Below are 59,643 nucleotides of genomic sequence, written 5' to 3'. Positions count from 1 at the left end.
AAGCAAAAAAACATTGCTAGATCATACTTTGAAGTATTTGTAGCAAATTGAACGACATATAACTCAATTAGGGGATAAGTCGGCCATATATGTACATAATTGAGTATTGGTGCCCAAAATAATGCATAATTAGAGAAGAAAATTATTGTGTTTTACTGAAAAATTATCACGTGATATTATCATTTAAAATAAAACTTTATACTTTAGAATACAATATCAACTACATTTACGTATACAAAGTGATTATATTACGAAAGAGTGATCCCGTTTCATGCAATAATTTCTTTTAACACTATAGGAGGTATTTGTTTGCAATTGGGGTGTTTAAAGTGATGTGTGGTTATCTTTGGTTTTAAAAGGGACCTTTCATGGGAAGGAATAGACAAAGGTACTGTGAGTGAGGGACACCCCACTGTTACTATTGTTTGTACTGACTCTGCGTTCTTTCTACTCTTTCTATATTCTATCATATCACATTCACATCCCAAAGCTTAGATTTCATTTCATATCATGCACCATCGGTTTAATCACCCATGACCCGATATTCATTCATGTCTCATCATCCAATAAGAAATTAATTAGTTACCACTTTAACAGTGTTATGGCCAAAGGTGGCAGTAGCTTTCCACAACAACTTACACAAAGCAAGATCAGCATTTCGTGACATTTTAATTTAATAATGTAATATCGTAGAAAAATGTACGCTTATATAAAACAAGTTCAACGTACCCTAACCTCTTTTTATTCTTCCATCAATTAAAGTAACTTTAATTACTATTCTTTATTAAGTTTACATTGTCGTTTACCATTTAGAGATTTTCTTAGGGATTCGGAACAGGTATGTTATACAGTTTTACGCATCAACATTGATTTTTATTAAAATGCTTTAAAAGTAATACGTATCAACATTGTCGTTTATTCATTTTATAATGTGAAATAGTACATTATGTAATAAGTATTTCTGATACACATAAAAGTTTTTTTACTTACAATATGATATAAAAGTAAAATTTTCCCTTCATATCGTGTAAAAACACGACATGTGTACAGACCACTTCAAATATGAGACGATTATTTTGATTTTCACTGCTGTGTCACATTTTCCATCTCTCCAAGCATCAAGAACTGATTCTATCCAAATTGTTTTGTTGTTGTTGTTGTTTTGGTTGTGGATCTCTTTTATTCTGCCAGCTGCTGATCGTTTTTTCTCAGATCATTAGTTTACTTGTCTCTTCTCCCTCTTTTCCGCTGTCCTTTTCCTCGCTACCTCCATCTCTCTCTCTCTCTATATATATAGAAATAGAAACCGACTTCTTTTTCTACTGTAACTCTCTCTCTCTCTCTCTCTCTCTCTCTCTCATATATTTCAGCTTTATTTGTTCCATCAGATCTAACTTCTAACCCACCTTAATACATATATCAAAGTTTTCTTCTCTCTCTCTCTCTCTCTCTTTGATGAAGATCACAAGCACTGTTAAACATTCAACACCCATCTCCTTCCTTCCCCTTTCACTCTCTCCATCCCATGCATGAAACCAATGAATTGACTACACTTTGCCTCTCCCAAAGGAAACTAAACCACCACCCCAAAAAAACCACACCACCCACCCCCACAAACTAATCAAACACTTCTCTCCAACACACAAAATGATGTCCTCAGATGCTGCACAGCCGGCAAAGCCAAAAGACGACGAGAACCCAACAGGTGGATCAGGCAGTAGCCGGCCGAAAACCACATCATCATCGTCATCGGGGCCAAAGCTGCCACCACCAGAGCAAGCCCTCAAGTGCCCGAGATGTGACTCACCCAACACCAAATTCTGCTACTACAACAACTACAGCCTCACGCAGCCACGCCACTTCTGCAAGACTTGCCGGAGATATTGGACCAAGGGCGGTGCTTTACGCAACGTCCCCATCGGCGGCGGCTGCCGGAAGAACAAGAAAATCAGGTCGTCTTCATCCTCCAATTCCAGGCTCTCCTGCAGCTTCGACTCATCAAAAGACTCGGCCGGTTCTTCCTCCTCGGAGAATATGATGCTCGGCGGCTTGAAGTTCTTCCATGGCATTTCGCCTGCCATGGATTTTCAGCTCGGCAGCATATCTAGGCTCCATAACAACAACCAGTTCTCTTCAAACCCAGCAGCTGGGATTAATTTCAACAACTCATTTTCAGCTTTCGGAGAAGTTTCGGGTACTTCAGGTTTGAATATTAGTACTCATGAGCCATCAGCCGGTGGTGGGACAAACGCTTGTAATAATTCTTTTCTGGGTTTTAATTATCCGCTCACTTTGGGCGGCGGTGGAGGCGGTGCAAGTGGTAGTGGTGGGTTAATTAGTACACAGAATATGATGAGTGCTATGAACGTGCACAGTAGCCTTGCGTCTTCCATCGAGTCTTTGAGTTCTATTAACCAAGACCTTCACTGGAAAATGCAGCAGCAGAGGCTGGCCATGTTGATTGGTACGGAAGAGCATGACCAGTCAACTCATTCAACGCAGTCTCAGCTTGAAAACCAGCAGAAAACGCAGCAGATGATTACACCCATAAGCTTGTTTCAGAATCTGGAGGTATCATCATCCTCAAAACCTGATCATCATCAAGGTGTAAATCATGGAAGAAAAGAAGGTGGGGATACCGCCACTGAGTGGTTCTTCGGGAACTCTTATGTAGCACCAGTGACTCCAACTCCAACGAACAGTGGTGGTGGTGGTGGCGCCGGAGGCAATGAGAACGCAAGCAACTGGCCTCATGGAATTCCAGCGTGGAGTAGTCATGATTTGCAGCAATACAATGCTTTACCCTAGATCATGAGAGAGAGGTATATGACAATTTGAAAGCATGATGATCTAGAAATTAATCGGGGAAATTATATTAATTTGTTTATTTTAAGAAATTATCTAAGAACTAAAAACACATTTTGGCATATGTTTCTGTTGATGTTGTTTTTGTTGGGGAGGGGGGGGGGGGTTTGTATGATCATATGCAAAAATGTAAAAGTTAACTGGTAACAGAAGGAAATTGTACGTTTTGCCCTGAGTTCATGATTATATTATCCAGTATTTTTTATGAATGACCCAAAAAAGGTGTTGATCAAATGTGTTGATATATATGTTCATGGTAGTTTTCCCATTTTCAAATGCATGTAGATTGAAAGAAAGATTGTTGTTTATAGTAGCAATAAATGCAAGAAAATCTACTATCTATACATATGTAGATTGAAACAAATAAATTTGTTGTTGCCTAATTAAGTTTCTTCGGCCACTTAATCAAGGAATGATTATGAACAGAATTGGATTGTATGTACATGGGGTTTTTCAGTAACTTAATTATGAATTCTTTTGGCAATGATGTGGTTATTAAACATCATTTAGGGTTTACATTAATCTCATTGCTGAGTATTTAACATATTAATTCAGTTAACACGTACGGGGTTTAGTTTCTCCCCCTTGTCTCAAAATATTAATCCCGTTCGGATCTGTACCCCATGTAGATTTTGGGGTGTTATTAAATGGGGTATCTTTGATTTGTTTTATGTTTCGTCTGCATCTACAAGTCTCACTGTCTAGTAAGTAAGGTGTCTTAGTCTCTCCCATAGACTCTCTCTCTCTCTCTCTCTCTCTCTCTCTCTCTCTCTCTCCCTCTCCCTCTCTCTCTATCAAGGAACTGAGTCTCAGGCTCCATCTCTGTCATCGCCCTCTGATCACAATGACAATGTATGAAGTAGCAGTAAGGGGCCAGCTAGTTAAAGCCTCCATTGTTGGGCCTCTTCCTAGCTATCTCTGCAACAGTTGCAATGTGAGCCAGCCTAGCCTGCCTGCCTGCCTGCTCTCTGTCTGTCTGTCTGTCTCTCTCTCTCTCTAGATCTGTTGCTTATTGGGGCTGTGTTTGTAATAATTAGTGTGGCAGTGTGGTGTGATTTGGTTCTGTCTGAAAAAGTGGTGGTTTGAAAGTGTATTGAATGAAGGACTTCAACATTTGAATCAATGAGAGAGAGAGAGAGAAGTGCTTAGGGTTCCCTTTTTTTGGTGTAAAAAAAAAGGGTAATTCATGAGTAACTTTTTAGAGTGTTGGAGATCGAGCTCTTTCTTCCGGGCTTATTGCTGCATACTATTGAAAGCATCTCTCCCCCACATTACGATTCTGTTTCATTTCTCTCGTGAAAGGATTTTTTAATGTGATCAGAATAATAAATGATATATTACATGTTATTATATAAATGGTGAGATATGTATGTTAAAATGTTAATAACTTAACAAATGCAATTTCCTACTACTTATATAAAAACACATAGTATACTACACATGTTCTAATCACAGTGAAATTTTTTTTCATTTCATGAGGGAGAGGAGAAAAGAGAAGCTTTGCCTTTTCACTTTCCAACTTTATTCTTCATTTTACCTATTTACGTGAAGAAATATACTAAAAAGATTTTTTTAAATCATATTTTATAAATCATATGATATTGCAGTTGATTGTTGAATTCGTTTTTAATAATTTAAAAAGAATAAATTCAACCATTAATTACAACATCACTTGATTCACAAAACATATTTAAAAAAAACAATCTCTCTAACATCACTTTTCGTGAAACTAAAAACAGACCCCACCGCTTTCAAAATTATTAGCAGAAATATTGCATAAAGCTCCTACTGCATCTGTAATTAAAAAGAATCCTACATTTCTCCTTACATCCATGTATATTTTACTCAACTATGCATATGTGTACCCGAAAAAGCATGCATCTTCTAATTACTTAATTACGTATTATGCTTTTTCCATGCAGCGCTCTTACATAAATACATATGGTTTGCTTGTCCTTAAATGCTTAAGCAATCTTTGCATGGATCAAAACCCATCTCTCTCTCTCTCTCTCTGATCTCTGAGGGAGAACTATCAACTTGATTATCATGTCCTGTAAAAACAAGGCCCATCCTTTCTGTCTTTACCTTTCTTAAAAATTGGGCTAGCTAGCTACATGCAAGGCAAAAAGGTTGTATATCTATATGTCTGTATATATATCACTATCAGTTGAGTAAAAAATTACATGTGCCAGGATTCCTTACATGAAACCAGTTTTTGGCTCTCACCCATTGTGTTTCATACCCTTTCGTGCAACATTCTTTAGGGTTTAGGGCACTGTGACACCACCAACTCCGTGCTGCTAGCCCCCCGCCCCCCCCCAATGTATGATGTATCTTCAGTCTTTACAAACATGTTGCTTCTGCTTTTCCATTCATCTCTCTCTCTCTCTCAGACACACATGGATTCAGTAAAGATATATATGAAGTGAAGCTCTACTCAAAAGATTATCAATCAAAATCATCAGTCCACTCTCCTTCTATTCTTGCAAATTAAAAATTATGCATATCTATATAACTATCTCTTTTTACGTTTTTCATAAAGTAATACTAAACAGACCAACTTTTTAGACCAAATTTGTAAAACCATATGATGTGTTATCAATAGAAAATAAACGCATTAATCAACAATTAAGTAATAATCCAATCATCAACAATCACGTCATATGATTTACAAAATTTAGTCTAAAAAGTTGGTCTCCCTAGCATTACACTATTTTACATTATGCATGGAAATAAAATTATTAAATTAAATATTGCATATCAGTGTTAATAATTAATTTAGAGAGACAGAGACAGAGACAGATGAGTGATCAACAACGGAAGAACATGAAGCTGCGTGATTAACGTGAAGGACTGAGTGGGAGAGAGAGAGAGAACCACTTTTTGTTAGACTGTGTGTTTGCATCAACTGTCATTTTACACAAGTTACAACCCAGCTCGAGCTACCAGCTGCAAGAAGCTCATGACTCTCCAGAGAAACTATAGGTTGTTCCTCATCCTCACCTGCCTTATCCTACAACCCCATTGTCGGCCACCACCTACTATATATGTGCCCGTTGATTAAACTCATCATCTACCATCCAATTAAACATGCATGTATGTGCGGGACCATTCCAAGGAAGAGCACGAAGGTCATGCTTACAAGTAGCCAAACATATTTCTTTATTGCACGTTATTTCAGAGGAGGTAATGCTTCATGATGACATGAATCAAAAGGAGTTATGGATTACTCTTTTACGCTCAATGGTTTTGACTAGATAGATAATGGAAGACTAATTAACTTTTTCCTTGATCACCTTTCATAATCCTTTGAATGTCGACTTAATATTTATAATATTAATTAATTCATTTCTTTGCACTTCGTTATGAAAATGACATATATTCTACCGACATCATGCATAGTAAAATGTTATAATGATAAACAATCACTCGGGTATTCTATAACGTCGTCAAACTATTCATTTTATTCTACTGTATTTCGAGTGAATTCTTGTCCAAATTAATGGTTATCCAATCGATATCTTAACATGTTACATTGTATCCTAAGAAAGTGCTTTCACATTATTTTGAGTAATGTTACACTTACTATCTATTTGTACTATCACTTGCACCATCTTTACGTACCCATCAACAGATGTGGGTCTCATATCGATGAGAAAGATGATACAATAGATGGTAAATATTATAGCATTTTGTAATATTTTTTATTATAAGATATAATCCTCCTAACTTTTGTCAATATAATTGGTGGTCGAGCTAGCTAGGGCTCAACTGGTATGAACAAATTATGGCACACAAGAAAGGAGATTAGTTCTCTATAAGAAAAACATGGACGAGGCAATAAGTAAGGACATCAAACATGTCATCATCATCATCATCATCATCCCCACAATGTTCGTCCTCTCAGTAAGATTTTGTTTTGTTGTGTGTGTGATGACCTGCTGGACAATGGAGATACCGACCCCTTTCCTTTTTGAGAACGAGAAAATCGCTTTCATTTCGTCACCCTTTTTGGCATTTTCCTTCGAGGCCGGAAAGCTGTTACCCTCTCTCATTCTCTCATTCTCTCTCAGACAAACACACACACCTTCCACCAAGCCACCTTTGAAATTACTGCATTTACATAAGTCAATCGCAATTTAATTGTATTTCACAAAATTTTGTACAGCTTTTGACTGCAACATTGAAACCAATATCTTAAGTGCTTCCGTTCTACGCATGGGAGTGCAAAGTGATATTTGTTGCATTTCTGTTGAGTTGCAAAACCTGTTACATTAATAGACAAAAACACACACGCAACATGGTTACAGACATTTGCATACATCTACATTCTAACGAACCTGCGAATGACACATACAAATTAACCTGGATCAAAATTTATTTGTTGAAAAGTCCTCTGGATCAATGGTATTGATGGCAATATATTTAACTTCATGTAGTAACATGACATATATGGCTAGACTCATGCAAAGAGGCTAAGTGGATGGTCTATTTTGGTACTATATTAGACGACTATATAAGCATTTAACCCAAAATGAGTAACGGTTAAAAATATTCAAGATTTATTAAGCTCCGATGCTAGACTTCTATTGTTTGATATGGCTATACTCTCAACATTATAATTCTTAACCTACGTACTCTTTAAACAAATTAAATCCCCAACAGCTAAACGATTTTGAAAGATGATCATTATTTTACATGACTTGATTCACGTGGGATAACTAATGTAATTTGAAAAAAGTTGGGTTTCCATCATAAAACCAATTAGCAATATAAGGAGTAGTCCAACCTCTTATAAAAAGCCCTTGCAAGGTTTCACTTTTCACTGATGTGAGGCTTTTTTTATCTTCACATCCTTACACGCTCCTTTACATGTGACGAATTTTCATGCCAAGGCATGGACAACGCAAATTGGATGACGTGAAACACGTGGGCTAACCTACTGATACCAAGAAGAAAGTTGTGGTTTCACCATAAAACTAATTGACAATATGAAGAGTAGCCCAACATCATAGTGCAGAAATGTGGTACGCCCTAAACTCCCTCCTACTTGTATGTCCGTATATGCTTGAGAGAGAGAGAGAGAGAGAGAGAGAGAGAGAGAGAGAGAGAGAGAGGTGGCCAGAATCCCGTGAGAAAGCAAACCATAAACGAAGCCCATAAGCCACAACACATAAAACCAATGTTTTGATCTGCCATAGATAGAGGGTTACGTACCAAACGTTACATCTCACGGGCCTTCCATCCCATCCTTCTCATCTAAAACCCTAACAACTTCTACCATCGTATATTACATGCATGTATAATTGTATATATATCCATTCTCCTTTTTTATTTCTTGTTCTCATTATCATATCTTGTCTTCTTATGATGGCTATTTGTCAAATTTTCACCAAGCTTCAACAATGGCGGAAAGCTTAATAAGTAGTTTAGGTGTCAATTTTATTGATTTTGAATGGTGTCATTAAGATATGTTGAGGTTCATCAAGATAATAATTATCAACCAACAAAGTAAGATAGTGTTTGATTTCGACAGATAAATTGATATAAATAATTATCAATTGGCAAAGTTTCTTGTTAATAAAAATGACTTCCAACGAGAAAATATGTGAGCTTGAAGTTTAATATGCAACAACACCAGATTCAAATACAAACCTTTCATTTATAAGTAGAGGAATATTATTAGATCGCAAAACTAATTAAGTGGGCAAAAATGTAAATTGTATTAGAAAATGTGAAATTTAAAAATATATTTTATTGGGAGATGAGATTTAAAGTATTAATTATCTCTGACTTTTAAATTCCAAATTTCTTTCCACACTCGAATTTCAAGATCTCCATGTTGATGACGGTAACCAAGGAAATTAGAGATTGTTAATTCTAAATTCCTCACTTTTTAAACAAGTCCGGATCAGTTCAATTTTCTCGTCCATGTCTATACAAAGGTTGGCACTTAGTAATAAAAATGGAAATTATTAAGTGAAAATGTGAGGAAAAACTCTTGTGTGATTGTCGTGCTACTACATGCATAATGTTATTAATTCACATATTGTAACTTAATATAGGTGGAAGACGAGTCTACATAAATATATTTTAACAAAGGGTGAAATAGTACCATGAACCATTACTCTAATCTTAGAGGCACTCAAACATGTTCTTGGTTAATAAGACACTAATGAACGCATGGTGCATAATTGTGTTGGGAGTTTCAGAATAAATTTGTAGATCGCACATGCTACCAGGAGAACATAGATGAAGGGAAAAAACAACCAAATGAAAGCAAGGAATTGGTGACGTTCACTCTAAATTTGAAGATCTCCATCATTATGTAATGTTGCAAGATGATAAGAACCGATAAGATAGAATGTACAGGTTTGACTAAGAAGGTCGGCACCATATTGAACTTTGCGGTTATCTCATCTAAGGTAGAATCAAAAGGTCTCCAACATCAAATTTGACATATTTAAAATTACTAAAGTAAACCAAGGTATGATAATGATTTTGTCCTTTCTCTGTTGCCATCTCCTTCTGCACGCACCACAGCCCTCGACAAACTCACAAATCCAAGAGTACGGCTGGGCTTGCTCACCGCTCTGCTGCACACTTAGCAATCTGGAACTTCATGGACCATGAAGGGTATTCCCGCCATTTCAGTATGTTTTGCAAATGTGAAGTCGCTCTCTAGTCTCTGTTCTCTACTTACACAGTTACACTCACGGCTTTTAAAGGTTTGACTTTTACCCTGTCACTCTTACAGTACTACTAATCTGCCACTGCTAGTGCCACAAAGAGAAAGCCCAACACCTTCACTGCTTCTGCTTAAACTGTGTTTTACCTGTGAATTATTATTTTAGTTGAAATTGACTCCTAAAATAATTTTTTAATAAATGAAGGACTTACACTTTCAAAAATTAGTTGATTCAACCTTTGCAGTTAGACTCCATTCATAATTCTGTTAAATGTTAAGGCAAATTTGTCTTTTCATTATTCAATCTACAAATCACCTATCAACGCCAATTAAAAAAACGACATGTGGACTAGAAAAATGGAAAAACACGAGATTTTATCATATATAGCCAAAACTAACCCTTCAATTTCAAAAATGTCCATTTTTATAAAAACTATCAATTATAACAAAAAATGTACTTGAATAGACTTAAATGCTCAAAACTTTAAAACCAAATTACACTACAACAAAAATCCTTGAATTTCCCATACTATTTGGTTGTCACCGAAAAACACTAACTTGACAACTGGAAAGTAAGTTTCAACACCATGAAAATATCTAAAATACTAACAATAGCCACGCCTCTTTCATGGGTTCTAATTCCCCCCACTTGGTATGGGTAATTTGAGTAAAACCTTTGAATTCTAAAGAAACTCCCAGAGGAGTTTGATTGGAGCTCTTTGGCTTGTTTTACGATGATTTCGTTTAATTATTCTAACTGCTATATGAGTTATCATTGATGTGGGTTTTCTTAATTTTCTTTCCACCAAAACCGAATCATCCCGTGGAATCCAATTGCCGATGATTTTTCCGGTTATAAGCCATAGAATTCAGTTGCTTTGTATGTGATATGGTTGGGTACTGGATGAAAAGAAACTTTATTTCTTGGCTAGAATTAAAGAAAACTATGATCAGAATTAATAGATTCATATACACCGATAATAATTTTTACTTAGTGAATCCAAACCAATTCATCAGCTGTTGGTGAATGAATCGGCAAAAGTTGCGTACTTTTGTAGGGTTTAGACTTTAAGGTTTATTTTGTTTTTTATTTTGAGGGTATTTGAGTATTTTCCAGTGTAGTTTTGGCTAAATATGAAATTATTTACAAAAACTGACACTTACTAAATTGAGTATTAAATTTTCCCCTCATCTTTTGATGGAAGCTCCCATGATATGCATCAACGTTATCAAGATGTCATGACATTGGTTCAAAAGTATGGGAAGCCAAACATATTTCTAACTATGACGTGTAATACATCTTGGGAGGAGATAACAAGTTAATTATTTCCTTGCCAAACACCACAAAATCGGCCAGACTTGCTAACTAGAATTTTTAGATCCAAATACGAACATCTGAAGAAAGATATTTACAAGACTGGAGTTCTTGGAAAGACAATCGCTCATGTGCATGTAATTGAATTTCAAAACCGAGGTCTGCCACATTGTCACATGCGTATTATTCTTGATAAGTCATACAAGTTAAATACACTTGATGATTATGATCTCATTGTGAGAGCTAAAATTCCATACAAAGAAGAAGAACCTGAATTATACAATATTGTCCGGAAACATATCATTCATGGACCGTGTATGTAGAAAAAGGTATGTAGGCTAAAAAATATATTTGTTATTGATACGTGAATGTGGAAAAATGGAAGAGAATGCAAATGGAAGAGAATGCTTATGGAAGAGAATGCAAATGGAAGAGAATGCTTATGGAAGAGAATGCTTAATTTTTTCATTATATTTCTCTACAAGATTACAAGGATATATATACATGATACAAATGTGTAGGTAGGACAAGGTAGCCGTCCTAGTGTGTAGGTAGGACAAGGTAGGACAGCTGTAGAGGACAAGGTAGCCGTCCTAGTGTGTAGGTAGGACAAGGTAGGACGGCTGTAGGACGGCTTGACGGCTGTAGGACGGCTAGTGTGTAGGTAGGACAAGGTAGGACGGCTGTAGGACGGCTTATTCTTCCAATAATACAATTACACAAGGACTCCAACCATATTCCTTATTTGGCTAACACTCCCCCTCAAGTTGGAGAGTGGATGTCAAGAACTCCCAACTTGCGTAACATACCCGAAAACTTTTCTTTCCCAAGAGGTTTGGTAAACAAGTCTGCCAACTGTTGTGCCGTACCCACATGCTTGGTCTTTATTGTGCCATCTACAATCTTATCTCGTATAAAGTGACAATCCATCTCAATGTGACGAGTTCGTTCATGAAAAACAGGATTGGCAGCTATATGTAACGCTGCTTGATTATCACAAAATAAAATGGAAGGACCATCCAAAGGAATGTTCAAATCCTTCAACAAAAAACGAAGCCAAACTATCTCGCAACAAGCACCTGCCATGGCCCTATATTCCGCCTCTGCTGAAGAGAGCGAAACGGTTTTCTGTCGTTTCGTCCGCCAAGAAATCAAAGAACCGCCCAAGAATACACAATACCCAGTAGTCGAACGGCGAGTGATAGGGCAACCTGCCCAATCAGAATCACAAAACGCAGTTAACTTGGTCTGGTTGTCAGAACGAAATAATAAACCTTGACCTGGAGTAGCTTTCAAATAATGAACAATACGAAACGCAGCATCCATATGAGATATCCTTGGCTCGTGCATAAAACGGCTTAGAACATGCACAGAATAGGTGATATTCGGCCGAGTGATAGTGAGATATATTAACTGACCTACTAATCGTCGATACTTTTCAGGATCCTTGAGAAGTTCTCCTTTATCAGATAATTTTGTGTCATCCATAGGAAAAGCAATGGGTCGTGCTCCCAAAAAACCATAGTCCTTGAGAATCTCTAATGCATACTTGCGTTGAGAAATATAAATCCCTTGTTTGGAACGAGAAACCTCAATATCCAAAAAATATTTTAAATCACCAAGGTCTTTTATCCGAAAATGATCACGGAGAAAAGACTTCAGAGAATTAATGGCACTAGCATCATTGCCTGTAATCACAATATCATCCACATAAATGAGCAAAGCTGTGAAAGAAATACCAGACTTTTTAGTGAACAATGAATAGTCAACTTTGGATTGTTGAAAATCGGCAGAAATGATGGCACTAGTGAATTTGGCAAACCATTGGCGAGAAGCCTGCTTAAGACCATAAAGTGGCTTGTGAAGGCGACACACAAGATTCTCCCCCTGTCGCCGAAGACCAGGAGGAGAAGACATATAGATTTCTTCATGTAAGTCACCATGTAAGAAAGCATTATTAACATCAAGCTGATGAAGAGACCAAGACTGACTAGCAGCAAGAGCAAGAAGACAACGCACCGTAATCATCTTAGCAGTAGGAGAAAAAGTGTCATGATAATCAATACCTTCAGCCTGAGTGAAGCCTTTAGCAACCAAACGAGCTTTGTAGCGGTCAATAGAGCCGTCGGAATTGTGCTTGAGTTTGTACACCCACTTACAACCAATGGGAATTTTGCCAGGGGGCAAGGAAGTTAAAGTCCAAGTACCATTAGCATGTAAAGCTTGAAGCTCCTTAGTCATAGCACGTTGCCAATTGGGGTCAGTGGCAGCCTCGGCAAAGGAGGAAGGCTCCACAGTCCGACTGACAGAGTTAATGTAAGAAAAATGCCTGGGAGAGTAACAGTGATAAGAGAGAAAATTACAAAGTGGATATCGCGTACCTTGTGTAAAACCGGGTTGCGAAGTTGAAGATGGGTGGGATGGCAGAATCACCTGCGAGCAAACGTAGTCTTCTAAATAGGATGGAGGTTTATGGGCACGCGAAGAGGTGCGGGGAAGGGGAGGATTGGTAGGTAGTGGGGGGGGGGGGGTAGGGATGTCCGTGGGTAAAAGGGTGAAAGGTAAGGAAGTAGCGGAGGGGGGGGGGAAGGAGGGGATGCCGAGAGGGCAGGGGCATGGGGAGGAATGGGTAATGGGGCAGCAAGGGAATCTGTGGGAGGCGTGGAAGGGGAGGAAGGTGGAGGAGGGTGAGGCGTCGGGGCAGGAAGGGGTGGGTTATATGTAAAGTCCAGAGGGGGTGGGATGGGTAGGGTAGGCGAAGAGGATGGGATATGAGGGTGAGAAACGACATAAGGGAAAGTAGTTTCGTGAAAGATGACGTCTCGACTAGTGAAAATGCGGTGATTGTCGAGATCGTAAAGGGTATAGACCTTTTGTCCATGAGGATAACCGAGAAAAATGCAACGATGAGCCCGAGGGGAAAATTTGGTGGTGGGAGTGACAGAGGTGGCATATGCCAGACAACCAAAGACGCGGAAGTGGTCATAAGATGGGGTTTTCGAAAAGAGAACCTCAAATGGGGATTTATGATGGAGAAGACGGGTAGAGAGACGATTGATGAGATAAGTAGCGGTAAGAACACATTCCCCCCAAAACTTGATAGGAATATGGGATTGAAAACGAAGGGCGCGAGCGGTTTCAAGAAGATGACGATGTTTTCTTTCAACAACGCCATTTTGTTGGGGGGTATAAACACAAGAAGTTTGTAAAAGCACCCCATGATCAGAGAAAAAACTACGAAGAGATAAAAATTCACCACCATTGTCAGTACAAATGCATTGGATGGTAGTGCGGAATTGGGTAGTGACATAAGCAAAAAAATCCTTAATTAATTGTTGAGTGTCAGATTTATGTTTCATGAGGAAGACCCACGTAAAGCGAGAAAAATCATCCACAATGCTTAAGAAATAATGAGCACCAGAAAGAGAAGATTGACGATTCGGGCCCCAAATATCACAATGAATTAAAGCAAAAGGGAAAGTTGATGAAATTGAACTCAAAAGAAAAGGTTGACGAGTTTGTTTTGCCAACGGACAAACATCCCAATTATGACTAGAATCAAAAGTACAATTAAGAGAGCTAGATGCTAAAGCTTGCAAACGAGTGGAGGAGGGGTGACCTAGACGCCTATGCCAGAGGGAGGAGGGGATGGTAATGATGTTGCAGAGAGGTTGACGGGTGGGGAGAGAAGAGGTAAGGGCCACAAGGTAATACAGATCGCCACGTCGCTTACCCACACCAATCATCACCTTCGAAACCAAGTCCTGCAAAACACACCAAGAAGGAAAGAAGGTTATGGAACACGATAATCCATCTATAAGTTTACCAACCGATAAAAGGTCCACTCAGAAATTAGGGACACATAAAACATCCTTCAAAGTAACTGAGGAATTTAAAGGAAGAGTGCCGGTAAAAGTAATGAGAGCGGAAGCACCACTAGGCAAAGAAACAGGCGGCAAATGTGAAGGAGAACGATTAACCAAACATGAAGCGGAAGAAGTAATATGATCCGTAGCACCACTGTCAAGAATCCATTGACCATGACGAGAGGTGACAGGTAACAAACCTTGGGCAAAATCAGTAGTGAGCACGGCATTGGCCTGAGGAGGGGTGGTGGTGTCACGTAAAGCAGCTAGAACACGGGAGTGCTGCTCGGCAGAGAGGTCAGGCATGGCAAGCTGCAAGTCATGCAAAGTGGGCTGGGTCCCGTGCACTTGGTGGGTCGCTGGAGTAAAAGAGGAGGCGGGGGCCTGGGTGCCTTGCACGTGATGGGCTTGGGTGAAATTATGGGGTCGGGAAGCAGAAAACCGTGGCTGCCGGGGAGGACTGGAAGGTGCATGGCTGCGGGAAGAACTGGAAGCAGTGGCACGGCGCGGTGGTCGCCACGGTTGGCCATAGAGGGGATGGCCAACGGGATAGCCATGAAGTTTATGGCAGGTGTCTCGGGTATGATAATCAAAATTGCAGTAGGTGCAGTGGAGAGGAAGACGAGCAGAGGAGGGACGGGACGGGCCACGAACAGCCATGGGAACGGCAGAGAAAGCTGCAGAAAAAAAAAATTAGGGCTAGGGTTATAAACCTGCTCTGTATACCATGTAGAAAAAGGTATGTAGGCTAAAAAATATATTTGTTATTGATACGTGAATGTGGAAAAATGGAAGAGAATGCTTATGGAAGAGAATGCAAATGGAAGAGAATGCTTATGGAAGAGAATGCTTAATTTTTTCATTATATTTCTCTACAAGATTACAAGGATATATATACATGATACAAATGTGTAGGTAGGACAAGGTAGCCGTCCTAGTGTGTAGTAGGACAAGGTAGGACGGCTGTAGAGGACAAGGTAGCCGTCCTAGTGTGTAGGTAGGACAAGGTAGGACGGCTGTAGGACGGCTTGACGGCTGTAGGACGGCTAGTGTGTAGGTAGGACGGCTGTAGGACGGCTTGACGGCTGTAGGACGGCTTGACGGCTGTAGGACGACTAGTGTGTAGGTAGGACAAGGTAGGACGGCTGTAGGACGGCTTATTCTTCCAATAATACAATTACACAAGGACTTCAACCATATTCCTTATTTGTCTAACAGTGTGGGGCTCTTAATCCAAACTCTCCGTGTATGAAAAATGGAAGCTGTAAAAAGGCCTTTCCGAAGGAGTTTTCCGAAGTCACAGTGCAAGGAAATGATTGTTACCCAGTGTACATGAGGCGCAACGATGGCAGATATGGTTCTTTAGATCGAAACATTGAAGTTGAAATAGATAATAGGTGGGTTGTTCCATATAACCCATGGCTATTATTGAAGTATGATTGTCATATAAATGTTGAGGTCTGTAGCAACATAAAGTGTGTCAAGTATTTGTATAAATATGTGTACACGGGACCTGATCGTGTTTCCCTTGAGGTGCGTTTGCGACCATCGTATGATGAAATATCAAAGTACTTAGACGCAAGATGGATTTCAGGTCCAGAAGCTTTATGGGAATTTTTTTTTATTTCCTACGAATCATATATATCCTTCAGTAGAACGGCTGCAGGTTCATCTTCCAAACAGGCATCAAATCACATATTACAGTCACATCTCAATTATGGAAGTTGTCTGACACAAGCAACTCAAAGACCATGCTTACCAAAATTTTCCGTATGAACTGCATTGATCCATTTGCAAGACAATGGTTATATAAAGAATTCCCTGAACATTATAGATGGGTTACCACTAGAAAAAAAAAATGTCAAGTAAGGGTTTCACAACAAAAAGTTATTGGACGAATTTATACAACATGTCCATCTGAAGGTGAACGATTTTACTTACGTAGTCTATTAAATCATGTCAGAGGTCCTATGTCATTCAGTCATCTTCTAATAGTTAATGGAGTTGCATTTACAACTTTTAAGCAAGCGGCTGAAAGGAGGGGTTTACTTGAGGATGACAATAGCATTCACCAATGCCTCTTAGAAGCTGCAACAACTCGCGTGCCATCAGCTTTGCTTAGGTTATTTGTCACAATATTGGTGTATTGTGAACCTGTTGGAGTGCGTAATTTATGGGAGGAATTTCATTCATTTATGGGGATAGACTACCCAACATCCAGCAGCTCAAATAATAAGGTTATCATCAATCTTTTGTTGTAGGATTTGAATGCATGGTTACAACAACATCGTAAAATAATTCGTGATTATGATATTCCACAACTTGATATGTCCATAAATAACTTAGCAATTCTAACAAATATACAAGATGAGCTCACAGTTCATGTTCTACCAGAAGACATGCAATCAATTCAAACATTAAACATTGATCAACACACTGCAATCAACATAATCATGAGAGCTGTTACATGTAATCAATCAGCAGCTTTCTTTGTAGATGGCCCCGGCGATACTGAAAAGACTCACCTTTATTGTGCATTTCTTGCTTCTCTAAGGACTGATGGTCTCATAGCTATTGTAATAGCCACATCTGGTATTGCAGCTATTATTTTACCTCGAGGAAGAACGACACATTCACGATTTAAGATTCCTATTGACTTATTGTCCACCAACACTTGCTCTATAAGCAAGCAATCAGATTTGGTAGAACTTCTAAGGTGTGCAGTTGTTCTTATATGGGATGAAGCCATTATGACTCATAGGAAAGCATTTGAGGCCTTAGATAGAACCCTACGAGATATAACAGGCATGGAAACATAATTGGTGGCAAAGTGATGATTCTTGGAGGAGACTTTCGTCATGTTCTTCCAGTGTTGCCTTATGGAACCAAAGCGCAAACGATAGATGCATGCATTATAAAGTCCCCATTATGGAATGTGATTCAAATTATCCGTCTGAAACATAATATGAAGGCTCCCTGATTTTGCAGAATTCCTACTTCATGTTGGTGATGGAAATGAGCCATTTGTATAGAAGATGATATGATCAGTGTGGAGCCAAAGATAATCAAGAGACGACATGTGGATTTTTGGATGAAAAGGACAAAATTACCCTTGAGGCACACCGGAATTCCTACGTTTGAGCAGTGGACAATCATGCCACAATCAAGTCAAAAAGGCCCAAATAGGTATTTATTTTTAAACCTATTTCCTCCATCCTCATCAAATCCTCTCCACAAGTTAACCCCCAAATCATTCCTTTTTAATTATATTAATTAGCTAATTAATTGATTTATTATTCAATTATTCCTAATTAGCTACAAATCATGAACCTCACCCAAAAGCCAGTCCTCTTCCTCCTAAAGGGGTCGGCCATAACCCTATAATCTCTACCTTAATCTCTCCAAAACCCAATTCCAATTCTCTTGCTAAACTCTCTAAATTCTCCAAACACTTTTCCCTAAAAGATTCTAACTTTGGCATATGATGTTCTTCGACAAAAGCCACCCCCCCTAATTCATTATGGGTATGTGAGGCTCTTGGCCTTGACCTAAGGTGTTATTTGTTTTGTAGGTGCAATTTTGTCCAAGAGCAAGGATGAAGAAATTTGCATCCACAAATTAGTGCTTTCATTAAGAGTTGAGTCCCACACTCGTAGAAGACTCTCGCATCCAAGGTTTTCTATTTTCTTGTCCATTTGTAGATTTTTTGTACGTTCTTATTTTTAGAATTTTTTATTTGCAAAAATTCTTTGGTAAAGCGTAAAAGAAAAGTACAATGGCAAGAAATTTGAAAACTTCAACGAACGAAAATTCCAATGTTTAAGAGATGGGACCATGGTGATCCAGGAGGCTAAACGTGACAATAAGTGGAGCGGCACCATGACCAAAAGGCTCCATCATGGCAAACACCACGGTAGCCACCCACGGCGAGGTTTATGGCGCCACCACCATGGCCCAAGCCATGTCATTCCAAGCCCAAGGCAAACTGGCATGTGCCACCCAAACCTGACACGAACCCAACGCATTGCCAAGCCAAGCCCTAGCCCCGTACCCACGTGCGCCACATGTTGAGCAGCCTATTCCCGTGGCCCAGCCTGCTCCAGCCAAGCAGCCCACTATCGTGGCCCAACCTGCTCCTGTGGCCTTCCAAGCAACCTAAATCGGTCCAAGATTAGTTCAACAGTCCTGACTCCAAATTTTTGAATCGATGATCGAACCGGGAGCATTATCACCACATTTTTCTGCGGATTTGACATTTCCAACTCAAATCTCGCACTTGGAGTCTACCATACTTCCATTGTCCAAGGAGATACATTCATTCCAAGCTTTTCTAACCTAAATGGAGAACAACACTTGTCTCAACAAGTCATAAAGTTAACGAGTGCCCTCGCACAACAGAAGACCTTGGTAAACCAGCTTTTGTAGTGCACCGAGATGCAACGTGCCCCAGACGAGGTGTCCGAAGTAGGACAAGAGCAGACGAAAAACCTCTCTAGCAGCGCCCCGGCAAGTAGCCACTTGACCAGCCATGAACTGAGAGTTCGGGCAGTGTACATTCCCGATTGGGCCCTCGAGATAGTGTATACTCCCGTCTTAGAGCGGGAATGAGCGTGCACTCTCGACTAGGCCCACAGACAAGCATACATTCACGGTTGGGGTCACACTTTGATAGTTAACATGAGCAACCTTCCAGGCAAAGTGTTCATTCGCGGCTAAGCCCACAAGGAACATCATCCACCTCACATCGAAATAGGCAGCACGACGGACGGAGAGAAGTAATCACTCAATCTGACTCAAGTTCAATTGGCAGCCTACGAGAAATTCGTTCGTCTGCTAGGAACATACCACATGTATCGCAGCCACTGCATAGATGAGCCGAATACATGGAAGAGCAGCCTAGACCAGCAAGTCACGACTAGGGGTAGCTGAGAGCTCCGCTACCCAGCAAAGGCAAATTCAGGAAAAAGTAAAGAGACTATTAACCAAGAGATTGCACGATTTCCAACGTAACGAGGTCACCAACGAGGCACTATGATGGGACATGACCAACATAAGCAGGTCATCATTCACGGACAAGATCAAGCAGGAAGAGCAGCCTTCCAAAAAGGACTTCCAGCAAACCACCCGCTGTTCAAAAAATTGATCATCTAACTCTGGTAGACTCTTTCGCTCTGATAGACAAGCATGCACTTTGGGACAAGGCTTGCCGATCAAGATGTCAGGACTTGAAAAAGAACCTGACATCACCTCCCTACTATCCAAACCGAAAGCAGCGGATGACTTATTAACATAATGGTATCTGAAGCAGCAATAAGCTTTACCATTATACGAGAAGAACTGGGGGCCCTGCTACTTGTATTCCACAATCCAAAAGCTCTCCTAAATGTTACCAGAAATTCAAAAGCTAACTTTGGCAATAGTTGTTGCAACCCGGAAGCTTAAGTTTTACCTTTAGACGCACGTAGTCATCCTCATGACGCACTATTCCACCCAATCCAGATGAGCGACGATAAAAGCCTAAACGCTAGTGGATGCAAAATTTTCTGACGAATGTAAAAACTAGGCCCAAAGGTGCACCAAGGGTAAACGAACACTAGAATGACACATTTGGAAGCAAGTTTTGTCCTTGTTGCCCCAAAAGATTCTACATAGGAGCAATATGTACTGGCAGTAGAACACCACCTCCTACTATATGTCACACGGCCCTAGCCAACCTTTGCTCCATAATTTAACTTTAGAATGGCCTAATACCAGCAATTAAGTATCTCCTGCTGCATGTAGCATAGCCCTAGCTCCACAGCTCCTTACCACGCATTCACGACACAACATAGCGGCCTAGTGACACCCTGAAGGTAGCCGAGCACGTCCTAGCCGTGCCTTCTCCACCCGATGGAGACTTCTGGCATTTGCATGTCAATGACACATCCAACTACAAAAGTTTGAAAGCAGGCATAGTCTTCGTCTGGCATAGTCTTTGTCACCCCAGACGGTTCGATGCCCGAGTAGACGATCACTCTAGGCTTTAAAGCATCCAACAACGAAGCAAAGTATGAGAACATACTAGCAGGCCTCCAATGGCAAAAGACTTGGCGGTGAAAAAGCTCGCAATTCATTTTGATTCCCAGCTAATCACTAGCTAGACTACTTGAGGCGTTTTAGACTTACACCCTTACTCAAGTTCCGTGGGCAGACAATGTTCATGCAAATGCATTAGTCGGCCTAGGCTTCGTTCTCGACCACCAACTTAAATGCTTTATTTCGATGGAGTATTTCGACAAGCCAAGCGTAGAGGTGGAGCCAGCAGCCGAAGTGTCACAGGTTAGAATAACTCCAAACTGGCAAAGTTTTATTATAGGCTACCTGGTCAATGGCATATTCCCCACGGAAAGGTTGGAGTCTAGAAAGCTCCAAATAAAGGCAGCACATTACTACATGTGGAACGACATTCTCGTCTAAAGATTTTACATTGGACCACATCTCCGCTGCCTAGCACCTTCTAATCACCTAAAGGTTTTAAGTTGAAACCACGAAGACGTTAGTGGAAATCACTCTAGAGGCCAATCCTTAGCATAGAAGGTTCTAAACCTAGGCTACTACCAGCCTACCATGCACCAAAACATTAAGAAGTTAGTACAAAAGTACAACCGCAACCCTACAAGCTAGTACCAGCACTGCCTGCCAGTAAATCACACCCGCAGACAAGTCTTTGGCCATTCATGCAATAGGCAAAAGACTTGGTGGGGCCAATGTCGCCTGCTACTATGGACAAAGGCATAATGATCATGACAACCGATTACTTCACCAAATGGCTAGAAGTAAAGCCCATGACTACCACAACACGGGTAGACATAGAGCACTTCATATGAAGGAACATCATTTGCTGATTTGGAATCCCTCAATCCATCGTCACAAACAACACCTCGCAATTAATAAGTAAAGATTTGGCGAAGTTCTTCCAAAAGTATGGCATCAAGCAGCATATGTCCACACCGAGATATCCTCAGGGCAATGGGCCGGCCGAAGTATCATATAAGACAATCCTCGATTACATCAAGAAGTCATTCCTCGATAAGAGTGGAAAATAACTAGATGAACTCCTCGGATATCTGAGGGTGTACCACACCACTAAACAACGAGCCACCGCACTCAATTACCAAGCATCGAGCAGAACAGTAAGGAGATGGCCATAAGCTTATATCTAGCAAAGGAGAAACTCAAGTAGACCATCACCCACATCGTAGCTTACTATCAGCAACTTCTCTTCAGCTACAACAAAAGGACTAAGATCCGACAGTTCCAGCCTGGAAATCTAGTCCTAAGGAAAACCATCATCACTGCTAGCAAATAGGGCTCTAAAAAAATGAATCACATCTGGGAAGGTCCGTATAAGATCAGCAGAGTATGCGGCAAATGAAATGACACCTTCGCCACCATGAACGACAAAGAAATAAAAAAGAAATGGAACACTTACAATCTAAGGAAGTACCATGTGTGACCTCTCACTACATCAAAGCCCGAAGACTCAAGCAGCTTGACAGGCACCACCTTACAAGTCGAAGACTAACCAGATGTTATGAAATTCCTACCTTACATCTAAGTTCTCGTTCGTTTCATTCATTTTTCAATGAGGAATTCAGAAGTAATCTGCAACTTGGTTCCGCTGCATGCTTACGACAACTGATCACTCTTGCACTTCAAAGCAAGACTGCACCCTTCTTAGGGACTCATTGCAGAAATTGTGCCCTCCGAGAGACCAACCATGCTTTCCAGTGTGATAGAGTAAACCAATTCCCCAAGACCCATATTGGTCTGCTCTCCAGTGCGAGAGGATAAACTAATTGCTCTCCAGTGCGAGAGGATAAACCAATTCCCCGACACCCACATGGGTCTGCTCTACAATTGAGAGGATAAACTTACACTCTGAATATCCAGACGTGGATGAGCTGCCTGCCCTGGTATAACTAGGTGCATGATGGCTTGCGCTAGGATTCCTAAAAGTGGCCACAATGGCCTTTTTCAAGGCTTAGCTAGCTGAAGGATTTTGGGTTTCTTGGCCTAATACGTAAGGAACCGGGCCCTAGAAATGGAGGGGGCACATTACGCAGTACGTCTTATAGACGACGCCCCTCAAACCCTAAAGCTGCTACCAATGCACTAAGGTGGCCTACGATTTCCAGAAGACTGCCTACGGTTTACCCTTCGAGCAGTAAAGCCACGCTAGACTTATACAACTGCACATTTTTGTGAAAGGTTAAACAAGCTAGTGTGCATATACGAAGCTTTATTCACTGCCGACATGTTACGTAGTCGATAAGCTTTACCTCTGCCAAACGTGAAATAACCTACACCAAGTCCTAAAGTGTTGTGAAACCTGCTACGCAACCTACGGAATTGGAGAAATCCAAGGTTAACAGCCTAGTGGTCACGCAGACTTGTCTGCTTCTGTAAGTAATGTGTCGAGCTGCCGACCCTATGGCTAAGAACTTTGCAAAGTTCTACACCAACACTTACGGCTGCATTAGCTATGCGGGCCTGTCTGTTTATAGAAAAGTAACACGCCTACCACTGGTCTATAAAGTCTAAAGGTTAGGGCATGAACAAAAGAAACGAAGATGAAGAAAAGTGAAGGAAGCAAGTTTATTAAATTTTCTAGCAAAATTGATAAACAACTAGCAAGGATCGAATGAGTCCAAGCAAAGCAAAAAGCAATGAGGGAAACAAAGAAAATCTTAAAGGTTACCTAGAAGACTACTCTTTAGCAGCTTGTACACTCCACGACTACTCGGTCGCCGTACCTTTAGTAGCCACGACATTTTCAACAACGGCACCATTCGGTGCTTTACCCCGAGCTGATCCAGCCTGTGCACCAACATCTCTGACTACTTCTCCAATGGAGGCCTTTAAAGTAAAGGCAAGCAAGTCTTCTGAAGAAATAGAAGGTTTCGAAGTCTCTCCCAGTAAACTCGAAGTCAGATGGCCTACCAAAGAGATGATCTACATAACCTAGCTTGTAGAAATCAGCCTGACTCTGAACAAGATGAGTCTCGAGCCCAGCCTTTTCATTTTTCAGCTGCCCGATCTCTTCGAGTAGGTCAACACGGACGCGCTACAGCTTATCCACTTCTTTCTTCAAACTTTCGTTGATCTTCAGTGAACCTTGGAGTTCCAACACTTGAGGTTCAAGCCTATCAATGATCTTCTTGAAGTGGATCACTTAGTTATAAGCAGCAATTAACTCTTCATCATTTGCATAAAAAGTGGAACGAAGCTAAGAAACGACATGCTCAAGATCTTAAATTTGAGGTATGTGACATCCGATCTCATTCTCTGCACTTTTATACTTAACTTGGATCGCTTCAAATCTAGTCTTCAAGTTAACAATCTCTTGGTGAGCGGTCTCAAGTTGCAAAGAAGTAGGGGTAGAAATATTAGACCTCTTCAAAGCGATAAGCTCAGATTCCAACCTCTTGATCTTCTCGGCTAAAGAATAAGCTTCAGCTGCCACAACCTTTACCACCTCCTTGGCAACCTTGGTATCTTTTTGGTCAATAAGTATAGACTCGGCTGCTAGAATAATCGTCTTCTGCATCATGGCAAGTAAGGCAGTCTTCCTATACTTAGTTGTATGCTTTGCAAAGGAACTTGGGCAAACAACCCCTCTAACGCCATAAAAAAAACTTGGCATAAGTGCCCATGTCTTCAAACATATCTGGTTACAAAAGCGCACAAATCTTAGCAGCCTCCCCAGAAGTAGGCTTAGTGGATTTCTCACAGCTGCCCACACAAGCGGTTTCCTCCTTTCTAGCAGGCGAATTAGTCTCAGTAGCAGGGGGAGTGGGCCTTGGTGCCACTTTAGCAACAGAGTCCACCTTATCGCTTTTCATAATAGCAAGCCTCTCCAAAGGTGAAATAGACTTAGTTCCTAACGGACATCTTGGTACAGACTTTGGCACTAAGGGCATGAACCTTTACACTGGGCAACCATATCAGCAATTGTACTAGCCATTCTCGACATGGCAAGTGCCATAGGCGTAGATCTAGCAGCCTTATTTTTCTTCCCATTGGAAGAAGTCATGTTAATCATAGGCCTCTCGGCAGTAGGCGGACCCTTACGAATAACGAATGAAGTCTTTAGTTTTTTTCTCAATCGGCATCTCTTGAGCAGGTGGGGAAGATCTCTTATTTCCACCTTCATTCATAGTAGGCTTTATGACAACGATCAGATGAGCCAATGCATCCGCCTTGATCCTTTTTACCTTCTCTCTCGGGAGCATCCTTGTAATACCCTGAAAATTTAAATATATGAATTAGATATTCATAATTACGAATATGTGGTGAAAATCGAAAATAAATCGATTTATGGTTCTGAAAATAGAATTGGGAAATTTTAAAGTTTTGTTTTTGGGCATTATTATAATTTAGGTGGTAAAATCTATCAATAAGTGGAAATGACGAAAGTGCCCCTATTTGGTTAACGTAATTCTATGAGGACGTATTTTATCCTCATATATTTTATTGTATTTCTTGATATATTTATATAGAGGACGATCCTATGAGCGTGTAGGCAAATACTGTTCGTGAAACGGAGTTATAACGAATAAGATATGAACAAGCAAAGTTAGAGGGCAAAATGGTAATTTTGGGAGGGTGTATTCTAGAAGCCAAAGGCTTCCCTTCTTTTTTTTTCTATCCCTGGTTGGCAGATGCAACAAGGGGGCAACTGTGTTCTTCTCCCCTTTAATTTTTCTTCACTCCAAAAATGATAACTTTCTCATACAGTAATGAAATCATGCACGGTTGAAGGCTATGTATTCATAGTGAAGCCCTTTTTCAATTTGATACAAAACCATATGCTGGAACCAAGTGTGCTCATATATTGAAGCCTAGAAGTTTCGACGATTTTTGTGAGTTTTTCGCTGATTCTGGCCAACCTTACTAGAGATGGGTCTCGACCCAAGAGAGAAAAATACTCCTCTCATCATACACTTCTAGGATATGTAAGTGGATCTTTTGAATTCCAAGTTTCATTTTTGAACAAGTTTGAGATTGAAGTGTTTAACTCGCAATTTCAAGGTTCTTGTTGAGGATTCGTGGTGATGAAGTTGATTTAAGAACGTAGTAGCGAAGTGGCAGATTGATGAACAACTTCGGAGGAGTTTGGAGGTGAGAAACCCAGAAACCCTATCATATTTCCTTTTTGGTTCTAATAGATGAATTAATTTATGTTAAGTTCTTGGTGTAAGTTGGATGAATTTGTGTGGATTTTAAACTTGTAACTAAAGTGGCAAAGAATTGGTTTAAGTTGATGAGTAGGCTTGCCGTGAGCCTCACCTTGGATTTTGGGTGATCTTTGATTAATTTTATTCATGTTGGACTTGATGGAGGAATTATAAGAAAGTGGTGGAATCTGGTTATGTGTATATAATTCTTTGTTGAGTATTAAGTAAGTGTGTGAGCTAAGTAGGGTTTGTTCAATTTCTCTTACGGTTGGTGAACTACGATTGGCTTGATCCCTCCAATGGGTACGTATGCAGTCTAACGAGAAGTTAGATGCAACCATAAAATAAATGAGATTAAATTTTAGTGGAAAATCGTTATAAAAGAAAAGTTAGAATGGTTGTTAACATAAAGGATAACTATGACATTTTTGGCCTACCCCTAAATGTAAATTCCGAAATAAATTAGCGGGGCATTACAAATGGTATTAGAGCAAATGATCCGACCTTATAATATGCGATATTATTAAGTTGTGGATGTAAATTATGAATTGCATTAATATTGCATTATTTTTTAAGTTCTATGAGTATGAAGGAATTTATGTGGAATGCATATATTGTGAATCATCATGCATTGAATTGAATTGAATGGGAGTAGGAAAATTTTAAAACATCGTATTTATGTTATAGCTTTGAAGATGGGCACTTGATTAAAGTCTCAAATTAATCTTGAATGGAGTTGAAATTATGTTATGCATTATGAAAATTTTGGAAGTTAAGTTGATTGTGAAATGGTGAGAAGTAAATGGAACAGTCGTATTATACGTGTGCAATTGAGGAATGTTGATTTGGGCGAAAATGGCCCGAGGATGATGAATTGGGCGTAAAGGCCCATGGCTGTTGATTAAGGCGGAAAAGGATCGGGGATATGGAATTGGGCGAAAAAGGCCCATTGATGTCGATTTGGGCATGATGGCCCATGGAATGGGAGGAATGTTTGATTGGGCAAAATGGCATGTGGATGTGGATTTGGGCGAAATGACCCATGGAATGTGGAAAAATGGTTGAATGGGCATAAAGACCTAGTATTTTCGGGATAAAAGCTCCATATGTGGGCTGTGAGAATGAGTTATCAATGTGATGTGTGGAAAGTTATAATTGCCGGTTATATTACGATTCTTTCCAAACTGCTGGTCACTTGTTGGGATAAACAGAAAATCGTGGGAAAATCTTTGTTTGGCCAATGATGATTATGCTTAGAAATTCTTTATATTTGTATGGCCAATGATAATGATGAGTGGAAATTTTAATATTTATGAAAGCCATGATGATTTACTGAACGGGAATGAAATCGTAAACTGTGGTTATGTTTTGTCCATTATAATTGAAATGGTGGAAAGACCATAGAGATTATTCATTTATTGAATTATTGGTGGACATGAATAAAAAATTAAAAATTAAAATTAAAATTTATGGAGTGAATTTTGAATTCGTTTAATATAAAGGACTTCCCAGTTGTGTTTTTACGTTTGATGAAAAGAATTGATGGGCAAAGTTTGTAATTACAAATTTGATTGGTTTGGTTGCCATAGTCATGAGTTAGCATTGTTGGATTTGATATTGTGAACCAAACTGATGAAGTGCATGTATTCTAATGGCTATGTGATTAATGAGGTTTAATTTGGTTGGTTGTTAGAGTCGTGATATATAAATTTCTCTCCTTTGCTCGATGAAATGTGAATAGTGCTCTGGAAGTGTAAGTCACTAATTTATTCGATCTGTGACCGCATTTTGAAGCAATTTAAAAGAGAGACAATTGAAAGAAAGATTCAGGAAAAAAAAAAAAAAAGAGAAAAAAAAAAGATAAGGTTTTTAAATTTACTATGGGTAATTTAGTGAATTGCGGAAATGAAGGAAATCATAGAATGAGATCTTGATTTCGTTCCATGGTAACAGTATTGCGGATCTTTATTTTAATATATAGTGGTGAATAATTATGTTTGAAATTCCAATGATTTGGTTGGAATTTTTTATAATTTGTCAATTCTAATGGTTTGGGTTGAAATTTTGATATTTACTTAGCCGTTGATGCTTATGACTTGAAATTCTAATATTTAGTTGGCTGAAGATAGTTATGGCTGGAATTTTTTATGGTTGGTATCGCCTGTGAGTATGGTTCAAAATTTTGAGGTAGAATCGTTGTAACGGCGATGTATAACTAGTGATGGTACGTGGTTTACCAATGATTGTGGTTATTATGCTAGTATTTATCTAGCCAATGGTAGGCATGGTTTGGTATTCTGATATTTATTCTCCTAATGAATGTGGCTGGGAATTTGAGAATGTGGGTGAAAATCACGATTATTATTCGTTGGTTGTTTATTTCTAGAGTTTGAATAAAATCATAGATTCAGACTATGATTTTATTCACCATTAAAGGAATTGTGGGAATAGTTCTAATTTCCTTTCGTAACTCGATGGTTGAAATCTCGAGGACGAGATTTATTTTAACAGGGGGTGAATGTAATACCCTGAAAATTTAAATATATGAATTAGATATTCATAATTATGAATATGTGGTGAAAATCGAAAATAAATTGATTTATGGTTATGGAAATAGAATTGGGAAATTTTAAAGTTTTGTTTCTGGACATTATTATAATTTACGTGGTAAAATCTATCGATAAGTGGAAATGACGAAAGTACCTCTATTTGGTTAACGTAATTATATGAGGACGTATTTTATCCTCATATATTTTATTGTATTTCTTTATATATTTAAATAGAGGACGATCCTACAAATGTGTAGGCAAAAACCGTTTGTGAAATGGAGTTATAACGAATAAGATATGAACAATCAAAGTTAGAGGGTAAAATGGTAATTTTGGGAGGGAGTATTGTAGAAGCCAAAGGCTTCTTTGCTTTTTTTCTTTCCTCGGTTGGTAGATTCAGTAAGGGGGTTGTTGTGTTGTACTCCCCCTTAATTCTTCTTCACTCCAAAAATGATAACTTTCTCATATGGCAACGAAATCACGCACGGTCGAAGGCTATTTATTCATAGTGAATCCCTGTTCAATTTGATACCAAAACCATATGCTGGAACCAAGTGTGCTCATATATTGAAGCCTAGAAGTTTCGACAATTTTTGTGAGTTTTTCACCGATTCTGGCAAACCTCGCTGGAGATGGGTCTCGACCCAAGAGAGAAAAATACTTCTCTCATCATACACTTCCAGGATATGTAAGTGGATCTTTCGAATTCCAAGTTTCATTTTTGAACAAGTGTGAGATTGAAGTGTTTAGCTCGCAATTTTGAGGTTCTTGTTGAGGATTCGTGGTGATGAAGTTGATTTAAGAGCGTAGTAGCAAAGTGGCAGATTGATGATCAACTTTGGAGGAGTTTGGAGGTGAGAACCCAAGAAACCCTATCATATTTCCTTTTTGGTTCTAATAGATGAATTAGTTTATGTTAAGTTCTTGGTGTAAGTTGGATGAATTTGTGTGGATTTTAAACTTGTAACTAAAGTGGCAAAGAATTGGTTTAAGTTGATGAGTAGGCTTGCCATGAGCCTCATCTTGGATTTTGGGTGATCTTTGATTAATTTTATTCATGTTGGACTTGATGGAGGAATTATAAGAAAGTGGTGGAATTTGATTATGTGTGTATAATTGTTTGTTGAGTATTAAGTAAGTGTGTGACCTAAGTAAGGTTTGTTTAATTTCTCTTACGGTTGGTGAACTACGATTGGCTTGATCCCTCCAAAGGATACGTAGGCAGTCTAACGAGAAGTTAGATGTAGCTATAAAATAAACGAGATTAAATTTTAGTGGAAAATCATTATAAAAGAAAAGTTAGAATGGTTATTAACGTAAAGGGCGACATTGTTGGCCTACCCCTAAACGTAAATTCCGAAATAAATATGCGGGGCATTACAAGCCCACCTTTTTCTTGGCGAAAAGAACTAAGCAACCAATACCATTCATGGTACTTAGTAGGGGAGCTCAATCCATACTGGTTTTTCCCTTATTTTTTCTCTCAAACCAGCAGGCTGAAGACCTGCATGCCCAGCGTTCCAGTAGCCCATGAGGTTCATGACCTTTTCATCTTTCTCAATTGTCGTCTTGGTCCCCATCAAGTCCAAGAGCCCAAAGGACATGAGCCATGCGACTCGCTCTAGCATTGTGCCTTAGCGCCTTAATCCGCAGCCCTAGCCGATGAAGCTACATTTGGCTCTAGCCAAGCCGAGCAACCCAAGCAGTGGTCTCTGCCACAACACCTCTTCGGTCCATGCCAGCTGACGTACTGGACCACCTCAACGGCTGCCCTGTGATAGCACTATCCAAGAAGAAGACAAGGAAAATTAAATTTTTCTTACCTCAGTGAGGCGTGGAGAATACGAAGAAAGCAACAAAAGACGGTCCTATGCACGGTCAAGATGCAGGAGATTGCTAGAGGAGGGGGAACAAATATCCTCTAAGCTCTCTCTCTCTTGTAGGGTAGAATAAATTGCTCTTCAAAGTTGATTTAATAACCCACTTAAGAAGGGGGAACAAATATCCTCTAAATTCTCTCTTTCTTGTAGGGTAGAATAAATTGCTCTTCAAAGTTGATTTAATAACCCACTTAAGGTGGACTTAAATAGGCTTTGAAAGAAATTTATTTCCCTTTCTTAGAAGTATCTAATTTCCTATTAAAGACGGAATCAACATAAAAATAGGAAACAATCCTACATTTCCTAAAGCAAGAAGATCTCTATAGCTGCTGCCCTTTCCTACTATCAACCCAACAAGTGTGGAGGCATTTGTCGAGCCAAAAAATAATCAAGAGGTGACACGTGGATTTTTGGGTAAAAAGGAAAAAATTAACCTCAAGGCACACTAGAATTCCTACGCGCGAGCAGTGGACAATCATCCCACAATCAAGTCAAAAATGCCCAAATAGGTATTTATTTTTAAACCTATTTCATCCATCCTCATCAAATCCTCTCCACGAGGTTAATAACTATGCTAAGATGATGACACTTGTCACAGTTAGTTATGATTGTAGTTAGTTGAAAGGCAACATAGACATTTGCAGTTGTAACAATGGTTAGTATATAACCATAGTGTAAGAGTCAGTTAGCATTCAATACAAGAAATCAAAAGATTTACTTCCTCTCTTTTTCTCTACACTCACACACTCTAAACTCTTTCTTTCTTCTGCTCATTTGCACAACTCTATTGAATAGTTATGATGGTATCATCGCTGGAAAGGTTCATCACCATACCAATCCTTGGCGTGCGTCAGCTACTTTCATGGTCTTCTACGATTTTCTGTTCGCGATTACTACATTTGAAGGTCGGTTCTCATCTGGGTTTTGTGAAGAAGTTGTGGGGGTTGTCTGTGAAGAATTTTTTGGGAATTATCTGAGTTCTTGAAGGCTTTTGAGATCATTGCCATAGGTGATATTGTTTCTTTCATATTTTGTAATTCAGCTGCTTGTTCGTAGTTCAGTATGGGATTTTATTGCATTTTGGGTAATTGGTGTATGTAATTTGTGGTTGAATCTGGAGATGTGTGCTTTCTGTAAATAGTTGGTTTCTACGAATAGTTGAATGGTTTGAGTTAGTTGTTCAGAGTTTTGTGATTTTGTGAATTCAGATTGCAGTTTTGTTAAGTAAGTGTCATTCTTTCTTGAAGTTGTTATCTTTGTGTGTTGAATAATTGAATGAATTAGGAGTTTATGTTGAATTCAGATTGCAGTACTGTCAAGGAACTTTCATTCTTTCTTGAAGATTAAGAAAGTTTTAGTCTTTCTTGAAATTGGTGTTCCAGTGTGTTGAGGGATAGTGTTATTATAATTACAGTATAATCTTGGAGTATTTTCGTTAGGAGATTGGTGAGAATGTCCAGTTCAATAATCAAGGTGGAGAATTTCTTGGGTATGGTTACGATAAAATTGAAAGATGATAATTTCTTGAAATGGGCTTTTCAGTTTATGGCTGTTTTGAAAGGTTACAAGCTATTTGGTCATTTTGATGGTACTACTGTGTGTCCATTGAGATATGAAATCAATACGAAAATTGGGGTAACTAAGGAAGTAACACAAGCTTTTCTTGAATGGGAATTGACTAACATGGCTTTACGTATCTTGCTGTTAGCAACGTTGTCTGATGAAGCTATGGAATATGTGCTTGGTTGTAGAACTGCAAGTGAAGCTTGGTCTAATCTAGTTGATAGGTACGCGTCTGTGTCTAAGTTAAGGTGAATTATCTGAAGACAGAGCTCCATACTATTCAAAATGGGTCTGATTCTATAGATAAGTATTTGTTGAAATTGAAAAGTATAAGAGAACAACTTAGTGTTGTAGGGGAATTTGTATCTGACAATGTTGTAATGATAGCTGGTTAAGTTGGTTTACCAAAAGAGTATGTTATTATTAGGACTATTCTTTTAGCAAGAGAATCATCAATTACTTTGAAAGAATTTCGAGCTCAACTTTTTGGGGCTGAGAAGGAACTTGAAGGGGAATTGTCTTTGTTTCCACAGAATGTGTCTACTCTTTATGGTTAAGGTTCTAGTTCTACAAATACTTCCTCTGGATCTTCTGGTTCATCTTCAAATCCTCAAGGGCACAATTATACTCCTTCTGTGACTATAGGGATTATTACTCCTGGTGCTTATAACTATAATTTTGCGCCGGTTCCAATGCCTCAGGTTCCAATGCCACAAGTTCTAATGCCTTAGGTTTCAATGCCTCAAGTTCAAATGCCATTTCCTCTAGAAGCTTATGTTCCTCCTGGTTTTGCATTGATTTAACCAGCTCCATTTTTTAATCAAATGCCATATGGTTATGGTTTTGTTAGGGGAAATAAAAATAATTCTGGTCAAAGATTTCCTTCAACTGGGTCTACACACAGGGGAAATAACAATTTCAAAAATACCGGTGGCTACAAAGGAAAAATGTTTAAAACTGGAGGATTTAAGGGCAATAATGGTAGTACTTGGTCTGGTAACACTCAGAATAGAACTAATGTTGTTATTGAGTGTCAGATTTGCAACAAAAGGGGTCATACATTAGTCAATTGTTTTCAAAGGAACAATGGATCTTCTTTTCAGGCTTTTTTCCTGGAATGTCAGATATGTTGAAGACTAGGGCACTCAGCTCTGGAGTGTTTTCACAGGGGCAATTACTTCGACCAAGGACAACCATCACTTCCATCTCTAAATGCCATGGTAGCACATCAAACACCATAAACTTATCCAAATGATTCCTGGATTATGGATACTGGTGCATCTCACCATATGACTGTAGATATCAATTCTCTAACTCAAGTGCAACCATTTGAAGGTTTTAACAAGATTATTATTGGCAATGGCTCTAAATTGTCAATAAAAAATATTGGCTTCAAATCTCTTAACACAAAGTCTTATTCTCTTGTTTTAAAGAATGTATTACACATGGCTAAAATTGCTAAGAGTCTGTTATCTGTTAAACAATTGTGTGTTGATAATGAAAGTTGGTTCATTTGTGATGAAACTCGATTCTTTATGCAGGACGAGAAGACAAGGGAGATATTGTATCAAGGAAACAGTAGGCCACAAGAATTGTTTCATATACCAATTGTTCATCAGTCTCAGGGTTTGCAATCAGTTTATCAGAATTCAGGTGCTTTTCTTGGTCAGCTAGTCAAGTCAAATGTATGGCATCAAAGGTTGAGGCATCCATCACATGAAGTAATGTCTATAATGTTAAAACAGTCAAATGTAAAAGTGTCCATAAATAAGAATCATAGTAAGTGTACTCCTTGTTTGAAAGGGAAAATGTCCAGAATTCCATTTCTTTCTAGAGTTACTCATTGTTTGATTCCTTTTGGAAAAATACATTCAGATGTTTAGGGTCCGTCACCTGTAAAATCTCTAGAAGGGTACATATGTTATGTAACATTTGTGGATGAATATACAAGATATGTTTGGATATATCCTCTGTGCAAGAAGTCTGATGTGTTTACAATTTTTGTACAGTTTTATCATATGATAGTCACTCAGTTTGGCATAAGAATCAAATGCTTTCAGAGTGATGGTGGAGGAGAGTATACAAGTAACTCTTTTACTGGTTTTCTAAAATCTAAAGGAATACAACAAATGATCTCTTGTCTTTACACCCCTCAGCAGAATGGAATTGCTGAGAGGAAACACAGACATATTATTGAGACAACTATCACATTGTTGACAACTGCTGGGTTATCTCCTAAATTTTGGTATTTAGCTTGTGCTCATTCTGTGTTCTTGATCAATAAAATGTTGTGTCGGTCTTTATCAATGAATTCTCCATACAAGTTGTTATATGACAAATTTCCAGATTTAACTGCATTAAAGATTTTCAGTAGTGCAGTTTATCCTTGGCTTCGACCATATAATTCAAATAAATTGCAGGTGAGAACTGAAAGATGTGTATTTCTAGGATATTCTATGGGGGTATAAAGGTGTTATCTATTACAATATAAGTACCAGAAAGTGTATTATATCAAGGCATGTGATTTTCGGTGAAATTGTCTTTCCATTTCTTTTGAAACAGTGTGATAAAACAGTGAGACAGTCTTTGCCAAGTTCAACAGCACCATCCACTGTGTTTATTCCAATTCTATTTTCTAATCATACTGTGAATGAAGATACTCACATTGACTCATTGACAAATTCAATTTACTCAGTGAATGAACTCAATATCAGTTCTTCATATCTTGGTAATGATAGGGATTCTACTATGAAAGATCAAAGTACAACTGTAGAAAAGACTTCTTTAGGCCATACTCTTTCTCAAGACATTGATATATCTCCCTTGCTTCGTGTCATGGATCCATCTCAACTTCAAGTTTTACTTCCTATATCTCCATATTCTTCCATACATAGTGGTTCTTATAGTGTTGTGGATCCATCTCGTAATGTCACAACAGCTACGGGTATACAAACAAGATTACAGACAGGTGCTATATCAAGGAAAAATTATGCATCACTACTTGTTACATTACCAGAGTTGCATTTTTTACAGGTGACAGATATAACGGATACTACAAAACCTATATGTAAGATCAATGGTTTTTCTTTTTTGGCTGATGTTCATGAGATTGAGGAACCAAGGAGTTATAGAATTGCTTTAAGGATTAAACAATGGTGACATGCTATGCAAGATGAGTTTGATTCCTTAAAGGTATAAGGAACTTGGAGACTGGTACCTCCACCATGTGATAGGGCAATTATTGGGAGTAAATGGGTGTACAAAGTTAAAAAGAATCATGATGGTACGGTGTCAAGATACAAAGCAAGATTGGTTGGTCAAGGGTTCAGTTAAGAGCAAGGGTTGGATTTCTCAGAAACATTTAGTCCTGTGGTGAGACATACAATTATGAGGTTAATCTTGGCACTAGCAGCTCAATATGGGTGGAATCTTAAGCAATTAGATGTCAAAAATGCATTTTTGCGTAGTGATATTAAAGAAGAGGTTATATGAAGCAACCACAAGGTTTTGTCGATTCAAAGTACCCAAATTATGTCTGCAGATTTGTTAAATCCCTATATGGCCTTAAATAAGCTACCAGAGCTTGGAATTCAAAGTTTACTGGTTTCCTACCTGCATTTGGGTTTACTACATCAATGTCTGATTCCAGTTTGTTTATTAAAGTTGACAGTGGTGATATTATATTGCTATTGTTATATGTGGATGATATTATCCTAATTGGGTCCAATTCTACAAAAGTTCAGTCTATAATTACAAGTCTTGCTAAAGTATTTGATCTTAAGGATATAGGACAGCTCATATATTTTTTGGGACTATAAATTTAATATGAAACAGATGGTTCTTTGTTTTGTCAACCAATCAAAGCATATAAAAGAACTTCTCAAGTAAGCAGGAATGAAGACTTGCAAACCTACGTCTACACCCGCTAAGCCACATACTCAGTTGCTTGTAAATGAAGGTACACCATTTACGGATCCAACTTATTACAGAAGTATTGTAGGAGCTTTACAATATCTCACATTTACTAGACCTGACATTGCACATTCGGTTAATATGGTGTGTCAGTTTATGACCAATCTTACAGAGCTTCATTATCATTTGGTCAAACGACTACTGCGATACTTACAGGGAACTTTGACATGTGGATTGAGGTATACTAGGTCTTCTGAGTTCAACATTTTAGCCTATTCAGATTCAGATTGGGCTGTAGATGTTAACACAAGAAGGTCAATAACTGGCTTTGTGGTATTCTTAGGTTCTAATCTGATTTTGTGGCAATCAAAGAAGCAAACCATTGTTTCCAGGAGCTCAACAAAAGCATAATACAAAGCTCTTGCACATTGTGCTGTAGATGTGTATTGGATAAGGTCATCACTAAAGGACATTCATCAAAATATATCAGAACCTCCATGTTTGCATTGTGATAACCGTTCTGCCTTAGCATTGACTTTGAATCTTGTGTTTCATTCTCGGATAAAACATCTTCACACGGATTAGTATTTTGTCCGAGAGAAAGTTCAAAAGGGTGATTTGAAAGTTCAATACATTTCAACTGAAGAACAAGTGGCAGATGTTTTTACTAAACCCTAAACCCTAAACCCTCACCCAAAATACCAACCAAGTTGTCGGTCTTCCTCATCCTAAAGGGGTCGGCCACACCCCTATAAATACTACTTTAATCTCTCCAAAACCCAATTCCAATTCTTTTGCTAAACTCTCTAAATTCTCCAAACACTTTTCCCTTAAAATTATAACTTTGACATCGAAGGTTCTTCGACCAAAGCCACCGCGCCCCCTACAATTTATCATGGGCGCGTGAGGCTCTTGGCCATGACCTAAGGTGTTATTTGTTTTGTAGGTGCAATTTTGTCCAAGAGTAAGGAGGTAGAAATTTGCATCCACAATCAGAATCCTATATTCATTGATTATTCCTTGGCATGGTGATGAATCAATTGGTCAACTTATTGGTTTTGTATTTCCAAGTTTAGAGGAGAATACTTTCAACATTTCATACATGGTTGATAGGGCTATCATTACTCCAAGGAATGAGGATGTTGACAAGTTAAATGAAGTGGTGTTAAACTCATTTCCTGGGGAACAACACATTTACTACTCTTTTGATAGAGTAGACGATGACCCTCAAAACTTATGTCAACAATAATTTTTGAATTTTATAACTCCAAGTGGCTTACCTGCTCATAAGTTAACATTGAAATTGGATGCACCAATCACGCTCCTTAGAAATATTGATCCAAAAAGTGGGTTATGCAATAGAATAAGGTTGATATGCCAGCAATTCTTTCCGAATTTCATTGATGCTGAAATATAAACTAAGCATTTCAAGGGCACAAGAGTCTTCCTACCACGCATTCCTTTATAGCCTTCGGAAAATATAAAGCTTCCATTCTCTTTTATATGTCAACAATTTTTGTTAGATTAAGCTTTGCGCTGACCATAAACAAATCTCAAGGCCAAACAATTCCATATGTGAGTGTCTATCTCCCTAATCATGTGTTTTGTCATGGTCAACTTTATGTAGCTTTGTCAAGAGGAGTTTCTACATAGACAACCAAGGTCCTTGTAAGAAATGGTGTCATTGAAGGACAATCTGGAGTTTATACAAGGAATGTGATATATTAATATGTTCTAACATCATGTCATAAGGAACAAGATGAATAAAACATAAGGTTTACTTACTTTATCCTTTAACATTATTTTCTTCCTTTTTTTTTTTTTGCCAAAATAAATTAAATATTTCAATTTGCTATTTTTCATTCAGACTTGGAGTATAAAGTTGTCTTTAATCTATTCGTGAATGAAAGAACTATTTGGCCTATTTCTAAAGCTTGATACAATAATTGAGGCCCCTAATTATTTTCTTTAATTTTGAATGCAAGGGGACTATTGTTTGGGATATGCTAATCTTTGAAAATGCAATATGGAAATTAAGTAATTATGGGAGGGCTTAGTTTTTCATTCGATATATAAGGTTCTATCTCTATATGCAATTAAATTCCTTTCCCTTTATTAATTTTTTTAAGGAATAAGAGACTATTTGAGATTGTGTATTCACTTTAGCTTTGATTTGTTGACTCTAATGTTCTTCACTCTTTGTTACAGGCCTTGCTCTCATCTTTAGTAATGTTCAAAATTCAGCTATTGCTTGAAAGCACCAAAATTCTGAAATTAGTAAAGTTCCATGTCAAATCATCATTGGAAATTATTTCAAAATTAGTTGTAGCCGTCATGAGTACTCTGTAACTTCTAATTTCTTCAAATTGAAGTGTATATGTATTATGTCCATTTATTTTTATTTGCAATCTAGAAGTTATGTATAATTGTAACTTCATTGGTTTTTGGTGGTTAGGTTGAGTAGCATATACAGAACTGTCACATCCTATAAATTAAAGATGTTAAAATCACCAGTAGTTAGTCTGCACTATGTAAAACTTGTGCATCCGGTTCAGAAGTTCCATATAAAACTTGTGCTGCCAGTTCAGAAGTTTCATTTGTTCAACAAATTTGTTTTAAATACCTTGTTATCTGCAACCATATGTATCTTTCTTCTACCACCATGGACGGGAGATACATCAAAATTACAGGTATAATTCAAATGCATGGTCCAATAGACGAATAGTTTAAGTGGTTAATTTCAACTAGGGTGATAGTTTAAGGGGTTAAACAATAGTTTACCCTCGACATATTGACTGTCACATCCTAGTCTTGACTCCGCCGTAGCACGATATTATCTGCTTTGGGCCCCGACCACGCTCTCATGGTTTTGTTTCTAGGAACTCACACGAGAACTTCCCAGGGGGTCACCCATCCTGGGAATGCTCTCGCCCGAACTCGCTTAACTTCGGAGTTCCGATGGAATCCGAAGTCAGTGAGTCCCCAAAAGGCCTTGTGCTATATGGAGGTGGGCATGTACTTATAGGCAAATCATCCCCTCTCCGTTGGTCAATGTGGGATGTTACATTGACAGTGGGCCAAATTAACTTATTTGAATACTAACCAATAGATGATAATTATTAATTAAAGTAATTCTCAATTTACTACTCTCAAGTTTCGCCAAAATCACATTTTACTACACTTACTTTTTTCATCTCACCTTCATACCTACAGTTTGATTTTTCTGCCACTTTGATACTTCCGTTAGCCTGGTCGTTGACTTTTCTAGTAACTGATAACGTGGTAGGATTTTGGCCCATTAATTCTCCATTTAGTACTCTCAAGTATCGTGAAATTCACACTTTGCTATCCTTAGTTTTTTTTTTTTTTTTTTTTTTTTTTTTTTTTTTTTTGTTTCATTTTTGTACCTAAAGTTAAGTTTAGCTCCTAAATTCAAACTTTCGTTAGCTTGGGCATCAGAGACTCCATCAAAGTGTCATGTGGTGCTTGATTGTAAGATAACTGTGCAGAAATGTGGCACTGTGGTCCAAGCGCCATGTTACTCGTTGAATGGATGTTGATTGTGCAGAAACGTAGTACTGTGAACCCCGCAAGGTGTACAAAAAACTTAAGAGCAGAATATGCTGCCATGACAAAATCCCAATTTACGCAAAAAAAATTGACATTTTTATTATTTTTTTATTTTGTAAAAAAAAAAAAAACATTTTCGTTTTTTTAATTGTTTCACACGTCTATGTGGGGCCACAGTGCCACATTTTTGCATAGTCATCGTTTAGTCAAGTGCTACATAACACATGCTTTAACAAAGTCCTTGACGCCCAAGCTAATGAAAGTATGAATCTGGGAGCAAAAAGTAATTTTAGGTATAAAAGTGAGATGAAAAAAAAACTAAGGGTAGAAAAGTGCGAATTTCACGATACGTGAGAGTAGTCAAGTGAGAATTAATGGGCCAATATCCTACAATGTCATCAGTTAACAGAAAAGTTAATAGGTAGGCTAGTAGAATTATCAAATTAAGTGGCAGAAAAATCAAACTTTAGGTATGAACGTGAGATTAAAAAAAGTAAGTGTAGCAAAGTTCTATTTTGGCGACACTTAAGGGTAGTTAAGTGAGAATTGCCCTATTAATTAATAGTCAAGAGCTCTCAGGCTATGTTTGTGTGAGGGACTTGAAGTACTAAGCAATTGAGTTCAAGTTAGGGATCCGATATCTTCATGAGAATTACAAAGGCATGCGAGGTCGAATGATTGCAAAACTCTACTTGAATGTTTCTTTTGCAAATATCTTTCACTTGCCTTTAATGCTTATAGAAGGTGCTCTTGTGTTTAATGTGAGAGAGTGATTACAGTTAAAGCTTCCAATTTAGCACAGTACGTAGGTCAAGTTGTTTGACCTGAGGCTGTTCATGTTGCATGTTGTAATGGTTCATATAGCATTTGGTTTAATCGGTTCTTTTCTAAGTTCTCTCCCCTACTATTCAAACTTACCTTATTAAGATAGGACAAGCATAATAGAAAATTAAGGATATCACCCAAAAAAAGAAGTTGAACCAAATCATTCTTTATAATAGTTAGTTAATGCATTACCAGAAATAAGTCTAATGGCGATGGATACCGAATCGTCGACAATAATTTTATAGGGGACAATATTTCCTCATTCTCAAGTTAGAATAAAGTCCTTCTCCACTAACTTGACATCATTTCTATTGGAGAATAGAGTTCCACATCGAGCATTTGACAAAGTGCAATACGACTTATATATGAGATATATTTCCGCCTCTAAGTCAACGAGGCTTCTATGATAAAGCTCCACACATAGCAATTGGTGGTTAGATGAGGATGTACGTTAAAGGAGTGAACCAAGTTATACTAGAAGATAACTCGAGTTTGTTATCAAGCTTGGATCTTATAAGAAGCAAGCGAAGCTTAGCTTGCTAGCAAGCACTAAAAGAAACAAAAAAATAAAATAAAAAAATAAATTACACAAGCAAAGCTTAGATAGAGTGATATTCGGTTTAGTTCGGCTCGTGCTAATGAATCATCTTGCGTAAAACGAATAAGAAATCATTCCAATAAATTCACACAAACACTTCAAAATACATCCTTCAACTTTGTAGTATGAACTTAAGATCAAAATATTCTCGCAATGCTCATAAAATTAATCCTTATTTCCAAGTCTACATAACTTGGTGGCCTATTTCCAAATAGTGGGCTGCGAAGGTGTGCAAAGAACTCCAATCTGTTGATTGTTCAATATGGAGAATTCAAAGTGTTTGCCACATCAATGACAAAGCGGTATTTAATATCAGCCTTGGCAACTCTTTCAAGGGCGGTGTTGACGTAATCCATCGGAATAACTTCGACGTCCGCTGTGATATTATGCTTTGCGGCAAAATCTATCATCTCTTGTGTTTCTTTCATTCCCCCAATTGCACTACCAGCAATAAGCTTCCTCCCTATCAGAGATTCATCAGATAATTTTTTTTCTTAGATATATATCGATATGGAGTTTGGATTAATTAGAAGAAAAAATTGTTAGCAAAACTAGCTTGGGGGAAAATAAAATGAACTTACCCAACATTAAGGGGAAAACTGGAAGTTCCGGAGGTTGTGCTGGAGCACCCACCAGAATTAGTTTTCCATTGGTCTTCAACATCTCAGTCAAGGACAAGAGAGGGTGAGGGGCCGAAACTGTATCGATGATACCGTCCATTGTACCCATGGCAGCCTAATTTCATGTAATTACATGTAAGTATGTAATAAACACAAATTTCGTACGACACATATATAAAGGACAAAACAAATATCTTGCTATGCAGTTTAACATGGTACGTTGTTGGACTCGAATTAAACACTGTTGATGAAAGTTTGCAGTTTTACAACCGGCTTAGTTGGTTTTGCTATCAAATCTCCAATTGACCAAAACAAAAGGTGAGTTCTGGTTACACGAAAAAAGTCAAATGTGTACCTGCAATTGCTCCTGGTCGTGACTAATCAGAAATTCATCAACACCAAGTTGCTCCATTGCTTCCTTCTTCTTATTCGGAGAAGTACTTATTACAGTCACCTTTGCTCCTACAGCTTTTGCAAACTTCACGGCCATATGACCAAGGCCACCAAGCCCTACAACCCCCAAGTGCTTACCAGCCTCCATGAGTCCAAAGTATCTCATCGGGCTGTACACTGTGATCCCGGCACAGAGCATGGGAGCAGTACCTTGCAACGGCAAGTTATCTGGGATTCGGACGGCAAAGTGTTGATCGACTACTAGTTTGTCAGAGTATCCACCAAAGGTTCTCGATCCGTCTTCTTGGTGTTTGTTGTAGGTCCATACAATTTTAGGGCAGTAATTTTCCAAGTCCTGTGTGCAGTTATCGCATGAGCGACATGAACCCACCATGCACCCAACTCCAGCTATGTCTCCTACTTGGAATCTTGTGACATTACTACCAACCTTTGTCACTTCCCCTACAATTTCATGCCTACAAAAAGTATGATAAAAATGAATATATTAACTAGCAGTAGCAGATCCCGGAAATATTATTTTTGGGATCAGTAAGAATAATGCCTGCAGCGCACAAATTTTATTGGACGGAATAACATGCAAATTAGCATTTCATCGAGCCTTGATAGGCCCGAGGCCATTACTGCACATTTGTCGATAGATGCCAACAACTTCCAAACGAGCTTGTCGACTAATATCAATAGCTTTTGAACGAGCATGCCAATAGAGACCAACTTATGCCAAGTAAGCCTATCGACAGATGCCATAGCAACACATAAAAGGCATGAGGCTAGTAGCTATCCTGCTCAATGTCTATAGAGGCAATTCGTCGAGCAGTTGGAGGGCAGCTTTCAAGAGCATCTCAAATTTTGAAAGAGAATATCAAAATTTCAAAAGAAAACTAACAAGTCCAAAAAAACATTAGTTTTAATGAAAAAAGACAAATAAAGGTATAGTGAACAGTATCAGGAAAAGGTAAAAATGTGGTTTTTCGTTAAAAGTGAAAAGTATCGGGAGTATTTCGTTAAAACTTCCAATTTTCAAAGGGCATCACCCAGCTCTTCTGTGGAGAATTACTGAGCAGAGGGTCACCTGACCTACCTTGGTCCAAGATGGATATCTTCCTGTTAACTAAAAAGTAACAAGTAATAAATTGATTGAGATAATAAATTAAGTGATAGACGTACGTACCCTGGGACAATGGGATAGATAGTCAGTCCCATTTCATCCTTAGCTAAGTGAAGGTCCGAGTGGCAAATGCCACAATAGAGTATCTTCATGCTGATATCATTACTACCAGTAGTTCTACAAGTAAAAATACACACACATACACAAACATGTTACCGATGAAACTTGTATCTGATACACCAATTAATGCTAGAGTAAGCCAAATATTTATGCTAGTAGAAATTGTAAAACTAACTCTAAAGTCGGCAACAATGAAAAAACTACGATATTATTTGATGAACAAATTTTGATGATCAGTGTATGGCCGACATGAATACCTCCTAATGAAGTGGAATGGAGAGAGAATTCCCGAGGAATCTTTAGCGGCCCATCCATAGGCTTTCACTGCTTGCTCTTCTGCAACTAATATTTCTTGAGGCATTGTGTGTTTAAGATAGTGTATCTGTGTAGAGAGCTAATTTCAAAGGTGATCAAGTGATCGAAAAATTTTGAAATCACCAAGAGTGTTTTCTGTTCAATTGCGTTGAGTTTGTGGGTTGTGGTGTCTTTATTCGGGGGTCTACATGTGTGTGTACATATATACACACATATTATATACAGTGTACGGTTGGTTGTGTTAACCTGCGATGAATACAAGAGTTAAGATACTCATATGAAATTGTCAGAGTTGGCAGTGACGTGTATTCAGGTTGGAGGACATTTTTTTATTTCTCACTACTCAACCGAAACCATAAGCTGACAGAGAAAAAGTGGAGGAGAGGCGAAGAAAACAAGTATATGTTTTTTTTTTGCCTTGCTTTTGGTTGTATACTAGGTACCAGAAATTTGAGGTGGGTGAAAGAATACAATGAATGGTGAAACATTTAATATATATATATATGTGGGGCGAAACTAGGAACTAATAGCAGACGGCAAAGCCGTCCATGGAATCAAGAGTGCGGAAATAAAATGCATAGAAACAGAGTAGCATTTCAATATAATAGATCAGAAAGAGCTGAGGCTGATTGAAACGGAATATATATCCATGGATGATCAACAATAACAAGAAAACATAAGATTAAGTTAAACATAAGTGATATATTCATGAAAATAATGAATTAAAATTAATGAGATGCAGATAGATTTTTAAAATAAGTTTTTATTAAAACTTACTGCAAATTACAAACTGATTTGCCTAATGGCAGATGATGATCATAAACAAGGCAGATGATGATCATAAACAAATTGTTCTTTGATAGATTTTTGGTATGTACAAATGTTCGACTATTTTAAATAATAATTTTAATGTAAAGTACTGACTGGTTTTTAGGATATACATGGCTCAAAACAACTCGAGCTTGCACCGATATCGGCTCCTATTTGGATTGTCGAAGCATTATTCATGAAAAAAAAAAAAAAACCCATGTTTATGTTCGGCTCGTTTATTCTATTATTAAAATGTGCTGACAAGTTGTGAATTTTCTTTCAAGAGTGAACAAGTTATACTAGAAAATAGCTCGAAATAACTCGAGTGTGTTATCAAGCTTGAATCTTATTAGAAGCAAGCCAAGCTTAGGCTTGATAGCAAGCACTAAAAAAATAGATAAATTACACAAGCAAAGCTTAAGTAGAGTGATACTGGTTTAGTTATGTTTGTGATGTGAATTTTCTAGCGTGAAACCAATAAGAAACCATTCCAATAAATTCACTCAAACACTGAAAAACATATATGCATTATTCATCTGTGATGTATGAACTTAAGATCAAAACATTCTAGCAATGTTCATAAAAAAAATCCTTATTTCCAATTGTACATAACTTGGTGGCCTATTTACAAACAGTGGGCCGCGAAGGTGCTAAGAACTCCGAGGATCTGTTGATTTATCAATATGGAGAATTCAAAGTGTTTGCCACATCAATGACAAAGCGGTACTTAACGTCAGCCTTGGAAACTCTTTCAAGGGCGGTGTTGACGTAATCCATCGGAATAACTTCCACGTCCGCTGTGATATTATGCTTTGCGGCAAAATCTATCATCTCGTGTCTCTTTTATCCCCCCAATTGTATTACCAGCAATAAGCTTCCTCCCTATCAGAGATTCATCAGATAACATTTCTCTTAGATATATATCGATATGGAGTTTGGACTAATTAGAAGAAAAAGAAAGGCTTATTTTTAGCTACACTCTTGAAACTCGATTTTGATCTCACTTTGCCCCTTAAAATTCAAAAGTCGTCATTTTATTCCATGAAACTCAAAATTCGCTCCACATTGCTTTAACTTTGTTAATTCCATACAAAAACCTTCAAATATGCTGATGTGGATTGAAAAATGCATATGTGAAATAAAAAGAAGCAAGCAAGATTCAAAGCAACCTGAGTGTGCATACGAAAGTTGCTTTGAACTTCTCCCTTTTACTACCTCTTTCTCTAAGATTGATTTGTTATCCATGGAATTGGAGTAAATTTCATTATATGAGTCTGATTTGGGTGCACAAAGCTAATCAAATATATTTTTTCCTAGATCTCTGCAAGCAACTCAAACACAGCAACCAGAAAAAATTTCAATCCTTCATTTCTTCTTTTAAACTTAATGTTTTTTTACTGTTGAATATTAACGCATATTGGAGATTTATAATCAAATTTATCTCCAATATGTGTTAACATTCAACAATTCATAGTGGAGAATACAAAATGCTGACTTTTGAGTTTCAGGGGGTAAAGTGGGATCAAAATCGAGTTCTAGGAGATAAAGTGAGACCAAATCGAGTTTCAGGGGGGCCTAACAAAAAATAAGCCTATGATATTACATTTTACCCATCACGTCAGCAACTTTAACGGCTATTTGACAAAAGAAACGGAAACATGGTAAAGTAGAACGAATTTTAAGTTTTAGAGAGTAAAGTAGTGATTTTTGAGTTACAGGGGAAGTGAGATCAAAATTGAGTTCCAGTGGCGTAGCTGAAAATAAGCCAAGAAAAAAATGATAGGAAAAAAATGTTTGCATGTGATCCAATATCCTAGTAGATAGCGTGTTGGGTTTCTACCCATGCGTCCCGGGTTTGAAACTCCCCCTCGCCCCCACCCTGCCCCCTCTAAGTTATTGTAATAGTTTTAAACTCTCCCACCTCTCCCTAATAATAGTAAAATTAAAAAATAGAAAAAAAGAAGAAAAAAATGTTAGCAAAACTAGTCTGGGGGGAAAGTAAAAGGAAAAATTAGTATCCGGTCCCTAGTTATTAATGCTCATTGAATGAGACCTTATTATATAGTTACATAATTATTTAAAGGGAACTTTAATGAAAAGCTCCTGGTACTGTTCAATTTAACAAAAAACCACATGTTTACACTAAAAAGTCAATCCTGGTAATATTCTATTTACCCTTTATTTTGTCCTTATCGTTAAAACTCGAAGTTTTCAAACCATTTTTATTAGTTTTCCTTTATTTAAAATAATGACTTTACACATCAGTTACATAATTATTTAAAATAAAAATTAGTAAGTGATTTAGGGTTTTATTACTCACACCTTTATTAAGCTCCTAATTAGTTTTTGATTCAAAACATTTCCAAGATAAAATAAAATAAAATTAGAATAAGTTTGTACTCATTAGGTTTAAGTAAGCGACCCACTCTACTCTATCATTCAATCGTGACAGCCTGCCTTTCTACAAAGATCCCAATCCCAAGAAAGAAAGGAAAGTAGGAATATTGGCTTGGTCCATCCCTTCGTGGAGCACAAACAAGATCTATAAGCAAATAGCATTGCTCCGTCAGGCTTTCGCCCATTGCGGAAAATTCCCCACTGCTGCCTCCCGTAGGAGTTTGTCCAAGAATAGGTTGTTCTATTATCGGTTGTTCGATCCTTTGTACTCTCTCCTATATAGTCAGTCAGTGGGACTCCCGGACCGCCTGGATCCCACGAGTGAATAGAAAGTTGGATCTACATTGGATCTCACCTGAATCGCCCCATCTATCCTCCTGAGTAGAAGTTTGGTTTCAAACCCCGGTTCGAACAGGAGAAGTACGCCATGCTAATGTGCCTTGGATGATAGTGGGAATTCCTTAACAACAACATTTTGTGTAAACATGAGGTTACGAAGTAAACGAAGTGAGGTGGAAGTGAAGCGAAGTGAAGTGGGCAATCTTTGCCACTGTTGAAACAAGTTGATAGGATCCCCTTTTTTACGTCCCCATGTCCCTCCCGTGTGGCGACGTGGGGGCGTAAAAAAGGAAAGAGAGGGATGGGGTTTCTCTCGCTTTTGGCATAGCGGGCCCCCAGCGGGAAGCCCGCACGGCGGGCTATTAGCTCAGTGGTAGAGCGCGCCCCTGATAATTGCGTCGTTGTGCCTGGGCTGTGAGGGGGCGCAAGAGTGCTCGATCAGTGAGCTATTACGCACTCTTTCAAGGGTGGCTGCTTTTATCAAAACCTTTTCAATTTTTTAATCTTAAATGTATCCATTCCTAAAATTTTTAATCTTTAATATACCAATTTGTTATATGTGTTAACAGAAATATGACTCTAAAACTACAAAGAATATGAGTGAAGTAGAAGAGTAGAAATGGTTCTCAGATTTCTTAGTAAAGTGAAGAAGTCTCACAAAAGCTTTCTTACATTCTATGGAAGACTAAGTGGCTATATGTACTAACAAGTCACAATCACAAATACAATATTACCCTCTAACCTCCTTACTCAATTACCATCTTATCCTTCTTAACAACCTCAACTCTGACTACCTTTCTTTTAACTAACTTTGGTTAATACTCCCCCCTCAAACATAGCTGGGGAAAGGCCCGAGCTATGGTTGGAAGATGTCCTGACCCTGTGATGAATCTGCACTACTCGCGGATGCCAACAGAGATTGAGAACTACGGAGCACCCTTGTCTTGACAGCACCCAGAGTAAGATGAAGGCAGTGTTTGACAAAGATTGGACTGTGAAGACCCTTAGTAAAAACATCTGCAACCTGCTCATCAGTTGGTATGTAATGTACAGAAATGTCACCTTTCTGGACTTTTTCCCGAACAAAATGGAAATCGGTATCCAAATGTTTGATCCGAGAATGGAATACTGGATTTGAGCACAGAGCCAAAGCAGAAAGATTATCACAATGAAGTTTAGGTGGGAGTGGAAGAAACTGATGCACATCTCTGAGTAGTGACCGTATCCAATATACATCAGAAGCACAGTGAGCTAAAGCTTTGTATTCAGCTTCGGTTGAACTTCGAGAAACAGTAGCTTGTTTCTTGGACTGCCATGAGACAGGATTCGATCCAAGAAACACAACAAAACCAGTAATAGACCTTCGTGTATTAATATCTGCTGCCCAATCAGAGTCAGAATATGCAACAATGGTAAAATCAGAGGATCTGGTATATGTTAAACCACAGTCCAAAGTGCCCTGCAGATATCGCAGGATGCGCTTCACCAGATGCATGTGCATATCTGTGGGATTAGCCATATACTGACACACAACATTAACAGAATGAGCAATATCAGGACAAGTGAAGGTAAGGTACTGAAGGGCTCCTACAATACTACGATAATGAGTAGGATCAGCTAAAGGAGTGCCTTCATGTACAAGTAACTGAGAATGAGGCTTAGATGGGGTTGATGTGGATTTACAAGTCTCCATCCCTGCTTTCTTGAGTAACTCCTTAGCATAATGTGACTGTGTGACCAGTAACGAACCATCAGCCTTATAGTGAATTTGTAATCCCAAGAAATATGTTAATCTGCCCATATCCTTTAATTCAAACACTTCAGCAAGTTCAGTGACAACAGATTGAATCTTAGATGAGGATGAGCCTGTGAGAATAATGTCATCAACATAGAGAAGAAGGAGAATAACATCCCCATCATCAACCTTCACAAACAAACTAGAGTCAAATAAAGCAGTGTGAAACCCAAGTGCAGGGAGAAAGCTTGTGAATTTGGAATTCCAGGCCCGTGGTGCCTGTTTGAGACCATACAAGGACTTAACCAATCTGCAAACATGATGTGGAGATGTAGGATCAACAAACCCCTGTGGCTGCTTCATATATACTTCCTCCTCAAGGTCACCATGAAGAAAAGCGTTCTTGACATCCAATTGCCTCAAATGCCAGTGAAAGTGTGCTGCCAAAGCAAGAATGACCCTGACTGTAGTATGCCTGACCACTGGACTGAATGTCTCAGAGTAGTCCAAGCCCTCATGTTGACTGAATCCTTGGGCCACCAATCGTGCTTTGTACCTTGAAATGGTGTCATCTGACTTCCTTTTGACTTTATACACCCATTTACTCCCAATAACTTCCCTATTTGATGGAAGAGGAACTAGTTTCCAAGTCCCTTGAGCCTTTAAAGCATCAAATTCCTCCTGCATTGCATGTTGCCATTGAGGAACAGTAGATGCAGCTCTAAAGTTTGTTGGTTCTTCAACTGTTCCAATGTGAGCAAGGAAAGAAAAACCACAGGAATCCATGGAAGTATTCAAGACCAAAGCAGAGTCCAGTTGCAGAGAAGACAATTCAGGAAAATGTGCAACAAAAGTAGAATAATCCTTTCTTTATATAGCCCCTGTTTTGAGTCTTGTTTGAATTCCAGTAGGGACAGTGGATACATCACCATTACTAGCCAAATCATTAGAAGGGGATAAAGGAAGAATTACCTGTAGTTGTGTAGGATCTAAGACAGGAAGCAAGGGAACTGTACTAGATGAAGGGGAAAGAGTAAGGTCTGGTTTGGTACTGAGGTGATTATGAAAAAAGCTGGTATCAAAAAAAGCTGGGAGCTGTTTTTGTGTTTGGTAAACATTCAGCTTCAGCTTTTTTTCACAGTTTTGGGTGAAAAAAAGCCAAAAACAAGAAGCTGCAAAACCTAGCTTTGAAAAATCGGCTTTTTTTCACATCTGTTTTACATAAAAGTTTACCAAACACTATAATACTGCTTTTTTTTTCAAAAACACTTTTACAAAAAAGTTTACCAAACACTCTACTGCTTTATTTCACAGCTGCTTATTCTCACAGCACAGCAGAAGCAACTTTTTTTCAAAGCACAGCAATACCAAACTAGCCCTAAGTGTTGATGCAGAAGGGATTTCAAATTCCTGTACTTCTGAGTCTTGATGCAAAGAACCAGATTCATGAGGAGAAACATTAGAAGATATAGTGTGCTCAACTGAATGGCTCATAGGCATAGGTGCAGGAATAACCACAGGCACAGATCGAAAATTGGTATTAGCAGACTGTACTTCAGGTTCTGACTTTGAAAGATTCAGGTAAGGAAACATAGTCTCATCAAATATCACATGTCTGGAGATGATAGACTTTCGATTTATTGGGTTATAACAAACCACCCCTTTGTATCCCATTGAATAGCCTAAAAAAACACACATTTCAGACCTTGACTGCAACTTGTGAGCATTATATGGCCTTAACCAAGGATATACAGCACAACCAAACACTTTCAAGGACTTAAGATCAGGATGTTTAGTATAAAGTCTATAATAAGGAGACTCCATAGAATTAGACTTGCATGGCATTCTATTGATAAGGAAAACAGAATGGGCACATGCAAAATACCAGAACTCAATTGGTAACTGAGCTGTGATCAGTAAAGTGATTGCAGTCTCTACAATGTGCCTATGCTTCCGTTTAACCAAACCATTCTGTTGGGGGGTATATGGACATGAGAGCAGGTGTTCTATCCCTTTTGTACCAAGAAAGGTTTTAAATGAATGACTGACATACTCTCCACCCCCATCTGACTGTATACATTTGATAGATAATCCAAACTGTGTATGAATGAAATTGTAAATGTTGACAAACACAGAAAAGAAATCTGATTTATTGCACAGTAGGAAAATCCAAGTGTACCGTGTGTATTCATCAAGAAAAGTTACATAGTATCTATATCCTTCTGAGGACTTTACAGGAGATGGTCCCCAAATGTCTGTATGAACCTTCTCAAAAGGAGAGGTACATTTATCAATCCTAGAAGAAAAGGGAAGTCTTGACATTTTACCCTTGACACACTGAGTACATATACTATTCTTAGCATCTACATCAACTGAAATACCAGACTGTTTCAACATCACAGCTATTACTTCATTTGTAGGATGACCCATTCTTTGATGCCAGAGACTGGATTTGACCATTTGTCCAAGAAAACCAGATGACTGCTGAACTGCAGAGTGCACTCCCTTTGAACTCTTGACCACAGGAATTTGAAATAATTGTCCTGGTCTACTCTTTCCTTGGTACAGAATTTCCCTTGTCTTCTTGTCCTGCACAAAGAACTCACAGTCATCACAGATGAACCAGCTATGGTTATCAGCACAAAGTTGTTGTACAGATAATAAACTTCTGGAAATAAGTGGAACATGCAACACATTATTAAGAACAAGATCACTAGATTTAGTTTTCAGAATTGTGGAACCAGTATTAGCAATAGATAACCCTGTGCCATTGCCAACAGTTATGGTTTCGGAACCTTGAAATGGTGTAACTTGACTGAGAGAATCAACATCTGCAGTGATGTGATGAGAAGCTCCAGAGTCAACTATCCAAGCATCATTAGGACTAAATTCTGTTGAATGTTGTGCAACCATAGCATTGAAAGAAGGAGGTGGTGGTTGGGCTTGATAAGCATAGTTACTTCTGTGATAACATTCAAGAGCAGAATGCCCCCTCTTGCCACATATCTGACACTCAACAATGAAACCTGGGGATGGCATAGTTGAATTCCTTCGAAAACAGTTCACTGCAGTATGGCCCCGTTTATTACATATCTGACATTCAACCACCACATTAGATTGAGTATCAGTGTTTCCGGACCACACATTAGACCCATTCTGTCTTGCAGTAGTAGCTGGAAACCCAGAAGAACTACCAGAGTTAAAAGATTTGCCTTTAGACCCACCAGTTGACTTGAAATTGTTATGACCTCTGTAGCTTGACCCATGGAACGACTTATGTCCAAACTGAGGCCGTGGACCAGTATTAGGACTCATAAAACCAAAACCATAAGATGGTGGATAAAACGCTGAAGGATCAGGAGGAAATGGTTGGGAAAAATGCTGAGGAAATGGCTGCAAGTATGGTTGTGATGCAGAAGGGACTGGTGGGGCAGTTCCAGGATAAAGAGACTGAGTTATAGTGCCCCCAGTAGTGGAAGGAATATGGCTATGCTCTGCAGAATGAGATGTGGAACCAGACCCAGAGGAAGATCCTACACCAGAAGAATGCATACTATGAACATACAAAGCTGACATATTTTGAGACAACAAGTTTATCTCACCCTCAATTTCCTTCTCAGCACCCAACAACTGTGCCCTGAATTCTTTTAAAGTAATAGAAGACTCCCTAGCCAATATCACAGTTCTTATAACAGAATACTCCTTAGGCAAACCTGCCAAGCCAGCAATTATAATGTCATTATCAGAAATTAACTCACCAGCTGCAGTCAATTGATCCCTAATATTCTTCAATCGCAACAGATATTTATCAACAGTATCTGTACCCTTTTGAATAGTATGCAACTCAGTTGTAAGATGATTCACCCTAGACTTAGAAACTGATGCATACCTATCCACCAGATTATTCCAAGCCTCAAATGCAGTTCTACACCCCAAAACATACTTCATAGCCTCATCTGTAAGAGTTGCCAGTAACAAGCTTAATAACGCCATATTCATCGACTCCCATTCAACATAACCCGATGTAACCTCAGCTGTTATCCCTGATTCTGTATTAACCACATACTTCGATGGACACCCTATTGAACCATCAAAATAGCCAAAAAGTTTATAGCCTTTAAGAACTGCCTGAAATTGAAACGCCCATTTGACAAAATTATCATCCCGTAACTTGATAGTTAACATTCCCAGTAAATTCTCGACTTTAAACGATGAAGACGCCATATCTAGACACCAATGCAGTAAGAATATCACACAACAAACAAATGCACACCAAGAAATACTCAAATCTTGATTTCTGAGGAGACTAACACTCCAAGATTCACAATGGCATAGGAGAATGATACTCCAAGATCCAGAAAAGCAAGAAGCTTTCTTCAACACAGACGTCAATTCTTAGAGAATGATACTCCAAGAAACACAGAAAGAATACATAGAAAGAATGATACTTCCTGAAAGCAACAGATCAAGAACGAAAACAAAACCAAACCCAGATCTCATACAAAACACACTGATCACGATTTCATAACATCCACATACTATTGCATTACGAACAGAAACAATGTCACCTGATACACAACGCAAAATCGCCAAAATCTGAAGCCTGTGCGATTCCAAACGCCAGAAACCCAGTCGTCTGACCTCTGATCGCCCAGAGCCCACAACGAATAACAGCGGAAGATTTCTTCAGGATCGGAAATGGCGACAAACCAAGACCGGCGATGATACAATGTTAACAGAAATATGACTCTAAAACTACAAAGAATATGAGTGAAGTAGAAGAGTAGAAATGGTTCTCAGATTTCTTAGTAAAGTGAAGAAGTCTCACAAAAGCTTTCTTACATTCTATGGAAGACTAAGTGGCTATATGTACTAACAAGTCACAATCACAAATACAATATTACCCTCTAACCTCCTTACTCAATTACCATCTTATCCTTCTTAACAACCTCAACTCTAACTACCTTTCTTTTAACTAACTTTGGTTAATAATATGTAATGTACCATTTTAAATATAAATTGTATCCATATTCTTTTACATAAAATCCATTCAATTGTTTTTTTCTAATCCATTTTTTAAATTTAGATTGGTACATTATTTTTCGTTGACTTGAGAATGTTTCCATGTCAAATTTAATCAAAGAAATTTACTACTGTTATTGAGCTTCATATCTATTAATATTCTTTTATGTGGTTTTGAAGAAAGTACCCATGTTTTTATATACTTATATATATTGTATGTATGGAAAATATAATTTATATATTAATATTTTGGATTAAGTACTTAAAACTTCCCAACTTTTTTGTGTCATTTCAAATTGGTCTCAACCTTTTTAAACATTCCAAATATGTATCCAACCTATTAAAAATGTTACATCCGCTAAGCACCAATTAATTTTTCAAACAAAGAATATTCAAAACCCACCAACTTGGGTATACGATGGTCAACATTAATATTAGTTGCATTAATATCTAAAATTTCAAACATGGATTATATAATATGGAACCCAATAATCTAAAATTATATTATAAGGGTAATCTCTTAACAAAGAACAAGGTCAATAATTCAGATAAGGTTTCAAGAAGCTTGTTTCTGCTCATGTGATTTCCTCATTTGTTAATTCTCAGCTCGTAAGGTTTCCAGTTCTTCTTGTGGGTGGTGAAGATGATGGTAGTTGCACCATGATAGTTCATACCATTTTAGCAACCTTCATGACCTTCTTCTCGATGTTGGGGACTTGAGTTGTAGGGTAGAGTTTGTGGTTTTGCGTTGGGTTCGGAGGTGATGGCATGATGGGGTGGTGGTGACCGTTAGGTGATGAAGTCTATGCTTTCATAACCTTCTATTATTTTGAAGACAAAGTAACCTAGTTAATTTAACAGATTTTTAACTAGGGCATAACGGGTGTAACTTTTTCAATAGATTGGGTACTTGTTTGGAATGTTTAAAAAGATTGATACCAATTTGGAATGACAATAAAAGGGTACTTAATCCCAATATTTTTATTCCCACAACTAAAATTTTCAAAGTTTAATTTAAAAATATAGTAACCTACATAAAAATACATTATTACATTAATGTCAGAACTTTGATACAAAACTGAAAACCAACAAGAATATTAGTTAAGGACCGCATCCAAAGTCTTACAAAATAAAATGAACTTACCCAATATTAAGGGGAAAACTGGAAGTTCAGGAGGTTGTACGATAAGACCCACCAAAATTAGTTTTCCATTGGTCTTCAACAACTCAATCAATGACGAGAGAGAGTGAGGGGCTGAAACTGTATCGATGATACCGTCCATTGAACCCATGTCAGCCTAATTTCATGTAATTACTTGTAAGTAATAAACACAAATTGGTACGACACATGTACAAAGGAAAAAAAGAATCTTGTCGTGCAGTTAAAGATGTTATGTTGTTGGACTTTAATTAAACACGGTTAATGAAAGTTCGGAGTTTTAAGTACCGCCTTAGTTGGTTTTACTATCAAACAAAAAAAAAAGGTGAATTCTGGTTAGATGAAAAAGGTCAAATGTACACCTGCAATTGCTCCTGGTCATGACTAATCAGAAATTCATCCACACCAAGGTGTTCCATGGCTTCCTTCTTCTTATTCGGAGAAGTACTTATTACAGTCATCTTTGCTCCTACAGCTTTTGCAAACTTCACGGCCATATGACCAAGGCCACCAAGCCCTACAACCCCCAAGTGTTTACCAGGTTCCATGAGTCCAAAGTATTTCATTGGGCTGTACACTGTGATCCCGGCACAGAGCATGGGAGCAGTACCTTGCAACGACAAGTTATCTGGGATTCGGACGGCAAATTGTTCATCGACTACTAGTTTGTCGGAGTATCCACCAAAGGTTCTCGAGCCGTCTTCATAGTGTTCATTGTAGGTCCATACAATTTTAGAGCAGTAATTTTCAAAGTCCTGTGTGCAGTTATCGCATGAGCGACATGAACCCACCATGCACCCAACTCCAGCTATGTTTCCTACTTTGAATTTTGTGACATTGCACCCAACCTTCGTCACTTCGCCTACAATCTCATGCCTAAACAAAGTAAATGCATACATTTACTAGTTAAGTAAAAAGTAATGAGTAATAAATTGATTAAGAAAATAAAATAAGTAACGGACCTACGTACCCTGGGACAATGGGATAGATAGTCATTCCAATTTCATTCTTAGCGAAGAGAAGATCTGAGTGGCAAATACCGCAATAGAGTATCTTCATGCTGATATCATTACTACCAGTAGTTCTGCAAGTAAAAACACACACACACACAAATGTGTTACCGGTGAACTTGTAATGATGTACTACTTAATGCTAGAGTCACCAAATTTTCCACCAAATATTATGCCAGTGCATATTGTCAAAAATGAACTCCAGAGTCGATGAAGTTAAAAACTACGATATTATTAGATGAACAAATTTGATCATCAGTGTAAAGTTGACATGAAAAAGTAAATCAAATACCTCCTAGTGAAGTGGAACGGAGAGAGAATTCCTGAGGAATCTCTAGCGGCCCATCCATAGGCTTTCCCTGCTTGCTCTTCTGCAACTGGTATTTCTTTAGACATTGTATATTTGTGTATTAGTGTATGAGCTAATTTGAAAAGTGATCGAGTGATCAAAAAAATTTGAAATCACAAGGAGTTTGTTCTGTTCAATTGCCTTCACTTTGTGGGTTGTGGTGTTTGTTGGGGGTCTACGTATACATAATTACATCTATACTATGTTCGTTGGGTCGTCTTTGTGATTTTTGGTGACCTTGTTGGGGGTCTACGTGTACATATATACTATATGGTTGGTTGGGTCGACTTGTTGGTTGTGGAGTCTTTGTTGGGGGTCTACGTATGCATGCATATTATATGGTTGGTCGGTTAACATTCAACGAATGCAAGAGTTAAGATATATGAAATTCTGTCATCAGTGACGTACATTCAGGTTGGTGGACATTTTTTTTCATTTCTCCCTCCTCAACGTAAAGACCATAAGTTGACAGAGACAGAGTAAATGAGAGACGAAGAAACAAGCCTTATAAATGTTTTTTTTTTCGTTGACAAAAAAAAAAAAAAAAAAACAGCAATTGTTTTTGGTGGCGTATTAGGTACCAGAAATTTGAGGTGGGTGAAAGAGAAACAATACAATGATGATGAAAATTTATATGTATATATATATATATATATATATATATATATATTAGAAGAATAAATAAACATATTTATTAATTTTTCCTCTTCAGCGGGATTCAAGACTAAGATTAATTGATGAAACGAAAAGAATATGTCCGGGATTTATTGGTATGAAGAAAAGCGATCACTTGTTTCTTGAACAATTCTAAAATTCATCTATCTGATTGTTGGGTCAGAAGACAATTCATGATTTAGACAGTTATTAAGAATAAAAAGGGATAAGATAACCAAGTTGAGTTCATGGATTAAACTAGGGCAGGTTATAGATTAATAAATGATTTTTCTATTTGGAACCCATTCAAAAGTCAAAAAAAGGGGCAATCTACGAGAAATCAAATCATACAGAAATGATAAAAGCCTAGAACGTTCAGAAATGCTACGAGGTGTCCGAAAATGGTTGAAGTAGGTGAATACAAGGATCACTATGACTATAGCCCTTGGTAAATTTACCAAAGACGAAAATGATTTATTTCATATTACACATTATATGGGTCTGAAAAAATTTGAGGTCTAATTTAAAGTGAGACCCAAAATGCATGTCTTGTTCTCTTTGTTGCTGACCGTCTCTACTTCAGATCCTACTAAGAATTATTAAATTAATATATAGGTCATTATTCTCTTGGAAGTGGAGATTATACAAACAATCTCAGTACATATGGCACAAGACGATTCCACATATCGAGGTCGGAATGGGATTGGGTGTTTTTAAGTCTCATCGTAGTGCCTGGTTTGTCTTGATTTCCAATTGATGAAGAAGGTAGTTTACTTGCTCGACCATAGGGAGAGGGAGCTTGCTTACTTAATGCTTGTGCTAAACTAAAAACTGAAAAATTGGTTTGGAAACTACATTCAATTTTCAGTTTTAAAATAAAAATTGAAACCCAAATTTTGAAAACTCAAGAAAATAGTTTCGAATTTTTGGCTTTCAGTTTCACTTGTCGGTTTTTTTTAATTAAAAGTAGTTACTAAACATGTTTTCAGTTTTCAATTCTCAATAAATTGAAAAAAAAAAAACTAAAACTGAAAATAAAATGGTTATCAAACGAACCCTTAGATGATGAGTTTGATGTACCTAATTATTGCAAATGATCATTGTATGGCCTGGCCCAAGTCATACACCCATTATGCAGAATATTGTTGTTTAAAAAATATACAGAAAAAAAAAAAAAAAAAAAGTAAAAGATAAAAAGAGAGTGGACTCATTAATTGCACACCCCAACCTGGAATGTCCACCTAGACTTCGAATCGAGCAGTGCTGGCTGACACCAGGAAGGTGACGAAGCCATAAAGTGTAGTGATGTCGAAAATGTGAGTAAATTTAAACCGATAAGTGACTAAATACAAGAGTGCGCATGTGAGTGGGATTTAACCTATTTCACACATGATGTCAGAGTAGTCTCCTATACTTAGTTTTTGCCATGAATCCTCCTATACTTAGTAAAGTGAAGTACAGTAAAAGTAGGATAAGAATTATACCATCGGAAGTAGTCTCCTATACTTAGTTTTTGCCATGAATCCTCGTCGACACAAGAGCACTGCCACTAAAACCTGCAAGGATAAAAAACAAGGTGAGTGGGCCTGAAAATAATGTTTGAAAAACCATTTTGAAAACATAATAGCCCCTTGTTGTAAAACAAGTATAGTTTCCAAATATAACATATTATGTATAGTATGAAAATACTTACTGTAGCCAGCAATATCTCAAGAATGCAATACGCCATAAAATTTCGTAAATAAACACATAACGTCTGGTATCACATAATTTCTCATAAGAAAACATATCACATCGAGTGCTCATCGACATATGCTGACACACGAGTTCATGTAGAGATATTCTAATATGAACGAGACTGGGTGTAATAATTATTTATGCTCTAGTACTACAATCACGTGAAGACTCACGCTATACACTTCACATACGAGTCCTAAATTCCTATATAAATCTAGGACAGGACAAACACCTATAATGGATCCAAAGTGAGTGTGTGGTGCGATGTGAACATACACATGAAGCATGTCCCTGGTGAGTACAAACACCAGTATAGCATGCATGATGAGCAGTAATAGAAATATGATCATACTATGGAAATTTGTTCATTCACAATAATAAAATAATAATATTCGTGACCGTAAATATATTTATGGCATCACGTCAAAATATGCATAAACGTGCACCAGTAGAATTCATGAGAATTTCATAAATTTCGTCAATATGCTAATTCTTAAAGCGTTGGTCTAATCTAGATATATTGTAGAGAATTCTTTATTAAGCATTTATGGAAACTAAATAAATATATATAGTTAAAAGCAAAGGCCCAGTCACAAATCATGTCGTCGATTAATAAATGAACTATTTTAAAATGATCGAATTTTGGAAAACGAAGGGCGGATTCGGATTCAGCACGTCGAGAAACCTAAGGAGGGAACTCAGGTTCCTTCACACACCACCACACACCGACCACCCTCACACATTCATACGCCCGCAAGTACGCTTGTACTCGCCTACTTTGCGAGTTTCCAGATTTTTGCAAGTTCTTCTTTAACTTGTAGAACTCATTCCGAGCTTGATACTTAACCAAAATCAATGATTCAAAATCCTAAATGAAGTTAGAAATGTAGGGAATAGAGATCTATACCCATTTGAGGCCGTAACATGGTCAGAGTTGGCTGGAAAAATGGCCTGAAATTGCTTGATGGCCACAGTTCATTTTTCAAAAATATGGGGAAGTTCTTCCC

General features: G+C 38.1%; 2 protein-coding genes and 1 pseudogene across 3 annotated transcripts; 1 reads left to right on the top strand and 2 right to left on the bottom strand.

Moving 5' to 3' along the window:
• Nucleotides 1–1,326: 1,326 nt before the first annotated feature.
• On the top strand, nucleotides 1,327–3,049 carry LOC137719420 (dof zinc finger protein DOF5.7-like). The gene has a single exon (XM_068458461.2). It carries the CDS (start codon nucleotides 1,648–1,650, stop codon nucleotides 2,806–2,808), a length of 1,161 nt encoding a protein of 386 aa, XP_068314562.1. The 5' UTR covers nucleotides 1,327–1,647; the 3' UTR covers nucleotides 2,809–3,049.
• Nucleotides 3,050–40,905: 37,856 nt separating this feature from the next.
• Nucleotides 40,906–43,618, bottom strand: LOC137721089 (putative mannitol dehydrogenase). The gene is made up of 5 exons (XM_068460205.2): nucleotides 43,367–43,618; nucleotides 43,053–43,166; nucleotides 41,826–42,339; nucleotides 41,432–41,585; nucleotides 40,906–41,313 (listed from the first exon to the last, which is right to left on the bottom strand). The coding sequence occupies exons 1-5, from the start codon at nucleotides 43,468–43,470 to the stop codon at nucleotides 41,108–41,110; spliced, it is 1,092 nt and encodes a 363-aa protein (XP_068316306.1). The 5' UTR covers nucleotides 43,471–43,618; the 3' UTR covers nucleotides 40,906–41,107.
• Nucleotides 43,619–44,703: 1,085 nt separating this feature from the next.
• LOC137721001 (putative mannitol dehydrogenase) lies at nucleotides 44,704–56,469 on the bottom strand (annotated as a pseudogene). The gene is made up of 5 exons (XR_015965246.1): nucleotides 56,189–56,469; nucleotides 55,857–55,970; nucleotides 55,249–55,762; nucleotides 54,872–55,025; nucleotides 44,704–45,116 (listed from the first exon to the last, which is right to left on the bottom strand). The product of XR_015965246.1 is annotated as a putative mannitol dehydrogenase (transcript).
• Between the last annotated feature and the right edge of the window lie 3,174 nt (nucleotides 56,470–59,643).

This window comes from Pyrus communis, chromosome 1, assembly GCF_041283825.1.
Source record: "Pyrus communis isolate YQ-2024b chromosome 1, ASM4128382v1, whole genome shotgun sequence".
Taxonomy (NCBI): domain Eukaryota; kingdom Viridiplantae; phylum Streptophyta; class Magnoliopsida; order Rosales; family Rosaceae; genus Pyrus; species Pyrus communis.
The sequence above is the reverse complement of the archived record's forward strand: the minus strand, read 5'-3'. Positions and strand labels throughout refer to the sequence as shown.

Excerpts from the sequence above, each read along its gene's own strand:
- LOC137719420 (XM_068458461.2), top strand. The coding sequence starts at position 1,648 with ATGATGTCCTCAGATGCTGCACAGCCGGCAAAGCCAAAAGACGACGAG.
- LOC137721089 (XM_068460205.2), bottom strand. The coding sequence starts at position 43,470 with ATGCCTCAAGAAATATTAGTTGCAGAAGAGCAAGCAGTGAAAGCCTAT. Across the intron at positions 42,340-43,052 it reads ATCTATCCCATTGTCCCAGG|GCATGAAATTGTAGGGGAAG; the intron begins GTACGTACGTCT and ends TACTTTTTGTAG. Across the intron at positions 41,314-41,431 it reads AGTTTTCCCCTTAATGTTGG|GGAGGAAGCTTATTGCTGGT; the intron begins GTAAGTTCATTT and ends AATCTCTGATAG.